The sequence below is a fragment of the Spea bombifrons genome, chromosome 1 (assembly GCF_027358695.1).
Source record: "Spea bombifrons isolate aSpeBom1 chromosome 1, aSpeBom1.2.pri, whole genome shotgun sequence".
In the NCBI taxonomy this organism is placed as follows: Eukaryota; Metazoa; Chordata; class Amphibia; order Anura; family Pelobatidae; genus Spea; species Spea bombifrons.
Window position 1 is genome coordinate 142,668,077 of NC_071087.1, and position 72,089 is coordinate 142,740,165.

The 72,089-nt window shown below is 40.6% G+C and overlaps 2 protein-coding genes across 2 annotated transcripts; both read left to right on the forward strand.

Annotated features, from left to right (window-relative positions):
* The first annotated feature begins 9,556 nt into the window (after positions 1 to 9,556).
* Positions 9,557 to 31,687, forward strand: MCCC2 (methylcrotonyl-CoA carboxylase subunit 2). Its single transcript, XM_053475480.1, has 17 exons — positions 9,557 to 9,779; positions 10,889 to 10,955; positions 12,049 to 12,133; positions 13,467 to 13,568; positions 14,378 to 14,505; positions 15,473 to 15,585; positions 18,071 to 18,184; positions 19,341 to 19,405; positions 20,592 to 20,691; positions 21,011 to 21,106; positions 21,756 to 21,828; positions 22,781 to 22,857; positions 24,310 to 24,376; positions 25,700 to 25,856; positions 26,474 to 26,588; positions 28,767 to 28,852; positions 31,429 to 31,687. The coding sequence occupies exons 1-17, from the start codon at positions 9,651 to 9,653 to the stop codon at positions 31,544 to 31,546; spliced, it is 1,692 nt and encodes a 563-aa protein (XP_053331455.1). The 5' UTR covers positions 9,557 to 9,650; the 3' UTR covers positions 31,547 to 31,687.
* Positions 31,688 to 37,854: 6,167 nt separating this feature from the next.
* CARTPT (CART prepropeptide) lies at positions 37,855 to 40,720 on the forward strand. Its single transcript, XM_053457873.1, has 3 exons — positions 37,855 to 38,161; positions 38,876 to 38,959; positions 39,887 to 40,720. Exons 1-3 carry the CDS (start codon positions 38,009 to 38,011, stop codon positions 39,992 to 39,994), a joined length of 345 nt encoding a protein of 114 aa, XP_053313848.1. The 5' UTR covers positions 37,855 to 38,008; the 3' UTR covers positions 39,995 to 40,720.
* Positions 40,721 to 72,089: the final 31,369 nt, after the last annotated feature.

Below are 72,089 nucleotides of genomic sequence, written 5' to 3' on the forward strand. Positions count from 1 at the left end.
TGATCATTGCTTTCAGGCCTAATTAATTGGACTATTAATTTTGTAATTAATAATAAACAAATTAAATGACCATCAGTTTCTGTTGTGTTTTTTATACTATTGACTAAAAGTAGCTGTAACCATATGTAATAACAAAAATGAATGAGTTTATCCAGACCAATGGTTCGGGCCCAACCAGTGTGTATGCTAAAGAGCTGCAGGGCTGGCTTCCTCGGGGCCCTTTGCCAGGTATTTCATGCTTTATTAAAAAACACCAATGCACAGGTGTACAAAAAGGACAATGTATGAATTTAAAAGGTTACAAATTTGCATCCGTGCGTCTCATGTTTAGACGTCACTTACATCTTCACACACATCATAGTTAAACATTTAGAATGAGTAATGTTATACAAAATACTAAAACCCCATATTTTTCATATATATCTAAACCCTCACTAAATCAGTTAAATTGACAGAACATACCCCCAACAACAATTAAGGTGTCCAGATTGTATATGCATTTTGAGCATTTTAATTGGGCTTATAAGGTGTATATTGCTGTTTTGGAACTGTTTTTTTTTACATTTAGTATGTTGGGTTTGTAACTGGAAATTTTAAACAAAGAAGCCATGAACACCACCCAATCTAGGATATGTCACTAGTGGTTTCAGGACACAGTCCAAGCAGACATTTGGCCACCAATCACTGCCGAAATTAGCTATAGAAATACTTTGTTGAATTTTTTTTCACCAACGCTTCTGTGTTTTTTAGAATTTTTTTTTGGCACAAGTTATGAGTTATGGCAGAGAAATCCAGTATGTGTTTTTTAGATTATGGAAATACCCTACATGCATAGGTTTTTTTACATTATTTTTTTTTTTAACTTGCCTGGAACAAACTTTTTGATAGCTGCGTTGAGTTTTTATGTAGGTCACGTGCCATCAAAATACCCTACATTTTCATCTTGTTTTATTAAGTTGCAGCAATCCTACGGTTTTTTGTTTTTTTATCTCAATTCAAATCTCCATTTATTCAAGGTATGCGTAAAGACAAGTTATAGTGTGTACATTAGAGGAATGAGAGACACCTCCCGCATTTGCACAGTAAAACAACGGTCCGCTAAAACAAATCGGTAAGCATACCAGGGTCCGAAAGACTCTAGAATGAACAGTGAACAAGACCAGATACGGAGAGGAGATCAACATACTTTGATCGTGTCAGAAAATACAGTATTACAAAAATACAGCAGTATTAATAATAAATAAACATAACTAAAACAGAATCAAAACACTCCAGGATGTCATTGCAATCCTACTTTTAAAGCAAAAGTAGAACGATATATATATATATATTATTGAAAACATTTCCAATTCCCTATTTTTGTATGATACAGAGACCTGGTAGAGAGGGGCAGGAAGGGCAGTGGTACCTAAGGAGTCTGTCCTAATACCTTTTTTATAGCAGACTTTTTGTGCGTTTGGTGGGGGGATTGTACAAAGAAAATGCCATTTCTGTCTTTGGATCAGAGGATGTTTCTCAAAATCTTTAGCTGGAACTGTAGAAAAGTGTAATTCTTTCCAGTTCCAAATTTATCTTAAAGTACCTATGTATTAAACACGGAAACTTGGGTCAGGTAGATCACAACTTTTGTATACCATGTTGTGGTTTTGCCTAACACTAGGTAGGGCTGTTGACTTTGATCAGAAAGGTATACCCCACCACGTTTTATTGTTATTGATATGCACTGTGGTTTTGGGAACTGTGCATCACCCTTACCTCTGACATGTACCAGCACCAAACTTTCATTGTGTATGGAGGAGAGAACATACTCTACATGTCTTCACAGAGCACTTTTGTTTTGGGTACACCAATTGGTGGATGGAAGCTTTTTAGGCTGGGGTGTCATATATATAAAAAAAAAAAAAAATTAACTCCAGGCTGGTATCGGAATTATCTACCTGGATACCAAAGGTTACATACATTTCTAGTTTCCTATTTTTCCTTCTTGCTACATAACCCTGCACCCACTGATCTTTATACTTTTTTAACCTGGTCCATGCTATAAGCACATAAGCTTTCTAGACCTCAGAGGTCTTTTCGTCACCATTTCTTCTGTAGGAGAGACCTCTGATGTCCAAACATACACCTTTCAATAGAAATCATACAACGTATGCAGTTAAGTGTCCATTTTGCTTGTGGAGCTCAGTAAGAACAATACCAAGACTTTGCTACACTTTTAATTTTATTTCAAATATTTTAAATACACGATGGATACTTAACATAGACACAACTGTACAATGGAACTGACAACATGTTGATATTGTTTTAAAGATACAACACCTGGCTTCTTCAAAATATACATAAATAAAAATTCATTAATTCAATCTGAATCCCGTTATGAGCGATGTATTCCTGGTTTTCATCACATTGGTTACAGATCTTCAATTTTATCTGGCAAGTGGGTCCAATACAAAAGCCCGACAAATGGAGATATTATTATATTGTGGAGCCTTGAACAAGTTTTCTAGTGTGAACTCTTAATTCAACTCTTTCTTATTCATTTATTGAATATCAATGCACTTATTTCACTTTTTTCAATTGTTTTTTCTCTCTCTAATTAATGATATAATTCATTATGTTTAAACAGTTTGATGGTTTCATGGGAACGTGAAAGTGGCCATACCAAGTCAGGACTCTAGGAATGATTCTTAGAATCATGTTGATGCATTGTCATCTTTAAAGAGTTTCTTCTGAATCAATGTCATCGGGAAGGTTCATACAGGTTATCAGAGAAATATAGAGAAGAGCATCTCTGGATAGCTTCACCTTACTGATGGGAATCTCTGAGCGTGGTTTCTCCTTCTCTGTAACATAAGTTACATGCACCGGGCCTTTGAAGTCAGTTGTGGAGATGTTGCCATGTGTGTTCCGATTCCTGTTGACACTTGAGACTCCTGTTTCTTCTGCGTACTCTTTGTAAGAGGAGTCACAGCCACCCCAACGCCTGTGCGAAGGACAAAGAACCATTTAGACAAGTGATATTCACAGAAAATGTTCCATCTGAAGGAGAGACCCGTGACTTTCTGAAAACCTTTGTAACTTTACATCGTTTTGTATCTTGGTCCAATAAAGTATCAACTTTGACGTAATATCCTACTATCACCCTTTCAACTGTTGAGCTGAGTAAAAACACATTAAGAACAATCTCGATGCTCGCTTGACAGCCTTATCACACCAACATCAGCACTCACTAAATAAGACTGCAAAGTAAAATCTAGATCTAGGCTTTCCTGTGTATTTGACATCACAGCAGGCACAGACCTCCCTAATACCCCTTTGGCCAACCTGTGTGACCTCTGGAGACGTTATTATGTGAAGTCATGTCCTGGTACTCCAAGATTACGCTCAGTACAAGGATGAGGAGGTATGTTATGTGTCCCTCCCAACAGGGCTGGCCTAAGGGGTGTGCGACCTGTGCGGTCGCACAGGGCGCCATTGCAACAGGGGCACCTGCCCGGGACTTAAATTAAAACATCAGGGTTTTTTTGTTTTGTTTTGACTTTATTTAACATCCTCCATGTTAAATAAAGTTTTGTTTTTTTTACTTTATTTTACATGGAGGATGTTAAATAAAGTTAAAACAACAAAAAAAACCAATGGTTTAATTTAAGTCCCAGGCAGGGGCGCAGAGCAGTCGCTCGTGAAGTTTTCAGCAACCGCTCGGCGCCCCTCACTCTCCGTGGCGGTGCCGGCGTTTCATGCTGAGCACCGAAATATGATGTCATATTCCGGCGCTCAGCTGTGAAGCGTGCACCGCGGCAGAGCGGGAAGACGGACGCCTCCCGCTCTCACCGCAGGACTCAACAAGGTAAGTAAGGATAATGAGAAGTAGGGAGAGTAGGGGCGAAGGCAGTAAGATGGAGCAGAGGGGGGGAAAGCAGTGAGAAGGGGCAGAGGGGGGAAGGCAGTGAGAAGGGGCAGATGTGATAGATAGTGATAAAGGGGGAGAGGGGATAGATAGTGAGAAAGGGGAGTTTTGTGACAAGATTTTTTATCCTTTCTTTTTTTGGGATGGGGGGGCGCCAGAGGAGTAGTCCGCACAGGGCGCCAGAACACCTAAGGCTTGCTAACTTGATAACGGCAAATACCAGCATTATACTTCCTGCAATAGACACCATGATGATCTCATAGGTCCTGTTTGTATAATCTGCTATAGAAAGGGCATAAAAATGTAGTCATTTTCCTCTTCCCGTACTGCCACTCAAGAGTAATAACATGACCTTTTACAAAGAAAGAGAATATCGAAGTCCCTGCACGCCTGAGTTAAAAATCACACAGCAGGCCAAGCATAGTCAGAAACCATTAAAGTCCATTATTTTACACATTTATAGAAAGTGTTATTGTATGTGAATTAGCGCTCCTTTTAACTTTTCTCAGAACAGCTGAGCTCACGAACATTATTGAAACATACCCCTGCTTGAGTACGGGTGACTTAATTCAGAAGTGTTGTATTTGAGTGCCAAGCTAGTTCCCAAGTATATGTATAACTTAATATTAAAATTAATCAATCCTTGGTTAAGCCTCTACTACTTCATCTGGAAGGCTGTGCCATGCATCAACCACCCTCTCAGTAAAACTTTTGTTGTGTCATGTTTTGTAACAGCTTTCTAGAATGTTGCCCAAATTGTGGTTCTCTCTCTCTCTTAAGCATTTCATATTTCAGCCCACAAAGAAAAAACTCCTTTTTCAGAGTTTGTGTCTGCAACCATCTCGCTTCCAGAGTTATCCAGAGCCATTCTGTAAAACAGCAACTAAAACATAATATAAAACATAGTAGAAAAGGTATATATATATATATATATCCCGTAGTACATCACTGTGGAATATGATGGTGCCATATAAGATAATTATAATAATAAATATTATTATTATTAAAAATGAAATTCAAATATTGTGTATTATCGATTTATAATTACTTTCTTAAGATATTTATAAGACAAAATATTGCGCTACAATAGCATCAAAAAGCAAGGATAGTTTAGGGAGGATAGTTTAGCAAGGATGTAAGAAGGATAGTTTAGTCACCTTTACACTATTTTTTTGCTGTAACCAAACTAAATAAGTGACATTATTTTATTAAACAATATTTCCTTAAAATATATAAAAAATAGCATTTTTATTTGTATTGCTAATTGAATTAGAGGAAAATGTGTGTTTGTTAAAAAAAAATAAAAATAAGATAAAACGAGCATTCTAGAATATCAACTTCAAAGCAATACCCATACCATGGGAATGGGTGGTGGATTAGAGAATATCCTAAAATAAAAACGTTACTCTAATAAGAAAGCTATGACCCCTATACTTTTTTTCCCCATGTATACGACTAAAATGGCAGGTCCTGAACAACATATGTGATTAGTAAATCTTGTATGTAATGAACGTAAATCACAGAGTGTATTTACCTGGGAAAGAGATGATTCTGCCTCTATAGCCCACAGAGGCTCTATAGTCCACAGAGACTCTGATTTTGTTTCTGGCCTCTTTTATCTTGGGTGGTTTATGGCATAGAGTTAGCTCCTTGAATCATTCTTAACACTCCTTTTTTCCCCCCTCTTACATTTTTTCCAGTATAAATTCCATTGTAAAAATGCCAGCGGCTAATTAACAGAGATTAGATCTCCACCTAGAGGGGACTGAAGCTGGATTGGAGTCAACGTTCTCCTGCCCTGGACCAGAAGGTTTATGTTGGCAGAGAGCTAAGAAAAAAATATACAATATATATATATATATATATATATATATACACACACAGTATATATACTATACTGTTCAAAGGTTTTATTTATTAAGTTAACAATTTTGTAACTAAATGTAGTATTAGAAATATCATTACAACATTTGTGTCATTTATAATTTTTGCCACAAACTCTTAATTGCCATGGGACACAAACGCAGACATTGATAGGCTGTTGCCATAGATAGGTGGCCGCTTTTCTTTTTATTTCCCTGGTGTTTAAATCTGTTATTGTAGACATAAGTGATTACAATCATTTGGTATTGAAAACTTACAGCAATCAAAATGTATGTATACTGTGGGAATAAAATAAGCCTGTATCCGTGATCTGCACGCAAACTTTGCACATATACAATAATTCAATAATACAATCTCAATTCCTTGCAACCTCCCCCAGGACATGTTGTAATTTCGTTCTTTTATTATTGTTCAGGATTCCCAGACCGGAGTATTTGGGGTTTAAAGCAGTGCACAGTGCACAGTGCACTTGGATCACTTGTCTAAGGGTGAGAGGCCCATTTTATCGATACATGTGGTTGGGATGTATCCACTGTGTTACACTATGGGAAATGGCTTATGTATTTTATGTTATGCGAACCGTGGTCTAAGATATACAGGAATTAATTATGGGGATCTTGATTGAATAAGAATGTGTGAGAATGTATGAGAGGGCCAAAAATGTTTGGGTGACAAGCTTAGAAATTTCCAGGTGTGTCAATATCACATATACCGTATTTACCAGATTATAAAACAAGGTTTTTTCCAGAGCAAATGCTTATACCTCCCTATATGCCACTGTGCACCCTGATATGCCACTCCGCTCCCCATAAATGTCCTGCACCACCCTGAAATTCATTATACTCCCTGATTCATCACTCTGCCTCCCCCAGATATGCCACTCTGAAATTCATTATACCCCCCATACACCACTCTACCTCCCCCTATACACCACTCTAACTCCCCCAGATATGCCATTCTGCCTCCCTGAAATTCATTACACCCCCATACACCACTCTGCTACCCTGAAATTCATTATACCCCCATACACCACTATAACTCACCCATACACCACTCTGCCTCCTCCCCTCTCCCATACACCACTCTGCCTCCTCCCCCTCCCATACTCCACTCTGCCTCCTCCCCCTCCCATACTCCACTCTGCCTCCTCCCCCTCCCATACTCCACTCTGCCTCCTCCCCCTTCCCGTACTCAACTCTGCCTCCTCCCCCTCCCATACACCACGCTGCCTCCTCCCCCTCCCATACTCCACTCTGCCTCCTCCCCCTCCCATACTCCACTCTGCCTCCTCCCCCTCCCATACTCCACTCTGCCTCCTCCCCCTTCCCGTACTCAACTCTGCCTCCTCCCCCTCCCATACACCATGCTGGCCCCTCCCCCTCCCATACACCACTCTGGCCCCTCCCCCCCTCCCATACAGCACTCTGGCTCCTCCCCCTCCCATACAGCACTCTGGCTCCTCCCCTCCTATACACCACTCTGAGTCCTCCCCTCCCATACTCCACTCTGACGATTTTCATTATCGATTATTATCGATTTTATCGATTAGTTGTTTCAGCCCTACTGTTAACATAGCACAACACAAAGAGTGCAAATGGAAAACGCAGAACAGGAAAAAATGGAGCAGTGGTTCATATAGTAAGAAGCACAAAGCACTTCTGAAAATGAACATGAATGTCGCTGTCTTTGAAAGACCATTGGTTACATATCTATCATCTCTTCTCCAAAACGAGAGTAGCAGATGGTCCACATGTGCAGAGGATGCATGCCCAGGAACATTTTCTCCCTCTGATTGCATGGTTTTATGCTGCCTCTGTCGCCAATGGTATCATGCAGCATGCCTTTTACAAAGCACCTTAAAACTGCCAACATAATACAAGTGTCACCAGTGTTCAAAATGACAAAGATCTATATGATATGTCAGATGGTTTTATTGCAGAAAAAACTGTTTGATTTTTCTCCCATTATATCCTATGGGCATTCAGTCAATTCTGTCATTCACCTGTCATTCCCTAGAAAACCGCTATAATCTCACATAACCTGAGTTTTAGAACCTATAACTGTACTAGGGGAGTATACATGACAAAAATCTATCTATTTCTCTGAAAAACAGGTTTGTTTTTTCTCCCATTATATCCTATGGGCATTCCCTCAACACTGTCATTCAACTGTCATAATTCACAGCCATAATTCCACCTAATCTGACACTTAGATCATGTGTCTGTAACAGGGGAGTATGTGTTCCAAAGATCTACATCATATGTCTGATGGTTTTCTCTGCAAAACAAGTTACATTTTTCTCCCATTCTATCCTACGGGCATTCACTGAATACTGTCATTCACCTGTCATTCCATAGAACACAGCTATAATCCCTCAAAATCTGAGTTTGGGATCCTGTGTGTGTACTAGGGGAGCATGTGTGCCAAAGATCTATAGGATATGTCAGATGGTTTGCTCTAAAAAAACAAGTTTAATTTGTCTCCCATTATATCCTATGGGCATTCACTCAAAACTGTCATTCACCTGTCATTCCATAGACAACAGCTATAATCCCACATAGTATGAGTTCTAGATCCCGTGTGTGTACTAGGGGAGTATATGTGCCAACGTTCTATATGATATTTCAGAGGGTTTTCTCTAAAAAACAAGTTTAATTTTTCTCCCATTATATCCTATGGGCATTCACTCAAAACCGTCATTCACCTGTCATTCCATAGAAAACAGCTATAATGCCACTTAATATGAGGTTTAGAACCTGTAACTCTACTAGGGCAGTATACATGACAAAGATCTATAAGATATGTCAGAGGGTCTTCTCTAAAAACAAGTTTAACCCCTTAATGACAAAGCCCGTACATGTACGGGCTCAAAATGCATTGTTTTCAATGGGTTTAGGGACCGCCCATTGTCCTTAAGGGGTTAATTTTTCTCCCATTATATCCTATGGGCATTCACTCAAAACTGTCATTCACCTGTCATTCCATAGAAAACAGCTATAATCCCACAAAGTATGAGTATTAGATCCTCTGTGTGTACTAGGGGAGTATATGTGCCAAAGTTCTATATGATATTTCAGAGGGTTTTGTCTGAAAAACAGGTTTGATTTTCTCCCATTCTATCCTATGGGCATTCACTCAAAACTGTCATTCCCCTGTCATTCCATAGAAAACAGCTATAATCCCACATAATCTGAGTTTTTATGTCTTAAACTTTTCTTTAAAAATCAATTATTCTTTTCCCCTCTATTATAGTCTATGGGCATTCCTCCCCATTATAGTCTATGGGCATTCCTCCCCATTATAGTCTATGGGCATTCCTCCCCATTATAGTCTATGGGCATTCCTCCCCATTATAGTCTATGGGCATTCCTCCCCATTATAGTCTATGGGCATTCCATTTTGTCATTCGTTTTAGTATGTCCCCAGTTTTACTGCTCCTATTCCATATGCCCACATCCAGTATACAGTGTGACTGCTTTTATTGTATCTGCCCACAAAGAGTATACAGTGTGACTGCTCCTAATTCTGGTCGGGCTACTCTCACAGTGTATTTGTATCCAACTGGAGTGTAACCCTGTGTACTCAAACGCTGATAGAATAACATGGCATGATGGGAGTTGTAGTTCACAGTAGCTGTCATTGGTGTACAGCGCCGCTGATGCCAGATCCTTACAGGAGGCTGTGGTTGGTGCCGGTGGCAGGTGTGTCTCTTCCAATCCAGCCAATCATAGTCCAACCATGTGACAGGGAAGGCGTGTCCTGTTGAGCCACCCTCCGTGCTGTTCGTCCTCCTGGTGACTTGCCCGGTCAGGGACAGGAGGGGTGCAGCTGTGTATTGTGTGACCCCTGTATAACACACATGCTGCACACAATGTGGCCTCGGTGGGCTCTTCTGAGAGGCGCTTCCATGGGGTCTCTCCGGCGCCTCTACCACGGAGAGAAAGTGGCCACTATCGGATCCACTCCTGATAACTCCCCTGTGTATCAGGTAGGCCTGGCTGCTGCTGGCAGGGTCAGCCTGTATCATTACCGGTGTATGTGTATTCTGTGTATGCAGGGGCATTTACATGTATGTAACACTACACAGAGCGCAGGGCCGAGGGCCTGGCTCCCTCCTCCTGTATTCAGTGGATCTATGGGAAAGCTTGGATGTTATTTCCCAGATCACACACACCTCCTAATCCTTGGCACAATAAAATGCACACACAGCATCATCTAAGCATGATGGGAATTATAGTCTCCAACACTCTGCATTCAGAATGTTACCCTAAATAAGTGTAGTTTATCCGGTTGCCGGTTAGATACTTTATTATTTTGGGTCACTGACATATTAATGTGGCAATAATTTAATGCCTAGACAAAAGCATTGATTGCAATGAATTACGGGTATTTTGATGATAATGACGGCTGTACACAGCTCCCTGTCTGCGGACGATTGAGTGAGGAATCACCTTGCCTATGGTCACCTTGTAATAGTTACCATCAGGCAGCAAGAACTAGTTTTCAGTATTAAAGCTGCTGTTCCATCTACTCTGCTGGACTCAACAATTTTATAACTAAAGGCAGGTTTGCAAACGTCTACAAGGCATTTTTTTCAATGCAGTGCAGGCAACTTGTTGCTAAATAAATGGAAAGGGTTCTTATGTTAAAGGGACAGTCCATCCATCATGTACACTTGAACGCATATGATAGCTGAGTTGCCCTTTAAATGTTCATTTTGCCCCCTTTCCTAAGTGTGCAGAAGATGTGTTTGGCCGACACTCCTTGTTCTAGCACTGCCTTGTGCAAGAGTGCCATCGGTTCCAAAATGAAATTAACCCTCTATCACATCTTACCAGAAATTGAAATAGTTCCTTATAACCCAAATATCTCCAAAACTAAAAGGACCAATCGCAAGTTCCCCTTCCCTTCTCCCCCATTATACTTTAGTACTCCTGTTACTGTAGTGTGACCTCATTCTCCCTCTGTATTAACCTAATCTGGTTTTCTCTCCTCTTTCTGCCCCTTTTGCCCTCCCTTATAAAGCTGATCTCCCATACTGCATGGATTTAAAAAGTGTCTTTTTATGAATTGACTATTTAAAAATGTTTTCAATAGGAGAGTTATGAGAAAATGAAAGAGCTAGTAACAGAGCTCAAGGAGAGAGCGGAGAGAATCCGTTTGGGTAAGTGCTACAGAGACCATGTTAATGTACTATTTGGATAGGAATGTAACGGGGTTCCTAAAGCAAATTTCATCGGAGAACGGCGAGAAACGTTTTGTTTGAATGATCATCACCTACCACCTAATACATAGATGACACAGAATTATAAAAAAATGGATTGGTTTTAAATTTCTTGTAATCAAATGGTTAATAACATGTAGTCTAGTGTTAATGATGATCCATAACAGTCTTATAATCAGTACTGTAGTTTAATCCCATCTTCACGCATAAAGTAAACACTGACGCTAAGAAATTACATTGCTATTGCGTCTCTTTGCAGCCCAGTAAAAGTCACTGTTGATTTCCAAAGGGAATGTAACACACAAAGCGCCAGTAAAAAGCAAGGCGAAAGCAGCTACACGGGTGCTTAAGTGAAGGAGCATCCACTCCAACACTGAAATCAATCAGAAAAAGGAACACCGACACTCCGTGAAGAAAGAAGTAATCAAATAAATCTGTATAATATAAAAAAAATATCTTTTATTCGGATGCTTGATCCCACATATATAAAAACGTGATGTAGAAAAATATATATCCAAAATTATACAAAAAAGAAATGAAACAAACAAAAATACAATGAATATCATACCAGCTGCAGAAAAAGAGGGACCCCTTGATGCGTCAAGCGGTCTCTCTTTTTCTGCGGCTGGTATATTTTTTTATATTATACGTTTGATTACTTCTGTCGTCATGGAGTGCCGGTGTTCCTTTTTCTGATGGATTTCCAAAGAGAGGTAACTTTCTTCACAGAAGCCCTTCTCTCTACGACTGCGGTGTTTCCATTGAATTCGGCATCTCTTTGTAACGGTCATCTAAGTTGAAGTTGAATGTAGCTTAGTTAATGCCCAGTATTGTCTTTCCCGGGTTTTGAATCTATTTATTATTCTGCTATTGCAGAGAAATCTACGGTTTTCTGCTTCAAAATGTTTTTTTTTTTTATTTTTTTTTTATTGGGGACGTTTAGAATTTTTCTAAAACACAAAACCTCCTGCTCCATTTCTTTCAGTTTAGCATTTCATTTGGAGGAGTGAAACAACTTGTGTTACTTTTACAGGTGGAGGGGAGAAAGCCAGAACACTCCATATTTCCAGGGGGAAGCTTTTACCAAGAGAACGAATTGACAGACTCATAGACCCGGGGTATGAATAGTTAATATGAATAATACCATTAAAACTGGTAACATACAAAACAAACCGTAACACTAAATCTGACAACATACCCAACAAACAATAATATGTATTATTATTATTATTTATTGTTGTATATAGCGCCATCAAATTCCGTAGCGCTGTACAATGGGTAGACAGGACATAACAAGTAGTGTATAACATAACAAATTGACTTACAGAGACAACAGGTGAGGAGGGCCCTGCTCAAACGAGCTTACAGTCAATATGCTCATTAAGACATACTGGTACAGAAGGAGAAGAGGACCCTATTCTTGTGGGCTTACAATCTATTCTTATAAGCAGTCTTGATTTAGTGTGTGTTTATAGCATTTAGAGGAGAATTGTGTATCAGCCCCTTGCTTGACTGTATAATATTACCTATAATGTGTAGGTAAAGAAGTAAGACTTCTTTAAGGTCTCCGCACCTAATGAAGTATGCATTATACAGGGCCAGTGAATGTTATAGACATTGTTTCTTTAAAAGAGGTTTATTGTTTAGACAAAATATTTTTTTTTATGACGGATACATTTTATTTTCATTCCACCAAATACAGTGTATTCTTATAGTACCAATTATACGCACTTTTCCCTGCTAATTATCAATGTCTCCATATCTTCTCTGCCAACAGCTACTGTGTCCCTGTCTGCAGCTCCGATTCTTCTCTGGGCTCTTCTTGTTCTTCTGTCTTCTTTCTTTGTCCGTTTGTCTCCGGTATCACTTCCATAAACCAGGCCTCCCAGAGCGCTTCCACAAAGGGGCGGAGCCTCCAGACACACCCTCTACCTGGATTGGAGGAACAGGAGAGAGGCTGTCCATGTGCCCTTTTTGCTGAAGTACTCCAATAAGCCAAAATAATGCCGACGGATTCGCAGAGAAAGAGAGGTATCTGCAAAAGGGCGGAGCCGCGGCATGCACCACAAGGACAGCTTCTCCTCAGTCCCTCCAATAGGAGGAGAGGTTGTGCTCTGAGGCTCCACCCTTTTGTGAAGCGCACTGTCAGGCTTGGTTCATGGAGCTGAAACCGGGGAGAAGCTGATGGAGAAGGAAGACAGAAGAACAAGAAGAGGCAAGACAAGAAAACAGGCACACAGAAGTGGTAGGCAGAGAAGGTAGGGAAACATTGAGAGCGTGAGTGAGAAATACTATTTTCTTTCAAAACTGTTTTAATAATGTGCATCAAAAAACTTCTTTAAAATGGCCCCCAACTATAGGGATGTGGCCTATAATTGGGACAATATGGCATTTAATTAAATTTTAGTGCATGTGATATGGATATATTTGCTGTGATTATCATTTATACAGATCTGCGTTCCTGGAGTTCTCTCAGTTTGCCGGGTACCAGTTATATGGTAATGAAGAAGTACCAGCAGGGGGCATCATCTCAGGCATTGGCCGCATCTCAGGGTAAGTAGCGTTAATACTGACTTAGATTTGTTCCATATTTATGAATTACTGTTCTGCCTCCTTTGCAGAATTAATATCTTTTGTAACCAAATGTAGCATTTTAGAAATGTCATCCTTCTTGCCACACATTTTTTTAAACGTGTAAAATAAGCCTCATCGATACTTTTGTGCTAGGAACGCTTATCACGTGACACATCAAGGACTGCCATTGAATTTTGCGTACTCATACCCCCAAACATTTCAGGTGCCCAAATTGTGGCACCTGTGTTGGTGTTGTGGTGCAGGGGTGGGGGGCATTCAGTGGGCAGAGTAAAAGGCATGGTTGCCCTCTGGCCTCACCCAATCTGGGAGCTGAAAAGTAGGTGTGCACAATTTACCTTTCTGGTCTAATCAATCAGATGATCTCTCCAACCGGCCCATGCTCCCCACTGTCTTAAAAAGTGAGAGTATAGCTACCAGAGAATTGAGACTGTCCAGCAAAACCCTGGGCTGCTGGAAGGTATGCATGCTACAGGGTTTAGATAATGTTTTATGAAACAGTGTATTTAACATGTCACCTGCTGTCGTGTAATGCTTTAAATATAAAATATACAGTAAGGAAGTCTCACCAATGGGATTTAAATGCAGACAGAAGGGTCAAGAAAACAAAGAGTTTCTTACTCTGTGCCTGGACCCTTTTTATATGTCACCGGTGTATGAGCTGGGAACAGGCGTAGCTAATCCACAACAACCCAGATGATACACAACCCCCAGCATCCTAAACCATGTGTTGTTTCTTTTCACGTGAACGTTTTGTATTTCCCTTATAGGACAGAATGCCTGATAGTAGCTAATGACGCCACTGTCAAAGGTGGAACGTATTACCCCATCACTGTGAAGAAGCACCTCAGAGCACAAGAAATTGCAATGGAGAATTATTTACCCTGTGTATACTTAGGTGAGACTGGGGCTATTATTCATATGAATATTCAGTGCAGCATATACTGAATATACTATAAGGTAATAATCAAAGGAATTCATTGAGAAGGCCAGTGATGGGTGCGGGAGTCTAGGGCTTTTGGACATGATCTCTGAAATGTTTTGGAAATGTTGGTCTTATGTTAGAACTTGGTATGTATCATGACACCGTTAAAGAAAAAAAGTTTCCGGATCTGTACAGTAAAGGGACCGTTAGGAGGGAAGTGAGTTCTCCCCAAACTGCCATTTGAGTGTTGGCCCTTCAGGAGGCCCCCTGGGTATGCAACATAGGGACTGCCAGCCCTAGACCTGTAGCCATAGGCCTAACCCAGAATATGCTGCTGGCAATAAAGAATGGAAAACCTTTTAACTGAGCAGGAATGAGCCTATTATGATTAGTCACTCTTTACAAAGAGGTTTGCTCAGAGGGAGCTTGCTGGAGAGTCTCGCATCTCAGCTCCCCGGTATCTCCATGCATTATCAAACGCAAACTCCAGTGGGTTTCTCCTGCAGGCAGAACTGAGCTGGTCCTTCATGGAGTCACTGTCTCTCTAGGGGCTAGACCCCATACAATGAGGGGTAGTTCTCAAAACTTCAGAGGTTCTTTAGCTGTGATGACTAAATAAAGAATGAGGAGGCTAACGATACATGACGCTTGATTAGAAAGGACAGTCTATGCCTTGGACTGGTGGACTGCTTGTTCAACCATGTTAAGAAATCTAAGCCCACCAGCACTGTTGTCCGTTTGGGGAAATTGGATAATTAATGCAGAAACACAAATGGATAACCAGGTTAATGCTGTGTACTAAACATTGCAATATTTGGTAGCCTAGTCTATAGTATAATGATTAATATCATCATCATTTTAATAGTACCGACTTTCTGCATAGTGGCTTATTGCTGGTGAACGTGTAAAATATGTGAAAATGCCCTCTTGATTTTTACAGTGGATTCTGGAGGAGCAAATTTGCCTCGTCAGAGCGATGTATTTCCAGATAGGGATCACTTTGGTCGCATTTTCTATAACCAGGCAAGGATGTCTTCTCGGGGAATTTCTCAGGTATGTTATAGTTTTTTCCGGTTTATTGCCCAATTTTATTCTATATTTATTTTTTTTACACTTAAGTAATTGCGAGCTATCCTATACTTAATTGTGTTGAAATCTAGTTTTATTAATTGCACTTTATGACAATTAGCATTGCCATTAACAGCCAAGTCAGTGTAATTAGTAATTAGTGTTTTAGCAAGGAAAGCTGCCCAAAATACCAAAATAACAGCCTACAATGGCAGCCTCCTGATCTGCGGATAAAGGAGGTTTATTGGAACCAAAATAATAAATTAATAAAACGTAAATGTAAGGGAATGTATAATGAATAATTTTGTATATAGTAGAACTTATACACAGCACAGTACTGCTTGGTAGTAATGGTCCCAAAAATGTACTATGTGGAGTGGTGAGTGATTTATTATACCGCAATAATCACTTGTCCAAGCAAGCGAGGATAGTCCCCAGAGCCAATCTGTACATATAATTGATGGGGATGTATCTGATCCAAGGTGAGCAAACACTATAGTTACATAGATTGGCTCAGACACAGAAGTCACATGACTGCTTCCTTAACCCTTAACACACTGCTTTATAGATGAAACCTATATCCATGTCACAATATTTATAAGATTACTGGCCAGTTTATTTCCCTATTCATGGAATCTAAATATATTTATCATTCTTACATGGGTTAGGGGATTTATGTTAAGCATTTTATTAACTCTTCAACCTCCTTTGTTTACATTCTGATTTGCCTGTGTTCTACATTTTATGTGGTATGAACGCCAAGATCATTGAGCATTATCAGCGTAGATCAGCTATCCTTAATGTTACACATGTTGTGGGCACTGAGAAGAGAAAAGGTTAATGCTATGGCTACTCTTTATAAGGTTGCAGGCCATAGTTCCCCTGTCTCATATTTCTATGGATTAGAATCTATACCTGTCCACCCAAGAGGAAAGGAAAGGGTTACGCCATGAGATGTTCTGGAGTTGGAAATAACCCGGAGGGTCTTAATAGGGAGAAAAACGGGTCAGTAATCTTAATAAATATTGCGACATGTATGTATATTTTTAGAAGTGTTTCAACTACAGTGTGTTAAGGAAGCAGTCACGTGACTTCTTTGTCTGAGCCTTTCTATAAATCACCCATCACCTTGACAATGGCGCTGGTACGCTGAAACCGGTTGGTGTTTGGTGGTTATTTTACTTAAACCAGTAATGACTGTTCCGCTGTGAAGATCTTGGTGGCGGTTTGACATCCTTTGCGGTTATGGTGAGTTGATAACAGCTTCACACGTTTGATGGTTGAATGTCCATGCATTGGTGTCCTGCTCGCTTCACTAAAGGTTGGATTAGATACGTTTGTATCAATGATATATACATATTGGCTCCGGGGACTGTCCTCGCTTGCAGTGAGAATTGTGGTATGATAAATATATAATACTCATGTTGTAATATACCGTATTTGCTCGATTATAAGACGACCCTGATTATAAGCCGACCCCCCAAAATCTGAATATTAACTTAGGAAAAAAAGAAAAAGCCTGAATATAAGACGACCCCAAAGGAAAAAAGTTTTACCAGTAAATGTTAATTCATGTAAACTATTTTTTTTAATAAAAGCTATGATTGAGAAAAATATTTTTTTTGTTTTTATTTCTTGTATTTTCCAACCTGTCCCCCAGTTACGCACATCTGCCCCCAGGCTTGCCACTCCAATATGGCACTGTGGCCCATGATATGCCTTTTAACCCCCATTTAACTAACACACACACACACACACACACACTCTCTCTCTCTCTCCCCTCCTCTCTCACCCCCTTCCCCTTCTCTCACCCCTCTCTCCCCTCTCAGCCCTCTCAGGCGGAAGGAGGTGTGGCTATCAGCGGGGGTTTGTATGCGTCCGTCACGTATACTTTCCCCGGCTGTCAGAGATCAGAGTTCCCCGCACCTGTGCCGCACCGGTGTGGGGAACTCTGATCTCTGACAGTCGGGGAAGGTCTACGCGACAGACGCAGACAACCCCCGCTGCTAGCCACACCTCCTTCCGGCTGCAGCGGACGTTGTCTACGCGGATCGCGTAGACGTCAACCCGCTGCCCCGGCAATACAGCAGGAAGCACCGGTAAGTGTGTGTAAGATGGGGGGGGGGGTGAGACAGGAGGATCCAGGTCCCCTGCAGCGGTGCGGGGGATCTGGATCTTAGTCTCCTAATCAGACCTCTATTTGAGGTCTGATTAGAAGACGACCTCGATTAGAAGACGAGGGGTATTTTTCAGAACATTTGCTCTGAAAAAAACCTCGTCTTATAATCGAGCAAATACGGTAATATTACCTTTCACTTCTGTAACGCTTATAAGCATCTGATGTATATTTACAGTTTGTTCTGTGGTGTGTAAGCGTTGATGTATTTTGGGAGATGTCCCCTGGTGCCCAAGCTGAATGTATTAACCTGCATATTCTCATACCCTTTCATTGCAACTGGTTTCCCTGTAGATTGCTGTTGTGATGGGTTCTTGCACTGCTGGGGGAGCGTACATCCCATCCATAGCTGACGAGAGTATCATTGTTAAGAAACAAGGAACCATCTTCCTGGGAGGGCCTCCGCTGGTAAGTAGTGAGCTGGCTTATAGATTTTACCAATGGACTTATCATAGTGACAGAAAACCACTTTATATATAATATAAGAACCTCTAATAAAGAATTAAACATATTTGATATCCGCACATTTGATCATAGTCTTTATATTAACACTCGATTGTACATGTTTTAGAATTCTGTTCTTGTTTAATGTAAATGTGAGCAATTCTGCTTTACATCTTAAAAGATGCGGCTACAAAGTGACAAATGGGTCCTTTACAATGGACGTCTTTAAGTAACAATGTCACTAATCTTTTAACGTGTGTTGTGCAGCTTTAGTATATTAGGTACTTGTAACTCTAACTGAGAATCTGTGTCTAATGTGCCCTCGTTTCTGTTTTAAACATCCAGCGTTCCTAACAGGAGATCTCTCTTCACAGAAAATATAGAACTTGCAGGAATAATCCATAGCTGTCTGTTGAATGATAAATGTGTCGGAATCACATTGATTGTTTGTCTTAATTTTTTTCAAGTGTTAATTAAGCTGTATTTTTTGTTCTTCCTTCTGTGTACTTTTTCAAAGGACGATGCTCTGGGGATGCTAGCAAGTCATTAGGCCATCTGTATATTGATTTCCACATTTTGGTTCAATTAAATGTGATGAAAAGAGATTGTCAATGTGGAGAGCGCTAATGACACCTCAAGGAAATTGTTTCTAGCCTGCTTCTATTGTCATCAATAACGTTCCATTAGAGTGTATGCAGTTTTGGAATTTTTGTGTCCCAAGTGCTTAACTCTAGGCTTTTCTAGTTACTATAAATCATTGCTCATTTGGTTAACAAACCCTGCATCATTGCCTCTGGCATCTAAAGCATGTGTTTCAACTAAATTATTTGGTACAATTCTGATCTTTGAGGAACACCACTAAAAACAAGTCTTTCCAGTGAAATGTTTCTGTGCGTTGTTGCGTGTGATCTTTATCTGTTGTAGAATCCAGTGTCCATTCCAACCATCGGTTAATTGTTTTAGGCTTGTCTTACGTTCTTATCGTGCAAAGTAGGAAACTTGTGGATTTCAGTCACCTCTGTAATAAGTCAGTTGCTGGTGATGTCTCTTGGGCTGGAACTAAGAATGGAGTCATGAGAATGAAGAATGGTGGCCTCTGAATAGACCATTTGTGTTTCAGGTGAAGGCGGCCACCGGAGAAGAAGTGTCAGCGGAAGAGTTGGGTGGAGCAGATTTGCACTGCAGGTGAAAGAATCCTTGTATAATTTCTATACTAGTTTGTAATATCTCGTTCTGGCTCCTAGAAGCTTGTCAAGTCCGTCACTGTAACAAATGCTTTCTGTCATACAGTTGGTTGTAAAGGAAGATTATCCGTTGGGTTATGTGGACTGCTAGTCAGTTGGCATCACTAGCAGATAAAATCCTTGACATCAGAGCAAACTTTTTTTCCCTTCTCCATTGTATCAGTGTTAAGGGTCCTGTAGAACCTGGCTATTAAAGCACACATTTTCAATAACATTCTCCATGCCTGTAGAGGCTCGGATACATACTTGTCACTTAACACGTCTCCAGGTAAAAATCATGGCCCTGCAGAATATGCCATTCACATCTCGTATTATTTGTAGAGGTAGCCATATACGCTCAGTGCTACATTTTATATGTTAAATAATGTCATAACTTTATCTGAAGGTAAACGTGATTCTAATCTATAGATTTCAAAATATGTAAATTGACAAAATGTGATACTTTTCCTTTTTGTGTACACGTTTGTTAAGATAAAGCACATTTCTTTATGTAAAGCTAATCTTTATGTTACAAAAAGAAAAATATTTTGTTCTATTAGCCCAAGAGGCTAGGAAGGTCTTTTACTTTTTTTATTGGGCCGACATAGAAGAAGAAAAAAAAAAGATTCAAAATTACTAAAGTTTCATTTGTGATCCTTTTGGAAGCTTGTGAAGCACATATTAGAAAACCCAAGTAATGAAATAGAAAAGGAACTTTATCATCTAAAATTTGGTAATACTGATTTGTCATTTACTTACAATGCTCACAGGTGTAAAGTTTATTAAGACATTTGTCATAAGACTTATTAATTGCTTTATATTAGTATTCATAAAATGGTTATTTTAATATCCAAACAACCACAGGAAAACTGGTATTTATGAAATACAAACATTTTCAGTTTCCACTGTGTTTCGCATTTGGCATTAATTCTTGTTCAAAAAGGCTAAAAAGACACGTTCTATTAGTTGCTATGGTATCTGCACTAGGATTGCTTTTTACACATAACCCCCATTGCTTCCTGTGTTCGTATAATACTGGGTTGAAATTAGGGCAGCACATATTCTAGTTATCTGTTTTCTATTTCCTTTTTTTCTTTTTTTTTAACTTTTTTTATGTAATGGTGTTTCTGGTTTTATATTTTAATCAGGAAGTCTGGTGTAACCGATCACTATGCTTTAGACGACAGTCATGCACTCCATCTAGCTCGGAAAGCCGTGAGAAACTTAAACTACAAGAAGAAATTAGATGTAAGTAATTGTGCCTGTAGTGTTGTCTAGTGTGGTCTTGTTTCCCATTTTAGCTTTTTCATTTATTATCTTTATATTAACTCAACACTCAAATGTACATGTTTTTTAATTCTGTTATTGTTAAATGTAAATCTGTAAATGTGTGTTGATAGATATATAGTAATTATTATAATTATGGGGCAATAGTTTGAGCAAATTTTAATATCCTTAAATGCGTTTGCTCTCTGAATTATTTAACTGGCCCGTATACAAAAGGTTGTCATTAGAAGAATATTTCATTGGTCAACCAGTAATTTTATTGTTTGCTGCATTTTTGTAGGTGACTATAGAAGAGCCTGAGGATCCTCTTTTTCCCGCTGATGAATTATATGGAATAGTTGGTGCCAACTTAAAAAAATCATTTGATGTCCGAGAAGTAAGTGGGGGTAACTTCCTCTGTTGACCCATAAATATTTACAAGAAAAACAAAAACTAGATTATTAGTGTAAAATGTATTCAAAAAATACATCTGGGCTTAGCCCAATTTGAGAATATTAGCATTTTGCTGCCCCTTTTCATTTGATCAACAAAGCTGAATTTTTATAATGTTGGCTCCACTGTGAGTGAAGATAGGTTGTCATACCGGGTTGTGACCAGGTTATGGGCTGCTCCCCGGAACCCCTTATTGTGAGACCATTGTGTCGTATGAATACAGTCATGCATCTGAATATAGTAAATATAGTCCATTCTCCACAGCACACATTAGTCCATTAGTTCTTGCCAATGCTCATTGTAGGCCCAGTAGGCAAGCATTGCTGACTGAGAACTGGATTCCCGTGCTGCTTGTATTACATCAACACATCCAGAGGTCTTTCTACACCAGCGATGGGTAATCTCAGGCAAGCAACTCTGATCTACACTTAATAGAAACATAGAATCTGATGGCAGATAAGAACAATTTGGCCCATCTAGTCTGCCTGTTTTTTCTTCTGTAAAGACTCAAACCTAAATTGTAACCTTAATCTGATTTAATTTTATCGTTAAGGAATCTCTATATTAAGGATTTTTTTTCTCTTATATTTTAGGTTATTGCTCGGATTGTTGATGGAAGCAAGTTTGATGAATTCAGAGCATTATATGGAGATACGTTAGTAACAGGTAAAAAATAATAAAATCTCAATTTACACACTGGGAGTTAAAGTAGTATGAAACCTATAGTAGTCATCACTATCTGTGAGTGCTGGTACTACGATTAAGATTGGTCTATATTATTATTTTTTGTTGAAGTAACAGTGAAACAAACTGTATGTTAATCCAGGGATAGGTAAGGATAGAACTGATGTAAGACATGTTATGAATAATACAGACACACAAAGGTAACTTTAGATAATAGTTGGTGTCGGCATGGAACAAGATTTCATCCGAAAGATCACACAGTGTTAACCATTTTATATCATGGTTAACAATTCTTGAATAAGCCCTTTAGTACCCTTAGTATTGAAGGCATTCAATTTCTTCATTTATTGGTCATCATACTCATTAAAGCGTGTTTTAGGAGTCCCGAAGACTCCTGGCATTCTTGGAGAATTTGATCTAGGAATCTGTGATGATACTTATGTTCATGTGATGGTGAATAGGTTTCCTCCAAAGATGAGCGGTTGGTTAATAATCCTTCCTCATAATCTTTGTACTCTTGTGAGGGACAAATGCCACAGCTGATGAGTTTTAAATTCCCTGGCTCAAGGCCACCTATTCCCAATCCATTCTTATGTCTAGATATTGTTTTGATGCCCTTGTTGCACCAAATATCTTTAAGTGATATGATCAACCAAATAGTATTTCAGAGCCTTCCTACTATTGCGGTTCATCTTGGTACTACACTTATTGTAGGCCCCTGAGAAATTAGAAACATATCTTAAGAATGTCTTGAATTTACTTTTATATGTTTGTTGTGAGGGTTATTTGCATTAGAATAGGTATATAAATGAAAGGACGCTACTTGGCTTCCCTTACAACTTGTATAAAATGATTTCTGTGCTACCAATAATGTGTTTTAATTATAGCAGTCCTTTACTTGTGTCCTAACTTATTTTTTTTTCCATTTCTTAAGGATTTTCACGAATATTTGGGATTCCTGTAGGAATAATTGGGAACAATGGTGTTCTTTTCTCAGAATCTGCAAAAAAGGTAAACCTCCCTCAATACATTGTGTGCTTTAGAACAAGCTAAAGGTTTATGTGATGAATCTCCAGCACTATCTTGTAAGATACTAACCACTACCTCATCAGTCGGGTTCTGTTTTTTAATTAAGCTTTTCTTTCTATATTGAACTAAAACTTAATGAAGATCTTTTAATTAATGATTTTTTTTTTCTGCATTTCCGATCTATGAATTGTATGACTGCATCCTTAATTGTAACAATATAGTATACCTCTTCTTATGAATTTCCGTTGCTTTGGGTTGGGGGGGGTTCCTTCCTGTTGCCATGGCACATTTAAGCTGCACAGAGACCCTTGAGACATTGCAATTTGTCAAAATGGATTCTTAGAGGAAAAGTAGATTGTGACAAAAAAAACAACACTAAATGCATTATTGACTAGAGCGCGCCGCTATCCTCTTACTGTGGCACTCCATGCAGCGTCTGTAATGACCAGCTGCACCCTTTATTCAGCCCCGGCCTTTGTAATTCGCCATTTTATCTTTTGCTGTATATTCTGCGTTACCCCATTTTTCTAAAATTGAAATTCTTCTTACCACTTTCATTGATTACACGCTTGGCCTTTAATAAGTGAAAGCCTTGAAGAGCGGTCCTGAAATGAATCCAAACAAGTCTGCGGAAGGAATAATCAGGCGAAGAGTCATGTAAGCTTCCATGAACTCAAAGATCCTGTCTTCAGATGCAACGGCAAACTCGGGACCAAAGAATTCTTTTCTATTCGCATCTGATATATCCAAGCACCCTCAGTTTACATCTGAAGAATGAATCTTTTGATGTCTTAGAATCTTACTCTGTGACTGTAGAACCTTCCAGATTTAGCAATTTGCATCTTGCCCCAGTTACCAATATAGCATGGTAGCCAAACATTAAGAATTTGCAGCAGTATAACTCTCAAGAGTGTGAGATTAGTCAGACTTTTCTTTATAACGTGGAGAGGAGACCACAACTTCTATATAATGCCCGGGATTTCATGTGTTGACGATTGAATGTTTCTTATTGCTCTACATCTCTACTATATACACTACCATCCAATGTTTGGGGTCACTTTTCTGTTTTCATAGGAAACAAGGACATTTCTAGCTGTAACATAATTGCAGAAGGGTTTTTTAATGATTGTTAACCCTTTAAACTTGGGTTAGCGAGCACAATGTACCATTGGAACATAGAAGTGATGGGAATGATAAAGTACCTATGAAGATATTCCATTACAAATCAGCCATTTTTCAGCTACAATAGTCATTTACGACATTAACACAGTCTGCGCTGTATTTCTGCTCCATTTAATGTTATTTTAATGACGCTATATAAAACAATAAATAATAATAATAATGAACAAAATGTACTTTTCTTTCTAAAACAAGTACGTTTGACCCCAAACGTTTAAGTGTATGTGTTATCGAGTCTATTTTCTCTGTTCCTAGGGGACTCATTTTATTCAGCTGTGTTGTCAAAGGAATATTCCTCTACTTTTCTTGCAAAATATTACAGGTAAGGCCTTTTTCCAGTCTCATTTAAACACTGTTCATAGAGGATTTTGGACAAAAAAAGTATTTCTCTGAAAAGTTTGTAGATACCCAGAAAACCTTTCCAGCAAAACATAAATTCAAAAGTTAAATTTACACACACACACACACTGGTACACACACACACACACACACTGCATACACATACATACACATACATACACACACACATACACTGCATACACATACATACATACACACACACACACACACATACACTCACACACACACACACACACATACACTCACACACACACACACACACACACACACACACACACACACACACACACATACACTGCATATTTAGGTGATACCTGCATATCTCATGTTAAGAACACACAATATGATTGTAAATGCTATAATTAAAGCAACACAATTTAGGGATAAAAACCTTTGGTTTACAACGTCTATGGCCCTCGTGTTTCTGTCTATCATGAGAGCTGTAGTCCACAAAAGCGTTTTATGAACTGGAGGGGAGTCACCTGCAACGTCATAATGTTGATCCCTAAATATTAACAGGAATCGGACTGTTTTGCTTGATTGCTGGCAAGCGGTTCTAACAATTGATCAGCTGCCATCATGCAGGCACTTTAAATCCATATTGTCAAGCAGCCATACGGGATCGGATCTTTTTTCCCATTTAGAGTGAAGTTGTAGATATGGAAGTCCTTGGAGCCCTGTGTCTAAAAGTACACTTACTAGGGTATGGTGTAAAATTCTACCATACTTTTATATGCTTATTTTATTGTCCTATAGTTGTGAAGGATCTATATGTAATATTTATCTGAAAAAGCATTTATTTCACCCGGGATCTTATGCTTTTTGTGAAGCTAGTTCTGGTCAATTGGATGCCTCTTGGAGACCAGGAAGTGACACCATCTGCCGGCCCCTCACATCTCTAAAATTCTGATAAATCAACAATCCATTTGCGTTTATCATACTAAATCGTAAAATGTTCATCTTTTCCCCTCTCGTCTCTGGGGTGATTACTCACTGGCAAGCACTTGAAATGTTTTGTTCTAATTATTATAAATGGAAAGTTGTATGTTTGTTCTTTTTTCAAAGAGTTTACTATGGTGGGACAGATGGAAACAAGCTGTATTAATTTATTTCAACAGTACTACTCTTCCTTTATTATCTTTATAAGATGCACGTTATTAGGATTACAAAAGAAGATTGATGCTATAAAGTCCTTACTACTTAATTTTTTTCTTTTAAAAACTGAAAAATGTTTACTCCGTCATGAATTGTGAGATTTATGAGTTGGTGAATGTTTTGGTTTCAGGCTTTATGGTTGGCAGAGAATATGAAGCAGGAGGAATAGCAAAGGATGGAGCAAAGATGGTGACGGCAGTGGCGTGTGCCAATGTGCCCAAAATTACCGTGATCATTGGAGGGTCTTATGGGGCTGGGAATTATGGAATGTGCGGGAGACCCTACAGGTAATTCTCTATCATCAGTACTGAAGACAAAAATGAATTGTCTTTTATTAAAATATAAAAAACAACCTGTTTAAGCAAAGATTGGCATTATTGCATATTTATTGGCTTGATTATAGGCCGCACTCTTAAAGTTTGGTGCTATTTTAAAGAAAAAATTATTTTAGAGAAAAAATACATGAGTGGAATGGTAAAGCAGTATTTTACCTAATGAACAGTAATGTATTTTATGATTTTTGGCAGTTAGTCAGCCTAGGTTATAAATTTGGGAAACAAAGAGCCATTTTAAGGCCCCCCCCCCTGTTAATTCATAATGCGCCTTACCTATAGATACACCACCCTGCCCCTCAGCTTTATAACCGCTGATATGCCCCCAAGATATGCCACTCTGCCCCCCAGATGTGCCACTCTGCCCCCTGATATGCTTTATAACACCAGATATGCCGCTCTGCCCCCCTTTCCTGGACTTACCAATGCATCCCCAGACTCCATGGTGTCTAGCGGGGTCAGCTAGTGGACCTCTGCGTGACGTCTTCGAATGCCGTTTTTAATCATTATTCCAATAAACTCTTTCATGTCTTTATTTATCCTCTATCCCCCCCTCCCATTTTTTTTTTTAGCCCACGTTTCCTTTACATGTGGCCTAATGCTCGAATCTCGGTGATGGGTGGTGAACAAGCAGCTACAGTGTTGGCAACAATAGCCAAAGACCAAAGAGCAAGAGAAGGAAAGCAGGTGAGGCTAACGTTGTGTCTGTAGGTGTGTTCAGTTTATATACTGAATGTGAGAGTGTATGTAAATAGTTAAAAGGAAATGGATATATCCATGTTGGCCCAAGAGCAAATGTAGTGGAGAGAATATACACAACATGAAGACGGTGTTTAAGAACAATAGCATAAAGCGATAATCCTTAGGAAGTGTGTATCCATAAAGCAGATGGGACTGTGAGATATAATTATGAGAGGATGTATTTACAGGAGTTTATAGTCTGACATTAAACAATAATCTTGGTGTAATCCATCTCTCCTGGAGTTGAAAATCCGGACAGATTCTCAAGTTTTTACAGTCAAACATGTTAACGACGTTGCCTGAGTTGGCCAACAGTTGTTCTCCTATCCATGTTGTGTCTAAGGTGGTGAAGATTTTTTTTTGCTTTGGGTGCTGGTTAGACTGGTGCATTCAGATGTGTATTCCATTTGTACAAGTCTAGTGCAGAGATTCGTCTATATATTTTAAGTTGCAGCATTATTTGCATTGTATGATATATACCATGTTCCAAAATAATTCCATTAAACATGAATATAGCGCTGGAGTAGACCTTTAAGAAACAATTCTCATAATTGTATCCTGCTTTTATTGTGTCTATTGAAAGGAAAACAAACCACTTAAAGCGTTTGTTGATTAGTTTTGCACCCAGGTTCCCTTTGGCAAAAGCAATATTTTCCCAGCTGGCAATGCAGCTGCCCTTCCTCTCAGGAAAGCCAGTATACTCCGTACCCCTTTATTTGAACTCAAATTTCAAAAATATTGTATGAGCGTTTATGTCAATAGCTGAATATGAATAACGCACTTGGAACCACCTGCCCACTGCTTAATTGCTTTATTTTTACCATGTAAAGAACATTCGCTCAAACTGTAAAGAGGAGTTTTTTTTATGTGTTTTGTACTAGCACTTGGCAAAGGGCATTTTCGTGTTACAGTGAATCCTGCGCATTCGTTTTTAGGTATGATGGGACATTAGGGATTTAGATCATGCTAGTAGTATAATAAACAGTAAGAGGCTGTGCACAGGCTTCTGGGACACATATTGCCGTGCACATAGTGCGATGATATACATTAAGCTTAAAGATGAGTAGCAGTGGAAGCTTCTGAAAGTCACTAAAATATACAGTTACTGTAAAACTTCTTCATGAGGCTCACAGCCTCATAATACACATAATGCCCGGGATTTCATGTGTTGACGATTGTTTTTTGTTTATGGTTGTGCAACAATTTTCCCGGTCTATATAATGGCCATTAAATAGTTATTTTAAGGGATTTTATTTCTTGGTATTGTTGCATATTACAGGTACCAGATTTTTTGGGGTTTGTTTGTGATTCCATCCATATAAAAAGTTGTACATATATCTTGATTTCTAACCCATCCAAATATAATCTGAGTTGACCCTTTAAATCCCATTTCATAAATTACCTCCACGTCGGGCATAGCGGTACAGAATAGCATGGGACCTGTACTTATATCTCACATGCCACATATCTGTGCTGACAGTTCTAGCCCAATTGCAGGACCACAAATATTCCGGAGACCTGGAGATAGAATTCTCCGAATCCCTTGTTATTGCGCAGGCACAGCTGACACCACTATGTGTGTAACAGTGTTACTCCAAAATGCAATGAAATAGAGCTTTGGTTATTCAGACAGGGGTTAATTAAATTATTAAATTTATAGCCTTTTAAATTGATCAGTTATGTCCAGATGGCATTTTCTTCCCTCTTGTTTGATTAAGTTGAAATAAATGTAATTCTTGTCTGCAGATTTCCTAGCTTATTAAAATGTGTTATTGTGTTTCCCCCGCGGTCATACCTGTTCATCTACATTTATCTGTATCTTTGCACAGATTTTTGTTGATGTACACTTAAATCATATTTAGAAATATTTTCATAATTTTATATAATAATTTATCATCATTTTATATCTTGACATCTTTGACATTTTGAGGTTTAGCGATATAATATTGTGTATCATATTTCTGTATATATCTATAAATACAGCATATGTGCGTGTATATATATTAGATATATAATGAATTAGTGTATTGCGGCCATTTGGAGAATTTCACCCTTTCACCTCTGTCCATTTTCTGAACAGTTTTATCCGTTTTTACATATATTTACATTTTTTTTTTTATCCAGTTCACTGAAAAAGAAGAAGCTGCGTTGAAGGAGCCAATAATAAAACGATTTGAAGAAGAAGGAAATCCGTACTATGCCAGCGCAAGGTGAGATGGCTAGAAGAATTATAAGGCAACAAACTAATGTTGGCAGATGGCCTTTATTACAATCACACATAATTATATTTGTGATTAAACACAGCCTTGAGCAGTGCAACAAAATCCTCAATTACTTATAGATGTCAGTTTGCATAAAACTCTGTTTTATGTTTTTTATATTTTAAAGCTTGCGTATGTTTGTAATTCTCATCTCTTCGTTCCGATGTACGTCCAACCAACAAACCAAAATTGGCCAATAGGAGCTGAATATATCAAGCATGTAGTTAGATTCTGCTTTAGCTGCACAAAAGAGAAAAATAAGACAATGTGCTCCAAGTCAGGGTCATCCCTTGATCAAACCCTCTGTTACCCCCGCACACCCAGAATGCCAATATAGGCAGAGACCTACCGTGTGCACCGCTACGTTATGAAGAGATCTACTGCCGCGCGTTAGGCACTTTCTCTGGGGTGACAGCTAGCGCCCCAGTCAGAGATTTATTGAGTCCTAAAACTACAGCTTTGTTTCATTCTATTAAAATTGTGTACATGTCACATTATTAATTGCCACATTGATGCAACGTTGCCACCTAAAAATTCGAAAGTAGCATGTTTGTGATTCACGTATGTATTCAAAACAGCAAATTATCACCTGAATTAAAAAAAATCTTCAGGTGTGAATACCAGTTTACAGAAATATATTCTTAGCAAGCCTTATGCCTTATGGCTTTTTCCTGTATCATCCTAATTCACACCATCACTATTATCATTCATACCCTCCCCTGAAACCATTACATTACGTTTATTTATATAGCGCCAGCAGATTCAGTAGCGGTGTAGCAATCCGTGGAATAATTTAAAATCACAAACAATAACAAACTGGTACAAAAGGAGAAGATGACCCTGCTCTTGCCAGCTGACAATCTAGTTGTTACCTTTACTACGTTACGTTCCTGCCTGTATAATTATTCAGTCCTTTCCTTCCGTCGGTAATTTTTCATAGCAAAAGCATATTTCCTCAAATCCTACCCATACCATTATATAATTCTTTCTTATTATATTGAGAGAAGACAATCCGAAGGCATTTTGGAGTGATTTATAGCAATTGCTCCATAATTGCTATAGAAGAATGTTCTATGTCTGTTGGTATCGCTCCTTAGCATTGCTTCGTTTTACAATAGTGTTGTCCAGTCATCAGCTCCTGGCTGTGAGTAATACATTGTAGCCTCCTCGGTTTGTGTCTCCAGTTGGCGCGTGGTTGAAACTGCATGAATTATAGAATACGATGAGGCCAATTTATAGATCAGAGCGTTTGGTCTTTTACATCGTACTGGCCAACAGGTAGGTATGAGAGCATTGAGTCTGGAACGCATATCAAACTTACTACCTAAACTGTGGGTTTCAGCAACAAGAAACGCTTCATCTTCCTAAGTTAACTGTGCATTAGGCAAGGGGTCCATCTAACCGTTTTCATTCTCTCCTCGACTAGCCCCCGGGATCTATACCTTACTAATGTCCACACAAAGAATTTTCATTATTTCCAACAGGGCTTAGTTTTTTTTTTTATGTTGTCGCAATTTCATGGCTTCACCTCTACAAACCTACCCATTCTAGAAAACCAGAATAAATAAATATGTTGCTATATTATATTATAGTGATTATATTGTGTATAATGCTTTGCACATTGTATGTTGCTTCTGCTCAGTCAACGCCTTGTTTAGATCTCCCTGTTTGCACCTTTTAATTATAAATCTGGCTCCTAAATGACATTCATTGAACACTTTGTATTTATGAGAGTCATTAAGGGGAACCTGTTCTAATAATGTTTATTAGTCAGCCTAGTTAATCAATGATATCAACAGGTTCCTTTTAAGCTGGTTTGTATGATGAATATTTTAAGGTTTGCAATACAACAATGTATGGAATACTTCAAGGGTTTTCCCCACAGACACAACACAAAAGTACTAGATCGATTAAACTATATGATTGCATTTCAAAGTACTAGACCACTGAGAATATATTAAATACTAAATGCACGTTACAGACAAAATCGTAAAGGTCACCTAAAAAAAAAATCTTTGCTGAGAAATCTTCCACTCAAGACCATAAAGATTAGACCAGTTTATAACGCATATCATAGAAATCATGGTTCCCTAGCGTAATGCGGTTCTGAATTTGGCATTTATTCATTCCGTATTGAAAGGAAGCAGTCATGTGATGGCTTCATCATCTTACCTGTCGCTCCTCAGTGTCGGTGTTCATGTGATTATTATTTGCAGATATCATGCACGTCTTGTTAAACTCTTTACTATTTGTTAGTCCTCCTGGTGGAATAAAACCCAGGCATCATGTTGCTTGCAGCATCACATCTTCTAGTCTTCTTCCCATGGTGATCTGTTTTGTCCTACCCACTCTATTGGCTTTAAAGAATATTTTTCAATGGTTAATGTCTTGTGTTTGGAATCTTTGACATGACCAGTTTGCCAATCTTTATATCCCAAAGGAGCGGTGTTTATTTTATTTAAATATTTTTGGTGTTTATTTTATCTAAATATTTATATATTTGTATCCATTTTACTGTTTTTCAGGTTGTGGGATGATGGAATCATTGATCCAGCGGATACGAGAATGGTTATAGGATTAAGTCTTAGCGCAGCGTTAAATGCTCCATCAGAGAAGACACAATTTGGGGTATTTCGAATGTGATCCTTTCTGATAACTGGAATCACATGGACTAAGAATGGCACCAAGATTTCGTTATGTAAAATAAAAAAAATTTTATACAACATTTTCAATTTATTCCCACTTTTTTTTGTTTTTACTATTTTAAATATTACAACAGGACATTTTTACACTGATATTAAACAATACATTAAATTAAGTTAAAAAAAAAAATCAGTGTATGTATATCTGTGTAATATATATATATTTTATAAACTGTTATGTTTAAAATGGAAGTCCCAACAGCACAATATTTTAGTACTACTAATATATACTAGTAATAAATAAATAAATACATTTCTCATTAAAAATGGGAACGAAACAAGAAGCTGCAAAGTGTGTGCCTCTTAATCTGGGATCTTTAAAAATAAAAATATGAACAAGCCACACAGAAATTGTGCTTAATTTTAAGATTAAAGGTTACCATAAAGTAAATTGGCCAATCTAGTCCAGGTATGACAGTAGGAATATAATACATTGGATTGGGTATAAGATTAAAAAGTATAGCCATGGGAAATAATATTTTGGGAAGTACATGGCCTCAAATGAAACTGGAGTGAAAGAACAACATTTAAGATCTGATTCCATGAGTTGTTGCATATAACCTAATCTTCCTCACATAAGGAACGATCTCGTTCTGCAGTTTGGGTTAAAAATATGAAGTGGTAAAAAGTGATTTAGCAAAATTAAGATCAGATCAAAAAGTGATTAAGGGGCGAGTCCTGATTACAGTGTGTGTTCTGTGTTAGCGGATCTGCTCTCTTACTCTTTATACACACTGCTTTAAGATAAACACACAAATGCGTGGTAATTTGTGAAAGTAACCCATAGAAACAAAGGATTTGACAGCAGATAAGAACCAAATCTTCCAGATGTAGAGTTCCAGACCTTAATCAGTCTGTGGTCTTTTCTTAGATTCAGGGTCTGTCCAATGCATGTTGAACTTCCCCCAATATTGGCATCTACCATTTCTGATGGGAGGCTGTCCCATTAATCTACCCCCATCTTTGTAAAATAAAACTTCATTTGTGACATATTTGCTTTTAGATATAATGCACGATATTAAACTTCTTTAATGTTTTTATGTAATTAAACCTTCACAGGAAGGAATGAGATAACAGACTTTTACACCTCCTAGTCCACCTTCTAGAAATGGCCTATTTGTTGTCTTCATGGAAGATGGTTATGGACTTTTTGCAGACTGGGATTTTGTGGTTTGATGGCATACTGATCTTTTTTGAGGGTAAATAAAATCACTTCAAGGCTTGGATGCCTGAGGGTTGGCTATATTTCTACAAACCTTCACTATTGACTTCTAAAGTAGTAGTTAAGAAGAGCAATGGCTGTTGATGCCATAGACCTACCATGACAAAGTGGTCTTGCTTCTCCTTTGATCTTCCACGTCTGCTCCACCTCACAAGAAAACCTATTATGGAGGTCTACAGTATAAATGGGCCGTTTCAAGAGGGATCTCAGATCTCGTCACCTAGCCCATTGAGAAATGGGGTCACTAGTGAGGCTAATCATCCAATAGGCTATGTGCCCCTAGTCAAGTCGTTTACGTACTAATCCCTCCCCGGAAACACACATGGAATGGACTGGATTTTTTTTTAATCTTTACATTGCAGTTTATGGGGGGATTGCTATTTAATGACATGCTACATTTATTTATATAGTTTAAATCCAGCCAGAATTTCTCATGTATCACTAACAATACGGGTTTTATAAGGGGTTTTTTTTTTTTTTTTTTTTTTAGCCCTAAGTAGTTGATTTTTTTTGTTAATTATTGGATTACTAATGTTTTATTCAGTTTCCGAATAATACACCAATTTTATTTATGGTCAAAATCTCATTTATGTGTAGATCATATTTTGGACTGACTGACCAGGGCACCTCTGGCTCTGTATATACTATCTTCTGTGCGCTTTGTCATTTAATATTATGGATTATTCTTTTGGCTGACAATCCTTTGAATAAGGTTTCAGTTGAAGCTATATCCCCTGAGGCTCTAATCATGTTCCAAATACCCCGTTTCTGAAAAATCATTTACTGTAGGTGGTAGGGAAGTCCCAAGACATTTGGTAATTATCACTTGTGTGCGCCAGTTGACTAGTGGGTAGCATTCTTGCAGAACGTGGACATTGACAGGTCAGTGATTGCTTTAGGCAATGCAAATTCCCACTGACAAACATAGCCGTACATAGAATCCTCTAACACTATAGAAATGTTCTCCTAGAAAGACTTGCAGCAAACCCGGCCAGATGACTGCCGAATCCCCCGGGGATAGCAGCTCCATGAATCACGCATGAGATGACGCATCGGTATCCAATATGTTATTACACTGATATATCTGCGTACGGATTAAATAAAGAATATTCAACAAACCACTGAGAGTGAGGCATTTATTTAGCCGTCATATAATATCTTACAAAAGGCTAAGTTTTCATCGGTAATCACAATATTTTCTATCAAGAGGAAATATCGTTTCCTAATGGGAACATTTTGTCCCTGGGGAATTTGGTTTGTGTTCTGATTACGCTTCCCATTAGGATTCTTTAACAGGGTAAGAGAAATAGACATTTGTCAATGTTTTGTAAGCATTGCTTTCAGATTGTTCTGCACGATTATCAGTGGTGTCACCCCCATGGACCCCCTCCTGTACCAGACCACATACACACAATCGGGCAAACATCCAGTTACTGTTAATACACACATTCTCATGCACACAGTTACATACACACACAGTCACATATACGCACACCGTCTTATACATGCATGCACAGTTATATAGACACACAGTCAGGCGCTGCTCCATGCTTCATTTGGGTGTCAGCAGGGCTGACCTCTGTCACCCCCGCTGACAGTGTCATGTTAACTTCCTTTTCTCAGGATCTGCATGATCATTCTTCAGAATTATGTTAGCTTTGTTGATTGGGTCAGGCAGCCTTTGTTAATGGGGCAGTTTACTGTCCTGACAGCTCTGTGAGCGCTTTAACATGCATTCTTAAAACAAAATAAATAAAGCACTTTCCTGCAGTAGAAGCTGCAGCACTGTAGATGCAACAGCGACTTCTCCTCTGTGGTCTTTCAATTCTCGATTCTTGAAGCTGCCAGTCAGCTGCAGTGAAGAACCCCAGTTAAAATCTCTTATTGTGCTATCTGTGCATGGGTTCTGAAAAGTACCCTGCAGCGTCCACCAAGACAGCATGGAAGCTGACTGGTGGTAATCTTTCCATGGGCAGGAAGATGTATTTGGCCGAATGCATCTCCTGCGCAGAAAACACCTGGTGGGTCGGGACAAATGCATATGAGAACACTACAAAAATGAAAGTGCATATAATGGCTGGAACATCCCTTTTTTGGTGAGGTGAAGAGATGGGAGAGAACTTTAGGAAAGAAAATGTATCAGAAGATACTGACTCTGCCATAAGCTGCTGCCTATCTAATGTTCGGAGAGGAGAACCTTTCAACTAAACATCCCCAAAAAATAATGCCGATTGACAAATGAGAACAAACTTTATGTAGTTTCACTATAAGCATATTTACATATAGAGAATCTCCCTCTACTCTGCCCTGATATTGCGCTCTATCAGAATTCTCGCTAAATTATATGCAGTCCATCTGATATCTACTACGCACTCCATGCTTTCTGAATAGAAGCAATCATTATCAGTAGCTCAAGCTTCACTAGGATAGTCCATGACTTGTTAGTGTATCAACAAGTTGTATTTATTCCTAATGACATGTTTTTCTTAGGCTTCCAATTATTCTTATCTTTGAACTATACCAATAAATAACAAAAAGCAGGAAATGTAATATTCTGCACATATAACATAAGATGTAACAGATCTCAGATACATTGGATCATCTGCAGGACTTTGTCCTTCTTGGATTGAATCATTAATACCTCTGTGGTTTTTCCTTCATTTTTGCCTTAAAGCCAAGTAATCTCGTTGACCATGTTCTAGCATTTAGCCAATTAAAGTTAATATTATATGAATTTGTATCCAGTATGAAGAAGAGAAAAGAAAAACGTTGGTGCGCTAAGCTAGTTCCAGACTCAAACCATTCCTTCTTTCTTTTTTCCCCTTGCACATTTTTGTCCCCTCCCAAGTTCAAATTCATAGAAGGATATGGTCTAATTGTTAAATAACCCTTTGGGTAACATATGGATAACATTTCTTCATGTTTTACTGGGGAAAAAAAAAATTCTGTTACGAAATATTGAAAATCTTAATAAAATCTGAATTATAAAAAAAAATATAATACAAATGTGTAAAATGAGGCCTACCAAACAGGTGTGAGCCTGCTGCAAATACAGTGTATGCAAAAAACAAAAACTGTCTGTACTTCTCACACAGATAAAGTTGGCAACAAATATATAAACATAATATAAATGAGAGGTTTTGGTTATATCAGGGCTCGACAAATCCCAGGCGCCAGGTCGCCATGGCGACAAAGAATTTTGTCCTGGCGCCTAGGTTTTGTCAGCCTCTTACATCCAGAAAAAATTGTGGATGTAAGAGGCTGAGTCACCACACGGGGGCACTGCTGCTGCTGTCTGCCCAGGAGTATGGGCAGACAGCACAGTCACACCGAGCCCGCCCCCGAGCCTGAGTGATCCTGTAGGCTGAAAACGCGGTTGTTGGAAAACCAGCAATCGTGTTTTCAGCTGCCACAGGCAGCTTCAGGAAAGGGGGTTCAGTTTTGATTGGGTCACCACACAAGTGTGGAGACCTGACACAACATCCCCCTGCTGCCTGATCGCTCCATGACAGGGCAGCGTTAACCCCTTCAATGCTGCGGCATTTAGGGGTTAATTCCCGTTTTTCAGGGGGCTCTGCTGCTGGTGGTCTGCCTGGAAGCCCAGGCAAACCAGCAACAGCAAAAACGAGCCCCCAAAAGCCCTTTGATGATTCCTGTAGGCATGGAAGCCTACAGCAGTCATCAAAGACTCCCCTCCCTGCAGTGGCTGGTCTATAGACCAGCAATTGTGTCCCAGCTGCCAGAGGCAGCTTCAGGGACAGGGGAGAGGGTTCTTTGGTCTCCCCATGAGTGTGGAGACCAGCCCCAACACCCCCCTGCTGCCTGATCGCTCCATGAGAGCGACAGTGCAGCGTTAACCCCTTCAGTGCCACAATTGTGTATGACACATTCGTGGCATTGCAGGGGTTAACATTTGGGGACTAAATATCAGTCAATGCTGTGCTCCAATGGAACATCAGCATCAAAAGAGTAAAAAAAAAAAATAATAATTAAAAAAAAAAAAAAAACAGCACTGACCTGAAAGTCCAGGGTGCTTCCAGGTCAAATGCTGTGAGTTTAGTAAGTGGGCTGATGATGATCAGATCACTCTTGACCAACTGTTAGTTTAAACAAATCCTGGCTCCTAACTTTTTTACCTGGCGCCTAGATTCACAACAAATTTGTCAAGCCCTTGGTTATATGAATTGGCCAAAGCATAATTAAGCTCACCAGCCATGTCAAGGCACACTCTCAATAGGGTGAGAACCTACTCTCACCTCCTACATAGTGGGCACACAAAGCAGTTTATACGGCTACCAAAACCTTATTAATGTGTTGGGGGAGGTGCAATTAAACCTCCTCCCATTTAACCCCTGGACAGCAAGTTGTAACCAGACAAACGAGGAGCCAACAACCTCAAATATGTGCAAACAAGGAAACGAAAAAATGTCGGTTCGCTAAATTATTATGTCCTTATATGTAAACCATAGAATTCAAAGAAAGAGTACTTTCTTTTTCACCCAACTGCATATATATATATATATATATATATATATATATATATATATACGCTGATACGTCATTAAATACATCTGCCAAAAAAATGCACAAATATTGCCATGCACGATAAGGCCAATCAGGTATAAATCACTGCACCTGAATCCTCATGTATAGGTGGAAATATACCATATCACAGGACTGTCATATTTAAAGTACAATATACAGTTGTTTTTAGGGTTCGTGGCATTTGTATTTGTAGCATAGAATGAATCAGTCCTTGGTCTTGTCTTTCACTCACGTTAGCCACTTGCCTAAAACTTCCACTAACTTATATATATTGTGTATGACTGCACTCTAAGCTAAGTACAGCCATTAGGAATAATGTATGTGAGACTCCAACCGAATGATCCCTGCTCATGGACCTATAGTTGGTACATTGTTATTTCTATTTCTGTGAACATTATCTATTTTAATTTTGATTTAGTGTAATTAATTTTGCATTATATCTATATCTTTGAGGTAGTATGAGTGTTCCCATAGCCTCAGGTGGTATCCAGGATGCATGGTGTAGTTTAATCATGCAGGTCCTGATGTCGTGTCATCATCAGGAGGTAGATGGGGCTGTGATGTCAGGCCAGGGTGGACCCCATCCCCTATATATAGGGCAGGGCTGCAGCAGGCAACACACAGAGATCCAGCACCATGGAGAGCTCCAGGATGCACCTCCTCAGCCTGCTGAGTTCCACCTTCCTGGTCCTACTGCTTGGAGCAAAAGGAGAGGAATCTGACTACCTGGAGACCCGAGCCCTGGACTTCTATTCTCCTCTAGAGAACACCATCCAGGAGAAGGAGCTGGTATGTAATAATAAGCCCACTTCATGCTATAGAATAACAGATTACTGATTGTTCTAATATGACATTTGAAATTATGAAATTTATTGTTATTAAAGTGAAATTTAGTTTATTAGTTGTCTTGCTCATATTGTGAGGGTTTGTTGAAAATTATAACATATGGTTGTTAGAAACATTTTTCAATGTAAATTACATAACTATATGGATGGGGGCTTCATTTGACAAAGGTATGCAGAATTTATATATATATATATATATATATATATATATATATATATATATATATATATATATATATATATATATATAATTAGAAACATCCTATATGTTAAGCTTTACATACTCATTTTGTGCAGGGTAAATTTCTCCAAAACAGCTTTTATGCAGCATCTTGATGCATGTAAAGATATTTCCCCATCAAACCAATACTATTTTTAGGTAATATTTTTCAATAATTTTAAATTCCCAGTCTCCCATGAGCCGCTTAAAGAACACTTGCTATTCATTTTAGAGGATGTTCCAGTGCTGGGTGACTCCTAGGGGTTTTAGCATTATAGCCCCAATGTGCTTGATGAGAGTTGCAGTCCAGTAAAGCTGACACAGCAGCTGTGGAGAGCTATACAATCCCCCCGGTGCTCGGAGATGATAATTTCTCAAGTAACGGGAGATCCAGATGATTATCTCTAAAATTACGATATGGTTCATCTTGTCTTACAGATTGATGCATTGCAAGAAGTACTGGAAAAACTAAAGAGTAAAAGGCTTCCCTCCTATGAGAAAAAATATGGCCAGGTACCCATGGTGAGTGCTCCTTGTCATTGCAGGTCCTTATGTCGGTAAAGATGTTAATCCAATAATTCTGGTGCCAAGTAGTAAAAGTGCAGAAATCCCAAATCACAGTGATCACTCTTATTAATTTCTGTAGAGAAGGCAGCACTCTTGCGTCTCTTTGCACTCTGTAGCAGAATTGCTTATAATAACCCTCTATTAGAACCAAATAAAAAGCAGTGGATTGCTTGTAAGAGGTTACTGTCTTCAAACACTTAGGATGCAACATATTCTTCTCATTTAATTTTTAATCTGGTTACAGAAATTATTCAATAATGTGAAAGCATTTGTTTTCAATGTAGGGATGTTGGGGGAGTAAAAAATCTGGGGATTGTGGAGGTCCAGAGCCTGAGCTCCATATAACTGTATTCAATGCAATAAACACAAACTGTGGCAAACAGTGACTTAAGCTGCACCAGACCCACTAGTGCCTCACTACTAGGAAAAACCATCACAATACCTCATATATATATATCAACTCTCCAAATACAAACAAAAATTAGACAACAGGCAGGAAATTTGTATTATACCAAAATGTATTAAAACAATAATAAAAAACCTCTTCCACTAAAAGTAAAGAGCAGAAGATCACCAATGGATCCATAATCAGGTTGCCTCGCCTCTGTATTAGAGCTGTCAATAGAAACCAACAGTCCCTGGATTCAGTTTGCATTTTTTATGTTTCTCACTAGCTCATATCTATACTAGATTTATTGCTTTTCATGTTCTTTGACTCCCTGAATTATATAAAATGCATTGATTTATGTACTACTCATATGTTGGTGTGTAGATGTTAGCACACAATTTTTATTTGATTTAATTATTCACCCTCTGATGGTGACCGTGTGTCTAGTAGCACTATCCGTAAATCTAGCCCACTACATGGTGTTTCTGTTGCAGTGTGATGCTGGAGAACAATGCGCTGTCAGGAAAGGATCCAGAATCGGAAAACTCTGTGACTGTCCTCGACGAACATCCTGCAACACATTCCTGTTGAAATGCTTATAAGCAGAAGAATGAAAAAGGACCAAAATGGATTTTAGTTTGATTTTGATCATGAAAGAAAATATTTTTCCTCAAAGGTTTTTTTTTTTCCATTGATTGTATTATTCTTGTGTTTGCCATGGCTAGGTAACTGCTATTGTGTTGGTCTTCAAGAGTCCTAACTCAGAGCTGGTTAATGGTTTGCCTGAGGGTGATAGGAGTTGTAATCCGACAGACGTTCAGGGCACTGAAGCTGTCATTCTGTTTTTTTCTTCATTGCTTGGCTATGTAGACTTGTAGACTGAACAAGGAAACAGATATCATACTGGCTGTTATTGCACTACAACTCCTATCACCCTTGACCTGTAAGCAAATCTCAAAGCAGAGATGTAACTAGAAACCACCAAGCCCTCATACAAAAATTCACCCCTGGGCCCCCAAACTTCAACAGCGAGTCTGTGCCTTCTTTTCCCCCTCCTCGTTCCAACACAAAACATATGTAAACACACAAATTACACACTTACTCATACTAACACACACTCCATCTCACCCCACTTACACATCCATGCTCACACACACAAAAGTACACAGCCATGCTCACACATACACACAATTACACATCCATGCTCACACATGCACACAAGTACACATCCATGCTCACACATGCACACAAGTACACATCCATGCTCTCACGCAAGTACACATCCATGCTCACATCCATCCATACATATATATATATATGTATATATATATATATACATAAACACATATGCATACATCCCACCCACCTCCCTCCCTCGTGTGACCCCCGAGACGCTCGTCTCCCCGTGCTGATTCAAAATAGTTTAGAAAGGGCCCTTCTGACCTGGGTCGGTGTCGTCCAGGAAGAAGGGGTCGCACCGGGCCCCCTAGATGGACAGCCCCTGTAGTTACGCCAGTGCCTCAAAGAGTGATGTACTTTGTCGTCCAACAACAGTTGAAAACCTACAGAGAGGCATAGCTTGGCTTGTATATTGAAAGTACTAACACGATCCACATATCTGTCTTAATGTTTCTATGTGTTCTGTGCTTTTATACATTCCAGTGAAATGAAAATATATAAAGCATTAAAATGTTTCGTGTAATAAAGAGTTTTTATTATAATGATCTCCTAATCTGTTCTTCTGAGGGATAATCCAGCTGCTCCTCTACCCCTTTCCTGACATCAGTACATCATCTGCAAACGTAATGGGAAACTATTTGCAGAAAAACAAAGGGCAGAGCAAGTAACATCTTACCCATCAATGAATTAACTCAGGGCTTGACAAATTTGTTTTAAATCTAGGAGCCAGCTAAAAAAGTTAGGAGCCAGGACTTTTTTTTGCCCTACACACACACTTTGCCCCAGAACTTACACTTTGCCCTGCACCCACACTTTGCCCAGAACTCAGTCTCACACTTTGCCCCAGCACTCACACTTTGCCCCAGCACTCACACTTTGCCCCAACACGTTGCCCTGCACCCACACTTTGCCCCAGCACTCAATCTCGAGTTATTGATTGTTAACACCAATCACAGTCCTGCCCAGACATACCCAGGTTCCAGCATGTACTAGCTGACTTGGCATGATAGGAGTACATACTGAAACCTGGCTTGCTGCCCCCCCTTGTGTATTGATGCTGCACATCACTTAGAGCCCCATGTGCAATGCTCCTCCCGCCACTTACACAACCATGCTATCACACACACTCATTCATATACTCATTCATACACCCTCCTTCACAAGAGACGCTGCTTGCACATTAAGAGCAACACACAGTTAAGCAGTGCGGCCCTTGCAGGGATTATTTTCGCCCGTTTTTTTTTTTTCGCATTTTGCCGAAGATGTGTTTCGGCCACCGGTTTGGCTCACAAACACCTAGGCGCCAGGAGAAAATTATCGGTCGCCATGATTCAGACTGCTGGCCCCTTCACAAGGCTGTAAATATTATTATTCTATTCTGAAGCGCCAACAATGTACACAGCGCTTCCGCCAGTACATGCATCCAAAGGGTACGACAAAACTAGAATTGATAGACAGAGAGTGTCCTGCTCATAAGTTTACAATCTAGAGCAGGGGTGGGCAATTAATTTTCCCATGGGGCCACATGAGAAATTGGAATGGTTTTAGAGGGCCAGACCTCTACAAACTACAAACTCCGAAGCCTTGTCCATTTTGTTAACTTATGTGCTGTTTAATAAAGTTATTCAAGCCTACGTCATTGGTAGAGGTGCTTGAATAAGTAAGGCCTGAATAACTATTAGCACAGCACAGAAGTGAACAAAATGAACAAGGCTTCGGAGTGCATACCGTATTTTTCGCTCTATAAGACGCACCTGCTGATAAGACGCACCTAGATTTTAGAGGAGAAAAAAAAGGAAAAAATATTTTGAGCTAAAAAATGGGCTAAAATATTTATTACAATAACTGAATAAGCTATGAACACAGTAAGACACACGCAGTAAGACACACACAGACACAGTAAGACACACACAGACACAGTAAGACACACACAGACACAGTGAGACACACACAGACACAGTAAGATACACACAGACACAGTGAGACACACACAGACACAGTAAGACACACACAGACACAGTGAGACACACACAGACACAGTGAGACACACACAGACACAGTAAGACACACACAGACACAGTAAGACACACACAGACACAGTGAGACACACACAGACACAGTAAGACACACACAGACACAGTAAGACACACACAGACACAGTGAGACACACACAGACACAGTAAGATACACACACACACAGTAAGACACACACACACAAACACAGTAAGACACACACACAGTAAGACCTCCCTCCCTAACCCCCCTTCTCAGTATCTCCCCTCTAACTCCCTAACCCCCCCTTCTCAGTATCTCCCCTCTAACTCCCTAACCCCCCCTTCTCAGGATCTCCCCCCCCGCCCCGGTCACTTACCTTAAACTCCTGTGTTGGAAGCGTGAGGCGTTTGTCTCGGGTGCCGGCGCTTCACTGCTGATCGCCGGCGTCTGACGTCATATGCCGGCGCCCAGCGTAAAGCGCCGGCACCCAAGACAAACGCTTCCAACACAGGAGTTTAAGGTAAGTGACCGGGGCGGGGGGGGACACCGGACTCATTGGTGAGTCACCAGGACACTCTTTGCGGGCCGGTCCGAACTATTCAGCGGGCCGGATGTGGCCCGCGGGCCGTGCTTTGCCCAGGTCTGATCTAGAGGATGATGCACAATGATTTGAAGATGTTGTAATAAAATATTATATGAGATCCTCATTTTGTCCTTAAATGCAGGTTTTTATAACCCCCCCAAAGCAACAAAGACACATTTCTCCCAAGCCATTTGGAAATATGTTTCTTGATTATTTTGATTATTTATGTCTTTTCTCAATATAAAACTATTAATTTGTCATTTTTATGGCATTTCCCACTCAAACTATAGATGATTTCTTGACATAAATGTACATGGCTCGGGTGAATTAGTTATAGCTATAAAACAAAAAGAGCAATATGGCAAAGAGGCCGGCTACCTGAAATATAACAGACTGCACATTTCTTTTAAGCATATTATTATGATATTATAATACGCCTGAAGAAGAGACCTAGATACGCTCTAGATAGAATGATTAATTTTTATGCATTCCAGTAAAATGAAAATATATAAAGCATTAAAGTGTGTAACTAAAACAAATTACAATATATATGCATTTTATCCAGAAAAAGAAGAATGATGAAGGTTTTTGTGAATCCACAATTTTCTTCTGATCATTACAGCCAATGCATAAAGGGCTATATTCAAAAAATATAGTGATCTCAGCTGCCAACTCGACCTCAAAGTCAACTTAACTGCAAACGCACAGTGATTTTGCTAAATCAAAAGAATATCAACTGATGTATTAACAGAAATTTGGAAAAGGTCCCCAAAACAACTCATCGGGATGAAGTAAGGAGACAAAGAACTCCAAAGGACCAAGAGATGAAAGGACCAGCTAGGCTGTCAACGAGATTTCAGGCTGGACTTCACAACTGAAAATAAAAATACAACACAATATTATTCTTGTAAATTAAGTAGAAATGTCAATAGCATAGTGAATAAACACTGGAAAACAAACTCACAAGAAAAGACAAATTACAGGTCCATATATATCCTAAAAAAATTATACCTGAAACAGAATGATGCCTTTAAGTCACATATAAAAACATTGGAGAGGACCTCTCAAGTAGTCCTGGTATACCCTACATCTTTTTAAGGTTAATACTGGATTTCAAGGAAAGGTCTTAAAAGATCAGTTTTACTTTTACAGAATACTATCACGCAAGGGGACACCACAAAGATTTAAAGGGACAGATATCATATGGTTCTTATCTGCCGTCACTTTCTATGTTTCTATGGTAATACAGTAAAGTGCATGTGGTGGCAGGAGTTCCCTTTAATATACACTGGTTTGAAACAATAGCTGACTGTTCCTACTAAAAAAATAAATACAATCTGATTCCCTTAATGGCTATAAGGTTTTTTGGGACTGAACAAAAAGAAATGATTTTAACAATATAATAGCACACAGATTGTTTACACTCAGATGTGTCTGAAGTTATGCATCTCAGGCATATTGGGCTAGATTATTAACGTAAATCTGAATTTTTGCAGTATGGCATAACAAACATGGCATATTCTGGCATAGAGTATTTTTAAACAGCTATCTTAGTAGATAGACTAACAAGTGCAATTCGTCCCCAAGACAGCAGGGGGCACTAAAGGCAGTATAGTATCTCTGCATATTGCTTTCAAGAGAATATTTCTACAATAGAGTTAGTAATATTATACCATATTGTTATATATACTCAGTGTTATGTTAATAAATCAAGGGTGCGCTCAGTAAATAATAGCCCTAATAGACAGGAGATAAGGGCTCACTTCGGTGCCAGGGTCCTAAAACTTGTGGGGATTGCAGTGGCCTCCTGATAAGAACTAAAAACCGCAGTACCTAACCATTGGGAGTGTGTCTGGCGTGTGGTAAGAGGTAGGAAGGGGAGGGATAGACCTAGACGTGGATGTGGCCATCCACACTTTAGATGATTAGACACCTAGTCTGTGCTAAAACAACCCTGCCCTCCATTGATTGTACCACTCCCTGGGAGCTCCCTAACTGGGCCACTGCCCACAAAGAGCATGATCGTGGGGCAGCCACCTGGGATAGTGCACAAAACTTGGGACTGTTCCTTAAAATCTGGGACTGTTGGGCAGTATGCACAATAGTTAAGCAAGCTAAACTACTCATCCTTTTCAGCCACAAGGTTCATTATACAGCTAATGCTTGCTGTAAGAACTCAGTTTCAAGGACAGAAATACAACTGCCCTCCAACCTTCCAATGTGAGATGGAAAGCAAGCTGTGTGTGGTTCAGGTCTTCTCCGGGACTGATAGCTTTGCGAGATTACTAGCTACCTCTATAAATGTGACATGACAAAGATGATGCGTGAAAGTTTAATTTGACATTTGTTTAGATTAGACTGGTATGTTTACAGAGCTTAAGTTCTGGACCTTGGCTCCTGGGTTGCAAAGTTTGTGTTCAGAGTTAATGTCACTGTCACACCCGCCGTCGCCTCTTACCTCTGGGTATCTGAGGGAGCGCATGCAGCCTACCTGCATGGAATGGGACATGCTGGCCTCAATATTTTCAAGGAGAGCCTGCCCCTGCTTTGGTGATCCACTACCTCATTTTTTTGTGCTGGCAGTAACATTCCCATCTAGAAGAAGAGGGAAGAACAAGGAGGTGCAGGGGCATTATTGCAGTCTGGAGGTTCAAGCACTCCCCTCGCCTTGTGGCGCATGGGGCAAATGCCTCTCTTTCACTGTGCATGCTACAGCCTTGACCTTTTATCTGAAAAGCCCTGCATGATGTCAAAACATACAATTCAGAGGTTGCAATTCCTGTAACTTCCACTAAGAGGCAGTATTGTACCAAATGACATCAATCCTAATTCTAAGGCTTTTCTTTTTCTCTGCAGGCCGAGATACAGGCAACAATTAGACTGGGAATAAATATCAGAGTGTTGGGATATTTAATCTTTTTAGCAGACTAAAACGGTTGGATTTCTCATGGTGGCATATTTCCGCCATCCCCTGCTTTAATGTTTCTTCAATGAGGACTTTAGTATGCAAAATAACCCATTTATTGGACTATCCTTCCATTCTTTTTATCCTAGCATTTTAGAGAAGCCACAAGATATTTTTTCGTCTAATGAGCAATGTATTGAGTGATTAATATGTAGTAGATCCACATACTCCACACAGATTTACACATCCATGCTCAAACACACTAGTACACACCTATGCTCACACTTTCACACAAGTACACATCCATGCTTACATACATACATATATATATATTTATATAGATATATATATATACATACAAACACATATACATACCTACCGCCCCCGCTTACCTCTCACCGCTCCTGCAGCTCGCAATCGGGCTGTTCACACAGTTTTACCGCGGTGTCACGTGACGTCACGTGGCCTCGAAACGCTCCTGTCTCCCCGTGCCGGTTCAAAATAGTTTATAAAGGGCCCTCCCGACCTAGATCGGTGCGGTCCAGGTCGGAAGGGCCCTTTCTAAACTATTTTAAAGCGATATGAGGAGACAGGAAGAAGGGGTCACGTAGGTCGCACCGGCCCCCTAGAAGCACGGGGCCCTGGCGCTGCGACCCCTGTAGTTACGCCGGTGCGTGGTGAAGTCATTTTTTGTACCTGTAGGTGTTGTGAGTAAGACCAAGTTGTCTGTATTTGTGTTTTTCTTGTAAACCGTAAATCTGGATATAATTACGGAAGATGAATTAAAATGTTTTTCTAATGTCCAAAGAATTATAGTGTATCAGACAACACAGAAAATTCAAGAAAAACAACTCACATCTTATTCGTACGATATTGAACATAATAGGATTGTTTCACTAACGTGAAGGTTGACTAAATTAACTCTTAAGGTGCAACTTTTTTATGCAAGTTCAATTCATTTGCTCGAATTTATTTATATATTTTTAAGACCCCACAAATTCACGGAGCCTGATATATACATATATATATATAGCCACATACACCTCCACATATATATATATATATATACACACATACATATACATATATACACACACACATATATATATACACTCATTAACCCTTATGCCAGCTGGATATACTTCTTAGTGGATGCAACCAAATGTTACTTGCAATCTTGGCATAAACTGAAGAAAAGCAGAACACATTAAAGAGACGGTTGACCATTACAATGCTTTGTTTTGAATATTGCACATTATATAATATATGTACAGCATAACAGCTGTGCCATTTTTTTTTATTATTTATTTGATTTACAGAATAGATTGTGGTTAAATGACTGACTTTTCTCTGGAAACAAAGCTATGCTTCCTCTGATAGCAGGAGCAGAAAGAGACAATGCCAAAAAAAGTCATTCATACTACAAAATGACCAAACTTTTCCCACAAAACATATGCAATAATAAAATGTTGTATTAAACTTTCGGAGGGAAGAATGAAATGGCAGGTGTACTTTTTAGATTTATTTGCTACTGTAACATATTGCACATTGCACATAGTACATCGCTACTCCTTAGGCTAATATATTATGGTAATATTTATCAAATAATCATTTTTCACTAGCTGCAGTTTTTCTACATAGTGCTGACATGTTTAACAGCTGAAAATATTTTTGCTTTTGCGTCGATCCTATGTTGGTTTATTGTTCACATTTAATCGAAATTAAATAGGCTCACCTCATGTTCTTTCAGCACCATATTACAATACTTCTATTTTACTGTTTGAACCACAGTAATTCAATTTGATTTTATTTCTTCATGATTGAGGAAAGCTCAGTGATAATGTCACAGAAGAAAATATAATAATTACACAAAGCATAAAAGATTTTCACTTATGGTTAAATATTAGTAACTTATTTCTATATATTAATAATATATATAGCCTGTCTCAAATGCCAGTGCTAGGCATCATTCTTAGAAAGAGCAGTCAGTGATGTCATAGACACTGTGATGTCACAATAGATGCTGCCTGTAAAACTGCTTCCTCCACACACAGTAGTTGCAGCTGCCTTTGGACAGAGATATTGTGGTTGTTGGCTACCTGTGTGCCGGGGTTATAATTGGGATATCTGAAGACTGCTGGCTACCTGGGATATCTGAAGGTTGCTGTTATTGCAGATTAAGGTATAGGTAACCTGCAAAATGTAGGGATTTCAATTTAATTTTTTTTAATTCAACAGGGACTTTACGAAATTGCAACCAATAAGATTGAATTTTTATGTCTAATACTCACATTACTGCTTTTAAGACCACATTGCTGGGACTTGAGACTCAGCAGAGTATAACCAGCAGATAACAAAAACAAACTGTCCCTTTTTGTTATTTTAAATGTGAGGTGGTGGGATGAAGGCAGATTTGCATGACATACTATGGCTTTGAAAATGGTGCTGGTAGATTTGATGTCAGAGGAAAGATCAGTCAACATTTCTTAGAATTAAATATTATAATTACACACGGCATATAATATTTTCAGTTATGGTTTAATGTTAGTAAGTTATTTCTGTATATCAATAATATATATAGCTTGTCCCAAACACCAGTGCTAGGCATCATTCTTAGAGCAGTCAGTGATGTCATAGACACTGTGATGTCCCAATAGATGCTGCCTGTAAAACTGCTTCCTCCACACACAGTAGTTGCAGCTGCCTTTGGATAGAGATATCAATGTTGTTGGTTACCTGTGTGTGTCGGGGTTATAATTGGGATATCTGAAGACTGCTGGCTACCCGGGATATATTGCAGAATAAGGTATAGATAACCTACAAAATGTTGGGATTTCCTTTTCTTAATTCAACAGGGACTTTATTTTTAAAGGCAAAATAACAATGGAGACCCACTTACATGCATCCATGATTGACATTTTAGATAAATAGCACATTACGTAGTAAATAATGTAGTATAGAGTAGCTCAGTCTAACAGAGAAAAATGTATTTAGGATTTAGTTTTATATAATGACCTGTATTTTTCTGTAGCGTTTGGAACTTTTTAGGTTGCACATTTTCTTCCCATGTTCTCCTCGCCTAAAGCAAATCAACAGGGACCCTGATATATAAATATGGCCATAAATGGATGGCTTTAGTGAATTTACAGTAGCAGTAGTGCAGTACAGTGTAGAGATGCTCAGTCTGAAAAGTTTGCTTTGCTTTTGCTTTTTAGTGCAATATGATGACCCATTTTCTTCTAGCAGTTTTAAGCTGCACATCGTTTCCTCTCCAGATTTTCTCTACAGGAAAACAGCAGCGATCCTGCAAGGTAGGGGACGGCATCTTAGTAACCCCACATAAATCCTTAATGTTTAGGGGCTGGTATCTGTGGAAATATTTATCAAATTGTCATTTTTCACTAGCTGCATTGGTGACATGTTTAACAAAATTTAATATATATTTGCTTTAGTTTGTTTTGCACTCATGTTGGTTAATTGCTCAAAATTAACTAGGGTCACCTCATGTTTTTTCAGCACCATATAACAATATTTCTGATGTACTGTATGTAAGTTACTGCTGTAAGTCGATTTGATTTTAGTTATTCATAAGTGAGGATAATGCAAAAAAAATTTAATGTTTTTTTATTGGAAGTGGTTCAAGTAGACATAGCATTACACTTGGTTATGCTTTACAAATTCAAAAAATGTCACCATAATATGGCATACGAAGTCAATTTAAACGTTGAACCATTGATTCTCATAATGACTATTATTACTTCTGATTAATTTACCAAATTTGGATATTTTTTGTGAAACGTATAATGACTCTGAATGTGGACCCACATCTACTCACATTCACTCACACTATTACATACTCTCACTCTCTTACACTCTTATTCTACTCATTCTCCCTCTCACTGTGTAAATGCTTCCTCACTTTTTCTGCTCGCCACTTAAATCTGATTGGTGAACAAATCACTAAAAGTGCCCCCATGTTGCTCTAACGTCACCTTAGCGCAAAATGATCGCACTTTCAGGATTGTCCTCTACCCTGGGGCATTGTATGAAGGTAGTAAAGATGTGCTCTAAACAATCAATACCCACAACTACCAAACCTACTTACCCCAATAACCACAGACACACTGCTTAGATGTAAAAGGCCACAGCTTAATTAACTATATCCAAAACTGTACTGTGTCAGCCTAAGATCAACACAAACTTTCATAAGAATAAACATTAACATACATAAAAATGACAAACAACTTGCCCAATACAGTACAGGAACCAAACAAACTTCTTTGCCGGGCCACCTTCCCCCTTGTCTAAAAACAGCAACATCTCCATGTACTGCAACACACCAGTGCTAACCACCATCTGTAAATAAGTTCAATGTGCATGACCAAAGTCATTGACCTTACCACACAAGAGGTTAGGGGAGACCCAAGTTGCCATTCTAGAAACCAAACGCCGTCACCCTCATTTACACTCCCTGACCAGCAAGGAAATGTTACCCACTACAATCACACTGTTTAAAACCTTAAATCAAAAGGGCAACCCAACAAAAAATTCAACGGGATCCCCAGGTTAAAGAGATTCAGTACTATTTCATTTAAATGGACCCCGCCGCTGCGGAACAGGTTAACCAAAATCCGTTGCTACACCGGAATACCGTTGACGTTTGCCACAAACTTGGACACCAGTTTATTGAGTTTTATCCTGATAAACCCAGCCTTGAAGCCTCTGTTGCAGCTCCAATCCTAAATGAGTGGCCCTCGAAGACCCTTGGAAAGCCCAAAACCTCCAAGGCTTTTTTGAAGACTTCTGCAAACTGAATATGGGACAAGGAGTACAACTTGCGGTGAATAAGCAAAGGGTCCATCCCTTCTTTGCGGACTCAAGAAAAATGCATAAGAGCTGCTAGCAGACAAATCACTGAATCCCTGATCGCTCCAAACTCCACCGACAGGCTTCTACCAAAAATATCCACCTTCAGCAGCCGTATCATAAAGCGCAAAACTCTATCTTTCAACACTACACCCTCACACAGGATTCCCCTATGCATCTTCTTATTGGGGCTAACTAATTCCCCAATACTCCCACTGGCTAAACCTTAAATCAAAGGGGGACAGCCCAACAAAAAATCCATGGCCTGCTACACGGCCACCTGGACCCCCAGGTTAAAGAGATCCAGGACTACTTAATTGAAATGGACCCCACCGCTGCGGAACAGGTTAACCGCATTTAATTCCAAAATCTGTTGCTGCAACAGAATACCGCTGACCTTTGCCACAAACTTGGACACCAGTTTATTGAATTTTATCCTGGACCGTTTGGCCTTGCACCATAATTTCTACGAACGACCTCACACCACACCAATATGACATCTAGGAACAAAAACAACAATTGAGCCAAGTTGCATTTGATGATATGCCCCAAAGATTTTATTTTAACAATACTCAGATCACCCCCCTTGATGAATCCACCACCAGTGGACCCAATTGCCTTGACAGCTGCACTAGCTAGGGGAGAATCTGAATCTACCCCATGCCCTTCTCGCCAAACCAGTGTACCTTCGCTGCCAGTAAAGAAAACCCTAACCTCTTAATTCAGATTAACAACTGTCCACTACCTGTGCCGGTAGACATATGAATGTCCCATGATCAAACCTGTTGGGAAACAGGGCCTGGAGAGCGATGGAGATCCTCAATAACTAACATCCAGTTACATACAAGAAGCATACTTTATCAGCATAATACCAAAAAATCTTTATAGGAATAAACATAAACATGCATAACATTACATAAACGACTTAACCTTACCCAATACAGTATAGGAACCAAACAAGCTTCCTTGATGGGCCACCTTTTAGTTACCACCAGAGGTACTCACCTCCCCCCTCATCCACTAAAAGCAACATCTAAAAGCAACATTTCCATATGCTGCAACACACCAGATAAACATGCATAAGATAACATAATCAACTTAACCTTACCCAATACAGTATAGGAACCAAACAACCTTACTCGATGGGCCACCTTTTGGTTACCACCAGAGGTACTGACCTCCCCCCTCATCCACTAACAGCACCATCTCCATATGCTGCAACACACCAGCGCTAACCACCATTCGAAAATAAGTTTGATGTGCAAGACCAAGGCCATTGACCTTACCATGCAAGAGGTTAGGGGAGTACTGAGACCCAAGTTGCCATCCTAATAACCAAACTCCGTCACCGTCATTTACATTCCCTGACCAGCAAGGAAACACTACCTGCAACAATCACGCTTTTTAAAACATTAAATCAAAGGGGCAACCCAGAAAAAAAAATCATGGCCTGCTACACTGCTACCTGGATCCCCAGGTTAAAAAGATTCAGTACTATTTCATTTAAATGGACCCCGCCGCTGCTTAACAGGTTAACCGCATTTAATTCCAAAATCTGTTGCTGCACCGGAATACTGTTGACCTTTGAAAGAAACCTGGACACCAGATTATTGAGTTTTATCCTGATAAACCCAGCCTTGAAGCCTCTGTTGAAGCTCCAATCCTAAATGAGTGGCCCTCAAAGACCCCACTTGGAAGGCCAAAAACCTCCAAGGCTTTCTTGAATACTTCTGCAAACTGAATATGGGACAGGGAGTACAACTTGTGGTGAATAAGAAAAGTGTCAATCCCTTTTTTGCGGACTTAAGGAAAAGGCTTAACAGCTGCTAGCGGACACATCACTGAATCCCTGATCGCTCCAAACTCCACCCACAGCTTCTACCAAAAACATCCACCATCAGCCGCCGTATCATAAAGCGCAAAGCTCTATCTTCCAACACTACACCCTCACACAGAATTCCCCTATGCATCTTCTTAACTAATTCCCCAATACTCCCACTGGCTAAACCTTAAATCAAAGGGGGGCAACCCAACAAAAAATTCATGGCCTGCTACACTGCCACCTGGATCCCCAGGTTAAAAGATCCAGGACTACTTCATTGAAATGGACCCCGCCGCTGCGGAACAGGTTAACGGCATTTAATTCCAAAATCCGTTGCTGCACCAGAATACCGCTGACCTTTGCCACAAACTTTCACACCGATTTATTGAATTTTACCCTAGACCGTTTGGCCTCACACCACACCAATATGACATCTAGGAACAAAAACAACAATTGAGCCAAGTTGCATTTGATGATATGCCCCAAAGATTTTATTTGAACAATACTCAGGTCACCCCCTTGATGAATCCACCACCAGTGGACCAAATTGCCTTGACAGCTGCACTAGCTGGAGGAGAATCTGAATCTACCCCATGCCCTTCTCGCCAAACCAGTGCACCTTCGCTGCCAGTAAAGAAAACCCCAACCTCTTAATTCGGATGAACAACTGTCCACTACCTGTGCCGGTAGACATATGAATGTCCCATGATCAAACCTGTTGGGAAACAGGACCTGGAGAGCGATGGAGATCCTCAATAACTAACATCCAGTTACATACAAGAAGCATACTTTATCAGCGTAATACCAAAAAATCTTTATAAGATTAAACATAAACATGCATAACATTACATAAACAACTTAACCTTACCCAATGCAGTATAAGAACCAAACAAGCTTCCTTGATGGGCCACCTTTTAGTTACCACCGGAGGTACTCACCTCCCCCCTTATCCACTAAAAGCAACATCTAAAACCAACATTTCCATATGCTGCAACACACCAGTGCTAACCACCAACCCAATGATCAGGCTGGTCATTCGTCCTTTATATTTCAATGCCGACCCCACATGGTTCTAGACACGGAGACTTGAATCAACCGCGTCACTCGTCCAGCACAAGGGCCCACAACTCCTGTGGACATGGGATCCCTTCTTGGTCCACATGAGGTGCTACAGCTCGGATCTCCGCTAACTGAAATCGATAAAAAGGGCCAGCCTTTATTTTACAAACATCCGAGAATATGTACAATCTTGCATGTCACATTTAGCCACAATCACTGCAGCACCAGAACCACAAGAGGGGATGATGCTGTCAGACAATTTATCGCCTGGACCACGGGGAGATTGTCGCGGTGAAACATCACCCTCTGGTTCTAAATACGCTCACCCCACAAGACTACCGCTACAACAATCAGGAAAAGCTTAATGAATGATTGTTTCGCACTCACCCACACTTATATATGTGCCCTGTGCATAGATACCAGGGGCCTTGTATGAAGGTAGTGGGGATGTGCTCTAAATAACCAAAACCCACCAAACACTAAACCTACTTACCCCAATAAACACGGACACACACTGCTTGGATGTAAGATGTCAAAACACGGACACACACTGCTTGGATGTAAGATGTCACAGCTTTATTACTAAAGCATATTTTCTCAGCATAACACCAAAAAAAACTTTATAAGAATAAACATGCATAAGATTACATAAACAACTTAACCTTACCCAATACAGTATAGGAGCCAAACAACCTTGCCCGATGGCTCACCTTTAGGTTACCACCAGAGGTACTCACCTCCCCCCTCATCCACTAACAGCCCCATCTCCATATGCTGCAACACACCAGTGCTAGCCATCATTCGAAAATAAGTTTGATGTGCAAGACCAAGGCCATTGACCTTACCATGCAAGAGGTTAGGGGAGTACTGAGACCCAAGTTGCCATCCTAATAACCAAACTCCGTCACCCTCATTTACATTCCCTGACCAGCAAGGAAACACTACCTGCAACAATCACGCTTTTTAAAACATTAAATCAAAGGGGCAACCCAGAAAAAAAATCATGGCCTGCTACTCTGCTACCTGGATCCCCAGGTTAAAAAGATTCAGTACTATTTCATTTAAGTGGACCCCGCCGCTGCTTAACAGGTTAACCGCATTTAATTCCAAAATCTGTTGCTGCACCGGAATACTGTTGACCTTTGAAAGAAACCTGGACACCAGTTTATTGAGTTTTATCCTGATAAACCCAGCCTTGAAGCCTCTGTTGCAGCTCCAATCCTAAATGAGTGGCCCTCAAAGACCCCACTTGGAAGGCCAAAAACCTCCAAGGCTTTCTTGAATACTTCTGCAAACTGAATATGGGACAGGGAGTACAACTTGTGGTGAATAAGAAAAGTGTCAATCCCTTTTTTGCGGACTTAAGGAAAAGGCTTAACAGCTGCTAGCGGACAAATCACTGAATCCCTGATCGCTCCAAACTCCACCCACAGCTTCTACCAAAAACATCCACCATCAGCCGCCGTATCATAAAGCGCAAAGCTCTATCTTCCAACACTACACCCTCACACAGAATTCCCCTATGCATCTTCTTAACTAATTCCCCAATACTCCCACTGGCTAAACCTTAAATCAAAGGGGGGCAACCCAACAAAAAATTCATGGCCTGCTACACTGCCACCTGGATCCCCAGGTTAAAAGATCCAGGACTACTTCATTGAAATGGACCCCGCCGCTGCGGAACAGGTTAACGGCATTTAATTCCAAAATCCGTTGCTGCACCAGAATACCGCTGACCTTTGCCACAAACTTTCACACCGATTTATTGAATTTTACCCTAGACCGTTTGGCCTCACACCACACCAATATGACATCTAGGAACAAAAACAACAATTGAGCCAAGTTGCATTTGATGATATGCCCCAAAGATTTTATTTGAACAATACTCAGGTCACCCCCTTGATGAATCCACCACCAGTGGACCAAATTGCCTTGACAGCTGCACTAGCTGGAGGAGAATCTGAATCTACCCCATGCCCTTCTCGCCAAACCAGTGCACCTTCGCTGCCAGTAAAGAAAACCCCAACCTCTTAATTCGGATGAACAACTGTCCACTACCTGTGCCGGTAGACATATGAATGTCCCATGATCAAACCTGTTGGGAAACAGGACCTGGAGAGCGATGGAGATCCTCAATAACTAACATCCAGTTACATACAAGAAGCATACTTTATCAGCGTAATACTAACTGTGCCGGTAGACATATGAATGTCCCATGATCAAAGCTGTTGGGAAACAGGACCTGGAGAGCGATGGAGATCCTCAATAACTAACATCCAGTTACATACAAGAAGCATACTTTATCAGCGTAATACCAAAAAATCTTTATAAGAATAAACATAAACATGCATAACATAACATAAATAACTTTACCTTACCCAATACAGTATAAGAACCAAACAAGCTTCCTTGATGGGCCACCTTTTAGTTACCACCAGAGGTACTCACCTCCCCCCTCATCCACTAAAAGCAACATCTAAAAGCAACATTTCCATATGCTGCAACACACCAGTGCTAACCACCACCCGAATGATCAGGCTGATCATTCGTCCTATATGTTTCAATGCCAACCCCACATGGTTCTAGATACGGAGACTTGAATCTACCGCGTCACTCGTCCAGCACAAGGGCCCACAACTCCTGTGGACATGGGATCCCTTCTTGGTCCACATGAGGTGCTACAGCTCGGATCTCCGCTAACTGAAATCGATAAAAAGCGCCAGCCTTTATGTTACGAACATCCGAGAATATGTACAATCTTGCATGTCACATTTAGCCACAATCACTGCAGCACCAGAACCACAAGAGGGGATGATGCTGTCAGACAATTTATCGCCTAGACCACGGCGAGATTGTCGCGGTGAAACATCCCCCTCTGGTTCTAAATACGCTCACCCCACAAGACTAACGCTACAGCAATCATGAAAAGCTTAATGAATGATTGATTCGCACTCACCCACACTTATATATGTGCCCTGTGCATAAATACCAGGGGCCTTGTATGAAGGTAGTGGGGATGTGCTCTAAATAACCAAAACCCACCAAACACTAAACCTACTTACCCCAATAAACACGGACACACACTGCTTGGATGTAAGATGTCACAGCTTTATTACTAAAGCATATTTTCTCAGCATAACACCAAAAAAAAACTTTAGAAGAATAAACATGCATAAGATTACATAAACAACTTAACCTTACCCAATACAGTATAGGAGCCAAACAACCTTGCCCGATGGCTCACCTTTAGGTTACCACCAGAGGTACTGACCTCCCCCCTCATCCACTAACAGCACCATCTCCATATGCTGCAACACACCAGCGCTAACCACCATTCGAAAATAAGTTTGATGTGCAAGACCAAGGCCATTGACCTTACCATGCAAGAGGTTAGGGGAGTACTGAGACCCAAGTTGCCATCCTAATAACCAAACTCCGTCACCGTCATTTACATTCCCTGACCAGCAAGGAAACACTACCTGCAACAATCACGCTTTTTAAAACATTAAATCAAAGGGGCAACCCAGAAAAAAAAATCATGGCCTGCTACACTGCTACCTGGATCCCCAGGTTAAAAAGATTCAGTACTATTTCATTTAAATGGACCCCGCCGCTGCTTAACAGGTTAACCGCATTTAATTCCAAAATCTGTTGCTGCACCGGAATACTGTTGACCTTTGAAAGAAACCTGGACACCAGATTATTGAGTTTTATCCTGATAAACCCAGCCTTGAAGCCTCTGTTGAAGCTCCAATCCTAAATGAGTGGCCCTCAAAGACCCCACTTGGAAGGCCAAAAACCTCCAAGGCTTTCTTGAATACTTCTGCAAACTGAATATGGGACAGGGAGTACAACTTGTGGTGAATAAGAAAAGTGTCAATCCCTTTTTTGCGGACTTAAGGAAAAGGCTTAACAGCTGCTAGCGGACACATCACTGAATCCCTGATCGCTCCAAACTCCACCCACAGCTTCTACCAAAAACATCCACCATCAGCCGCCGTATCATAAAGCGCAAAGCTCTATCTTCCAACACTACACCCTCACACAGAATTCCCCTATGCATCTTCTTAACTAATTCCCCAATACTCCCACTGGCTAAACCTTAAATCAAAGGGGGGCAACCCAACAAAAAATTCATGGCCTGCTACACTGCCACCTGGATCCCCAGGTTAAAAGATCCAGGACTACTTCATTGAAATGGACCCCACCGCTGCGGAACAGGTTAACGGCATTTAATTCCAAAATCCGTTGCTGCACCAGAATACCGCTGACCTTTGCCACAAACTTTCACACCGATTTATTGAATTTTACCCTAGACCGTTTGGCCTTGCACCATAATTTCTACGAACGACCTCACACCACACCAATATGACATCTAGGAACAAAAACAACAATTGAGCCAAGTTGCATTTGATGATATGCCCCAAAGATTTTATTTGAACAATACTCAGGTCACCCCCTTGATGAATCCACCACCAGTGGACCAAATTGCCTTGACAGCTGCACTAGCTAGGGGAGAATCTGAATCTACCCCATGCCCTTCTCGCCAAACCAGTGCACCTTCGCTGCCAGTAAAGAAAACCCCAACATCTTAATTCGGATTAACAACTGTCCACTAACTGTGCCGGTAGACATATGAATGTCCCATGATCAAACCTGTTGGGAAACAGGACCTGGAGAGCAATGGAGATCCTCAATAACTAACATCCAGTTACATACAAGAAGCATACTTTATCAGCATAATACCAAAAAATCTTTATAAGAATAAACATAAACATGCATAACATAACATAAATAACTTTACCTTACCCAATACAGTATAAGAACCAAACAAGCTTCCTTGATGGGCCACCTTTTAGTTACCACCAGAGGTACTCACCTCCCCCCTCATCCACTAAAAGCAACATTTCCATATGCTGCAACACACCAGTACTAACCACCAACCGAATGATCAGGCTGGTCATTCGTCCTTTATGTTTCAATGCCGACCCCACATGGTTCTAGACACGGAGACTTGAATCTACCGCGTCACTCTTCCAGCACAAGGGCCCACAACTCCTGTGGACATGGGATCCCTTCTTGGTCCACATGAGGTGCTACAGCTCGGATCTCCGCTAACTGAAATCGATAAAAAGCACCAGCCTTTATGTTACAAACATCCGAGAATATGTACAATCTTGCATGTCACATTTAGCCACAATCACTGCAACACCAGAACCACAAGAGGGGATGATGCTGTCAGACAATTTATCGCCTGGACCACGGGGAGATTGTCGCGGTGGAACATCACCCTCTGGTTCTAAATACGCTCACCCCACAAGACTAACGCTACAACAATCAGGAAAAGCTTAATGAATGATTGTTTCGCACTCACCCACACTTATATATGTGCCCTGTGCATAAATACCAGGGGCCTTGTATGAAGGTAGTGGGGATGTGCTCTAAATAACCAAAGCCCACCAAACACTAAACCTACTTACCCCAATAAACACGGACACACACTGCTTGGATGTAAGATGTCACAGCTTTATTACTAAAGCATATTTTCTCAGCATAACACACACAAAAAACTTTATAAGAATAAACATGCATAAGATTACATAAACAACTTAACCTTACCCAATACAGTATAGGAGCCAAACAACCTTCCCCGATGGGCCACCTTTAGGTTACCACCAGAGGTACTGACCTCCCCCCTCATCCACTAACAGCACCATCTCCATATGCTGCAACACACCAGTGCTAACCATCATTCTTAAATAAGTTTGATGTGCAAGACCAAGGCCATTGACCTTACCATGCAATAGGTTAGGGGAGTACTGAGACCCAAGTTGCCATCCTAATAACCAAACTCCGTCACTGTCATTTACATTCCCTGACCAACAAGGAAACACTACCTGCAACAATCACGCTTTTTAAAACATTAAATCTAAGGGGCAACCCCCCAAAAAAATCATGGCCTGATACACTGCTACCTGGATCCCCAGGTTAAAAAGATTCAGTACTTTTTCAATTAAATGGACCCCGCAGCTGCTTAACAGGTTAACCGCATTTAATTCCAAAATCCGTTGCTGCACCGAAATACCGTTGACCTTTGAAACAAACTTGGACACCAGTTTATTGAGTTTTTTCCTGATAAACCCAGCCTTGAAGCCTCTGTTGCAGCTCCAATCCTAAATTAGTGGCCCTTGAAGACCCCACTTGGAAGGCCAAAAACCTCCAAGGCCTTTTTCAAGACTTTTGCAAACTGAATATGGGACAGGGAGTACAACTGGTGGTGAATAAGGAAAGCGTCCATCCCTTTTTTGCGGACTCAAGAAAAATGCTTAACAGCTGCTAGCGGACAAATCACTGAATCACTGATGGTTCCAAACTCCACCCACAGGCTTCTACCAAAAACATCCACCTTCAGCTGCCGTATCATAAAGCGCAAACCTCTATCTTCCAACACTACTCCCTCACACAGGATTCCCCTATGCATCTTCTTAACTAATTCCCCAATACTCCCACTGGCTAAACCTTAAATCAAAGGGGGGCAACCCAACAAAAATTCCATGGCCTGCTACACTGCCACCTGGATCCCCAGGTTAAAGAGATCCAGGACTACTTCATTGAAATGGACCCCGCCGCTGCGGAACAGGTTAACCGCATTTAATTCCAAAATCTGTTGCTACAACAGAATACCGCTGACCTTTGCCACAAACTTGGACACCAGTTTATTGAGTTTTATCCTGGACCGTTTGTCCTTGCACCATAATTTCTACGAACAACTTCAGACCACACCAATATGACATCTAGGAACAAAAACAACAATTGAGCCAAGTTGCATTTGATGATATGCCCCAAAGATTTTATTTGAACAATACTCAGGTCACCCCCCCTTGATGAATCCACCACCAGTGGACCCAATTGCCTTGACAGCTGCAGTAGCTAGGGGAGAATCTGAATCTACCCCATGCCCTTCTCGCCAAACCAGTGCACCTTCGTTGCCAGTAAAGAAAACCCCAACCTCTTAATTCGGATGAACAACTGTCCACTACCTGTGCCGGTAGACATATGAATGTCCCATGATCAAACCTGTTGGGAAACAGGGCCTGGAGAGCGATGGAGATCCTCAATAACTAACATCCAGTTACATACAAGAAGCATACTTTATCAGCATAATACCAAAAAATCTTTATAGGAATAAACATAAACATGCATAACATTACATAAACGACTTAACCTTACCCAATACAGTATAGGAACCAAACAAGCTTCCTTGATGGGCCACCTTTTAGTTACCACCAGAGGTACTCACCTCCCCCCTCATCCACTAAAAGCAACATCTAAAAGCAACATTTCCATATGCTGCAACACACCAGTGCTAACCACCATAACACAAAAAAAACTTTATAAGAATAAACATGCATAAGATAACATAATCAACTTAACCTTACCCAATACAGTATAGGAACCAAACAACCTTACTCGATGGGCCACCTTTTGGTTACCACCAGAGGTACTGACCTCCCCCCTCATCCACTAACAGCACCATCTCCATATGCTGCAACACACCAGCGCTAACCACCATTCGAAAATAAGTTTGATGTGCAAGACCAAGGCCATTGACCTTACCATGCAAGAGGTTAGGGGAGTACTGAGACCCAAGTTGCCATCCTAATAACCAAACTCCGTCACCGTCATTTACATTCCCTGACCAGCAAGGAAACACTACCTGCAACAATCACGCTTTTTAAAACATTAAATCAAAGGGGCAACCCAGAAAAAAAAATCATGGCCTGCTACACTGCTACCTGGATCCCCAGGTTAAAAAGATTCAGTACTATTTCATTTAAATGGACCCCGCCGCTGCTTAACAGGTTAACCGCATTTAATTCCAAAATCTGTTGCTGCACCGGAATACTGTTGACCTTTGAAAGAAACCTGGACACCAGATTATTGAGTTTTATCCTGATAAACCCAGCCTTGAAGCCTCTGTTGAAGCTCCAATCCTAAATGAGTGGCCCTCAAAGACCCCACTTGGAAGGCCAAAAACCTCCAAGACTTTCTTGAATACTTCTGCAAACTGAATATGGGACAGGGAGTACAACTTGTGGTGAATAAGAAAAGTGTCAATCCCTTTTTTGCGGACTTAAGGAAAAGGCTTAACAGCTGCTAGCGGACACATCACTGAATCCCTGATCGCTCCAAACTCCACCCACAGCTTCTACCAAAAACATCCACCATCAGCCGCCGTATCATAAAGCGCAAAGCTCTATCTTCCAACACTACACCCTCACACAGAATTCCCCTATGCATCTTCTTAACTAATTCCCCAATACTCCCACTGGCTAAACCTTAAATCAAAGGGGGGCAACCCAACAAAAAATTCATGGCCTGCTACACTGCCACCTGGATCCCCAGGTTAAAAGATCCAGGACTACTTCATTGAAATGGACCCCGCCGCTGCGGAACAGGTTAACGGCATTTAATTCCAAAATCCGTTGCTGCACCAGAATACCGCTGACCTTTGCCACAAACTTTCACACCGATTTATTGAATTTTACCCTAGACCGTTTGGCCTCACACCACACCAATATGACATCTAGGAACAAAAACAACAATTGAGCCAAGTTGCATTTGATGATATGCCCCAAAGATTTTATTTGAACAATGCTCAGGTCACCCCCTTGATGAATCCACCACCAGTGGACCAAATTGCCTTGACAGCTGCACTAGCTGGAGGAGAATCTGAATCTACCCCATGCCCTTCTCGCCAAACCAGTGCACCTTCGCTGCCAGTAAAGAAAACCCCAACCTCTTAATTCGGATGAACAACTGTCCACTACCTGTGCCGGTAGACATATGAATGTCCCATGATCAAACCTGTTGGGAAACAGGACCTGGAGAGCGATGGAGATCCTCAATAACTAACATCCAGTTACATACAAGAAGCATACTTTATCAGCGTAATACCAAAAAATCTTTATAAGAATAAACATAAACATGCATAACATTACATAAACAACTTAACCTTACCCAATGCAGTATAAGAACCAAACAAGCTTCCTTGATGGGCCACCTTTTAGTTACCACCGGAGGTACTCACCTCCCCCCTTATCCACTAAAAGCAACATCTAAAACCAACATTTCCATATGCTGCAACACACCAGTGCTAACCACCAACCCAATGATCAGGCTGGTCATTCGTCCTTTATATTTCAATGCCGACCCCACATGGTTCTAGACACGGAGACTTGAATCAACCGCGTCACTCGTCCAGCACAAGGGCCCACAACTCCTGTGGACATGGGATCCCTTCTTGGTCCACATGAGGTGCTACAGCTCGGATCTCCGCTAACTGAAATCGATAAAAAGGGCCAGCCTTTATTTTACAAACATCCGAGAATATGTACAATCTTGCATGTCACATTTAGCCACAATCACTGCAGCACCAGAACCACAAGAGGGGATGATGCTGTCAGACAATTTATCGCCTGGACCACGGGGAGATTGTCGCGGTGAAACATCACCCTCTGGTTCTAAATACGCTCACCCCACAAGACTACCGCTACAACAATCAGGAAAAGCTTAATGAATGATTGTTTCGCACTCACCCACACTTATATATGTGCCCTGTGCATAGATACCAGGGGCCTTGTATGAAGGTAGTGGGGATGTGCTCTAAATAACCAAAACCCACCAAACACTAAACCTACTTACCCCAATAAACACGGACACACACTGCTTGGATGTAAGATGTCACAGCTTTATTACTAAAGCATATTTTCTCAGCATAACACCAAAAAAAACTTTATAAGAATAAACATGCATAAGATTACATAAACAACTTAACCTTACCCAATACAGTATAGGAGCCAAACAACCTTGCCCGATGGCTCACCTTTAGGTTACCACCAGAGGTACTCACCTCCCCCCTCATCCACTAACAGCCCCATCTCCATATGCTGCAACACACCAGTGCTAGCCATCATTCGAAAATAAGTTTGATGTGCAAGACCAAGGCCATTGACCTTACCATGCAAGAGGTTAGGGGAGTACTGAGACCCAAGTTGCCATCCTAATAACCAAACTCCGTCACCCTCATTTACATTCCCTGACCAGCAAGGAAACACTACCTGCAACAATCACGCTTTTTAAAACATTAAATCAAAGGGGCAACCCAGAAAAAAAATCATGGCCTGCTACTCTGCTACCTGGATCCCCAGGTTAAAAAGATTCAGTACTATTTCATTTAAGTGGACCCCGCCGCTGCTTAACAGGTTAACCGCATTTAATTCCAAAATCTGTTGCTGCACCGGAATACTGTTGACCTTTGAAAGAAACCTGGACACCAGTTTATTGAGTTTTATCCTGATAAACCCAGCCTTGAAGCCTCTGTTGCAGCTCCAATCCTAAATGAGTGGCCCTCAAAGACCCCACTTGGAAGGCCAAAAACCTCCAAGGCTTTCTTGAATACTTCTGCAAACTGAATATGGGACAGGGAGTACAACTTGTGGTGAATAAGAAAAGTGTCAATCCCTTTTTTGCGGACTTAAGGAAAAGGCTTAACAGCTGCTAGCGGACAAATCACTGAATCCCTGATCGCTCCAAACTCCACCCACAGCTTCTACCAAAAACATCCACCATCAGCCGCCGTATCATAAAGCGCAAAGCTCTATCTTCCAACACTACACCCTCACACAGAATTCCCCTATGCATCTTCTTAACTAATTCCCCAATACTCCCACTGGCTAAACCTTAAATCAAAGGGGGGCAACCCAACAAAAAATTCATGGCCTGCTACACTGCCACCTGGATCCCCAGGTTAAAAGATCCAGGACTACTTCATTGAAATGGACCCCGCCGCTGCGGAACAGGTTAACGGCATTTAATTCCAAAATCCGTTGCTGCACCAGAATACCGCTGACCTTTGCCACAAACTTTCACACCGATTTATTGAATTTTACCCTAGACCGTTTGGCCTCACACCACACCAATATGACATCTAGGAACAAAAACAACAATTGAGCCAAGTTGCATTTGATGATATGCCCCAAAGATTTTATTTGAACAATACTCAGGTCACCCCCTTGATGAATCCACCACCAGTGGACCAAATTGCCTTGACAGCTGCACTAGCTGGAGGAGAATCTGAATCTACCCCATGCCCTTCTCGCCAAACCAGTGCACCTTCGCTGCCAGTAAAGAAAACCCCAACCTCTTAATTCGGATGAACAACTGTCCACTACCTGTGCCGGTAGACATATGAATGTCCCATGATCAAACCTGTTGGGAAACAGGACCTGGAGAGCGATGGAGATCCTCAATAACTAACATCCAGTTACATACAAGAAGCATACTTTATCAGCGTAATACTAACTGTGCCGGTAGACATATGAATGTCCCATGATCAAACCTGTTGGGAAACAGGACCTGGAGAGCGATGGAGATCCTCAATAACTAACATCCAGTTACATACAAGAAGCATACTTTATCAGCGTAATACCAAAAAATCTTTATAAGAATAAACATAAACATGCATAACATAACATAAATAACTTTACCTTACCCAATACAGTATAAGAACCAAACAAGCTTCCTTGATGGGCCACCTTTTAGTTACCACCAGAGGTACTCACCTCCCCCCTCATCCACTAAAAGCAACATCTAAAAGCAACATTTCCATATGCTGCAACACACCAGTGCTAACCACCACCCGAATGATCAGGCTGATCATTCGTCCTATATGTTTCAATGCCAACCCCACATGGTTCTAGATACGGAGACTTGAATCTACCGCGTCACTCGTCCAGCACAAGGGCCCACAACTCCTGTGGACATGGGATCCCTTCTTGGTCCACATGAGGTGCTACAGCTCGGATCTCCGCTAACTGAAATCGATAAAAAGCGCCAGCCTTTATGTTACGAACATCCGAGAATATGTACAATCTTGCATGTCACATTTAGCCACAATCACTGCAGCACCAGAACCACAAGAGGGGATGATGCTGTCAGACAATTTATCGCCTAGACCACGGCGAGATTGTCGCGGTGAAACATCTCCCTCTGGTTCTAAATACGCTCACCCCACAAGACTAACGCTACAGCAATCATGAAAAGCTTAATGAATGATTGATTCGCACTCACCCACACTTATATATGTGCCCTGTGCATAAATACCAGGGGCCTTGTATGAAGGTAGTGGGGATGTGCTCTAAATAACCAAAACCCACCAAACACTAAACCTACTTACCCCAATAAACACGGACACACACTGCTTGGATGTAAGATGTCACAGCTTTATTACTAAAGCATATTTTCTCAGCATAACACCAAAAAAAAACTTTATAAGAATAAACATGCATAAGATTACATAAACAACTTAACCTTACCCAATACAGTATAGGAGCCAAACAACCTTGCCCGATGGCTCACCTTTAGGTTACCACCAGAGGTACTGACCTCCCCCCTCATCCACTAACAGCACCATCTCCATATGCTGCAACACACCAGCGCTAACCACCATTCGAAAATAAGTTTGATGTGCAAGACCAAGGCCATTGACCTTACCATGCAAGAGGTTAGGGGAGTACTGAGACCCAAGTTGCCATCCTAATAACCAAACTCCGTCACCGTCATTTACATTCCCTGACCAGCAAGGAAACACTACCTGCAACAATCACGCTTTTTAAAACATTAAATCAAAGGGGCAACCCAGAAAAAAAAATCATGGCCTGCTACACTGCTACCTGGATCCCCAGGTTAAAAAGATTCAGTACTATTTCATTTAAATGGACCCCGCCGCTGCTTAACAGGTTAACCGCATTTAATTCCAAAATCTGTTGCTGCACCGGAATACTGTTGACCTTTGAAAGAAACCTGGACACCAGATTATTGAGTTTTATCCTGATAAACCCAGCCTTGAAGCCTCTGTTGAAGCTCCAATCCTAAATGAGTGGCCCTCAAAGACCCCACTTGGAAGGCCAAAAACCTCCAAGGCTTTCTTGAATACTTCTGCAAACTGAATATGGGACAGGGAGTACAACTTGTGGTGAATAAGAAAAGTGTCAATCCCTTTTTTGCGGACTTAAGGAAAAGGCTTAACAGCTGCTAGCGGACACATCACTGAATCCCTGATCGCTCCAAACTCCACCCACAGCTTCTACCAAAAACATCCACCATCAGCCGCCGTATCATAAAGCGCAAAGCTCTATCTTCCAACACTACACCCTCACACAGAATTCCCCTATGCATCTTCTTAACTAATTCCCCAATACTCCCACTGGCTAAACCTTAAATCAAAGGGGGGCAACCCAACAAAAAATTCATGGCCTGCTACACTGCCACCTGGATCCCCAGGTTAAAAGATCCAGGACTACTTCATTGAAATGGACCCCACCGCTGCGGAACAGGTTAACGGCATTTAATTCCAAAATCCGTTGCTGCACCAGAATACCGCTGACCTTTGCCACAAACTTTCACACCGATTTATTGAATTTTACCCTAGACCGTTTGGCCTTGCACCATAATTTCTACGAACGACCTCACACCACACCAATATGACATCTAGGAACAAAAACAACAATTGAGCCAAGTTGCATTTGATGATATGCCCCAAAGATTTTATTTGAACAATACTCAGGTCACCCCCTTGATGAATCCACCACCAGTGGACCAAATTGCCTTGACAGCTGCACTAGCTAGGGGAGAATCTGAATCTACCCCATGCCCTTCTCGCCAAACCAGTGCACCTTCGCTGCCAGTAAAGAAAACCCCAACATCTTAATTCGGATTAACAACTGTCCACTAACTGTGCCGGTAGACATATGAATGTCCCATGATCAAACCTGTTGGGAAACAGGACCTGGAGAGCAATGGAGATCCTCAATAACTAACATCCAGTTACATACAAGAAGCATACTTTATCAGCATAATACCAAAAAATCTTTATAAGAATAAACATAAACATGCATAACATAACATAAATAACTTTACCTTACCCAATACAGTATAAGAACCAAACAAGCTTCCTTGATGGGCCACCTTTTAGTTACCACCAGAGGTACTCACCTCCCCCCTCATCCACTAAAAGCAACATTTCCATATGCTGCAACACACCAGTACTAACCACCAACCGAATGATCAGGCTGGTCATTCGTCCTTTATGTTTCAATGCCGACCCCACATGGTTCTAGACACGGAGACTTGAATCTACCGCGTCACTCTTCCAGCACAAGGGCCCACAACTCCTGTGGACATGGGATCCCTTCTTGGTCCACATGAGGTGCTACAGCTCGGATCTCCGCTAACTGAAATCGATAAAAAGCGCCAGCCTTTATGTTACAAACATCCGAGAATATGTACAATCTTGCATGTCACATTTAGCCACAATCACTGCAACACCAGAACCACAAGAGGGGATGATGCTGTCAGACAATTTATCGCCTGGACCACGGGGAGATTGTCGCGGTGGAACATCACCCTCTGGTTCTAAATACGCTCACCCCACAAGACTAACGCTACAACAATCAGGAAAAGCTTAATGAATGATTGTTTCGCACTCATCCACACTTATATATGTGCCCTGTGCATAAATACCAGGGGCCTTGTATGAAGGTAGTGGGGATGTGCTCTAAATAACCAAAGCCCACCAAACACTAAACCTACTTACCCCAATAAACACGGACACACACTGCTTGGATGTAAGATGTCACAGCTTTATTACTAAAGCATATTTTCTCAGCATAACACACACAAAAAACTTTATAAGAATAAACATGCATAAGATTACATAAACAACTTAACCTTACCCAATACAGTATAGGAGCCAAACAACCTTCCCCGATGGGCCACCTTTAGGTTACCACCAGAGGTACTGACCTCCCCCCTCATCCACTAACAGCACCATCTCCATATGCTGCAACACACCAGTGCTAACCATCATTCTTAAATAAGTTTGATGTGCAAGACCAAGGCCATTGACCTTACCATGCAATAGGTTAGGGGAGTACTGAGACCCAAGTTGCCATCCTAATAACCAAACTCCGTCACCGTCATTTACATTCCCTGACCAACAAGGAAACACTACCTGCAACAATCACGCTTTTTAAAACATTAAATCTAAGGGGCAACCCCCCAAAAAAATCATGGCCTGATACACTGCTACCTGGATCCCCAGGTTAAAAAGATTCAGTACTTTTTCAATTAAATGGACCCCGCAGCTGCTTAACAGGTTAACCGCATTTAATTCCAAAATCCGTTGCTGCACCGAAATACCGTTGACCTTTGAAACAAACTTGGACACCAGTTTATTGAGTTTTTTCCTGATAAACCCAGCCTTGAAGCCTCTGTTGCAGCTCCAATCCTAAATTAGTGGCCCTTGAAGACCCCACTTGGAAGGCCAAAAACCTCCAAGGCCTTTTTCAAGACTTTTGCAAACTGAATATGGGACAGGGAGTACAACTGGTGGTGAATAAGGAAAGCGTCCATCCCTTTTTTGCGGACTCAAGAAAAATGCTTAACAGCTGCTAGCGGACAAATCACTGAATCACTGATGGTTCCAAACTCCACCCACAGGCTTCTACCAAAAACATCCACCTTCAGCTGCCGTATCATAAAGCGCAAACCTCTATCTTCCAACACTACTCCCTCACACAGGATTCCCCTATGCATCTTCTTAACTAATTCCCCAATACTCCCACTGGCTAAACCTTAAATCAAAGGGGGGCAACCCAACAAAAATTCCATGGCCTGCTACACTGCCACCTGGATCCCCAGGTTAAAGAGATCCAGGACTACTTCATTGAAATGGACCCCGCCGCTGCGGAACAGGTTAACCGCATTTAATTCCAAAATCTGTTGCTACAACAGAATACCGCTGACCTTTGCCACAAACTTGGACACCAGTTTATTGAGTTTTATCCTGGACCGTTTGTCCTTGCACCATAATTTCTACGAACAACTTCAGACCACACCAATATGACATCTAGGAACAAAAACAACAATTGAGCCAAGTTGCATTTGATGATATGCCCCAAAGATTTTATTTGAACAATACTCAGGTCACCCCCCCTTGATGAATCCACCACCAGTGGACCCAATTGCCTTGACAGCTGCAGTAGCTAGGGGAGAATCTGAATCTACCCTATGCCCTTCTCGCCAAACCAGTGCACCTTCGTTGCCAGTAAAGAAAACCCCAACCTCTTAATTCGGATGAACAACTGTCCACTACCTGTGCCGGTAGACATATGAATGTCCCATGATCAAACCTGTTGGGAAACAGGGCCTGGAGAGCGATGGAGATCCTCAATAACTAACATCCAGTTACATACAAGAAGCATACTTTATCAGCATAATACCAAAAAATCTTTATAGGAATAAACATAAACATGCATAACATTACATAAACGACTTAACCTTACCCAATACAGTATAGGAACCAAACAAGCTTCCTTGATGGGCCACCTTTTAGTTACCACCAGAGGTACTCACCTCCCCCCTCATCCACTAAAAGCAACATCTAAAAGCAACATTTCCATATGCTGCAACACACCAGTGCTAACCACCATAACACAAAAAAAACTTTATAAGAATAAACATGCATAAGATAACATAATCAACTTAACCTTACCCAATACAGTATAGGAACCAAACAACCTTACTCGATGGGCCACCTTTTGGTTACCACCAGAGGTACTGACCTCCCCCCTCATCCACTAACAGCACCATCTCCATATGCTGCAACACACCAGCGCTAACCACCATTCGAAAATAAGTTTGATGTGCAAGACCAAGGCCATTGACCTTACCATGCAAGAGGTTAGGGGAGTACTGAGACCCAAGTTGCCATCCTAATAACCAAACTCCGTCACCGTCATTTACATTCCCTGACCAGCAAGGAAACACTACCTGCAACAATCACGCTTTTTAAAACATTAAATCAAAGGGGCAACCCAGAAAAAAAAATCATGGCCTGCTACACTGCTACCTGGATCCCCAGGTTAAAAAGATTCAGTACTATTTCATTTAAATGGACCCCGCCGCTGCTTAACAGGTTAACCGCATTTAATTCCAAAATCTGTTGCTGCACCGGAATACTGTTGACCTTTGAAAGAAACCTGGACACCAGATTATTGAGTTTTATCCTGATAAACCCAGCCTTGAAGCCTCTGTTGAAGCTCCAATCCTAAATGAGTGGCCCTCAAAGACCCCACTTGGAAGGCCAAAAACCTCCAAGGCTTTCTTGAATACTTCTGCAAACTGAATATGGGACAGGGAGTACAACTTGTGGTGAATAAGAAAAGTGTCAATCCCTTTTTTGCGGACTTAAGGAAAAGGCTTAACAGCTGCTAGCGGACACATCACTGAATCCCTGATCGCTCCAAACTCCACCCACAGCTTCTACCAAAAACATCCACCATCAGCCGCCGTATCATAAAGCGCAAAGCTCTATCTTCCAACACTACACCCTCACACAGAATTCCCCTATGCATCTTCTTAACTAATTCCCCAATACTCCCACTGGCTAAACCTTAAATCAAAGGGGGGCAACCCAACAAAAAATTCATGGCCTGCTACACTGCCACCTGGATCCCCAGGTTAAAAGATCCAGGACTACTTCATTGAAATGGACCCCGCCGCTGCGGAACAGGTTAACGGCATTTAATTCCAAAATCCGTTGCTGCACCAGAATACCGCTGACCTTTGCCACAAACTTTCACACCGATTTATTGAATTTTACCCTAGACCGTTTGGCCTCACACCACACCAATATGACATCTAGGAACAAAAACAACAATTGAGCCAAGTTGCATTTGATGATATGCCCCAAAGATTTTATTTGAACAATACTCAGGTCACCCCCTTGATGAATCCACCACCAGTGGACCAAATTGCCTTGACAGCTGCACTAGCTGGAGGAGAATCTGAATCTACCCCATGCCCTTCTCGCCAAACCAGTGCACCTTCGCTGCCAGTAAAGAAAACCCCAACCTCTTAATTCGGATGAACAACTGTCCACTACCTGTGCCGGTAGACATATGAATGTCCCATGATCAAACCTGTTGGGAAACAGGACCTGGAGAGCGATGGAGATCCTCAATAACTAACATCCAGTTACATACAAGAAGCATACTTTATCAGCGTAATACCAAAAAATCTTTATAAGAATAAACATAAACATGCATAACATTACATAAACAACTTAACCTTACCCAATGCAGTATAAGAACCAAACAAGCTTCCTTGATGGGCCACCTTTTAGTTACCACCGGAGGTACTCACCTCCCCCCTTATCCACTAAAA

What these genes read in the sequence shown, in the direction of transcription:
- CARTPT (XM_053457873.1), top strand. Translation starts at nt 38,009, where the DNA reads ATGGAGAGCTCCAGGATGCACCTCCTCAGCCTGCTGAGTTCCACCTTC. An exon ending in CCATCCAGGAGAAGGAGCTG is followed by an intron (nt 38,162 to 38,875) that starts GTATGTAATAAT and finishes CTTGTCTTACAG; the next exon opens with ATTGATGCATTGCAAGAAGT. An exon ending in AATATGGCCAGGTACCCATG is followed by an intron (nt 38,960 to 39,886) that starts GTGAGTGCTCCT and finishes TTTCTGTTGCAG; the next exon opens with TGTGATGCTGGAGAACAATG.
- MCCC2 (XM_053475480.1), top strand. Translation starts at nt 9,651, where the DNA reads ATGCTGCACACAATGTGGCCTCGGTGGGCTCTTCTGAGAGGCGCTTCC. An exon ending in GGAGCAGATTTGCACTGCAG is followed by an intron (nt 19,406 to 20,591) that starts GTGAAAGAATCC and finishes TATTTTAATCAG; the next exon opens with GAAGTCTGGTGTAACCGATC. An exon ending in TCTCAGAATCTGCAAAAAAG is followed by an intron (nt 22,858 to 24,309) that starts GTAAACCTCCCT and finishes CTCTGTTCCTAG; the next exon opens with GGGACTCATTTTATTCAGCT.